Source organism: Miscanthus floridulus, chromosome 8 (assembly GCF_019320115.1).
Source record: "Miscanthus floridulus cultivar M001 chromosome 8, ASM1932011v1, whole genome shotgun sequence".
Classification (NCBI taxonomy): Eukaryota; Viridiplantae; Streptophyta; class Magnoliopsida; order Poales; family Poaceae; genus Miscanthus; species Miscanthus floridulus.
Genome location: NC_089587.1, coordinates 152,139,927 through 152,198,150, shown reverse-complemented (window position 1 = coordinate 152,198,150; position 58,224 = coordinate 152,139,927). Strand labels below are relative to the sequence as shown.

Sequence of the window (58,224 nt, the reverse complement as noted above, 5' to 3'; positions counted from 1 at the left end):
CGTACCCCTTTGGACAAGCATGTATCTGCTCATACGGCATCTTAAGTGCTCGAAGGAGTTTCTGCGACTCGTACATGCTCTTTGGCAGAATGTGGCCCTCTAGAAGTAGGGTGCCAATCACGGCCAACATCTTATCGAAGCCAGGTTGACTCATGTTTAACTCAGACTTCAACCCTATTAAGCAGTCCAATGGCTTCTAGTTGAGACACCGTTGACCGATCGTGAAGGGGTTTCTATGCCGAGTCCATCATGTCATAGAACGCCAGTGCCGGCTGCCTCCATCTCCTCCTTCTCACGTCCCTCATCGAACTATCCTTGGTGAAAGTCATCTAACATGTCTGGTACCCCTGGCATCAGCATCAAAAGCCTCCACACAGTGGTCTCACCACCTCCACTCTCATACGATGGGCTTCACCATGGTGGACCCATCGGGTGTAGTCCGGCGTAAATCCATTCTTCACAAGATGTTTACCCATTTTTACCTTGTTTACCCTCTTCCTGTTTCCACATTTGCTGTAGGGACACAAAACTAGGCAATATCCTTTAGCAGCCTTGCCAAATGCACTATTCAAGAAAGCATCGGTCTTGTTCATCCATTCTGTGGTGTAATCACTCTGACTTCTCTAGCCCGTGTACATCCACTGACGGTCATCCATCCTCTAACATATGTATCAGCGAGTAATGTAACCATCAATTGCATCTACATGGTGTTCCTACTATCTAATAGGTGAGGATAGGTCCTAATCCCACCCGCGGATGCGTAGATGAGGTTAGCTTCCATTGCTCTACTCCTATCCGAGATAGAATTTCGGTAGCACCTCCCCGCTGTTCTCCAAATACACGTCCTGCCAAAGAAGAGTGCGTATCCGGAGAACCACAGGGAGGTGATGCCGAAACTCTGTCTTGAACCAGAGCAGACTATGGAAACTAACTGATCTACGCATCCGCGGGACTGTCCAAAAAACATGGACAATCCAAAACAGATACGGTCAAAGATATGTAAAGATCTGCATACCTCCAACCGTATCTCTTTCGAACGGGAGACGCCTAACTAGGTTACGCGATCTACGACCATGATACGGAAAAAGGGGTTATACCTAGGGTGGCGGCGGAGTCAGGCTAGCGGGGCCGTGGCGGGTCGGTGCAGTGGCGAGGCGGCGCGATGCAGGCAGACCGGCACGGCGACGGGAACTCCAACTCAGCTCCGACGGGCTCTTCTCTACAAAAATGGAACAAAATACTATCATTTAAAAAAAATTCGGTAGAACCTCCCCTGCACAATGAGGTTTCCAAAACCTACAAAAAACAGCGGCACGATGGCCGACAAGCACATATGTCTCACGAGAAGCCATGTAATTTGGATATCAATCCATGTAGAAGAATATATTCAAGTAGTACCACTACTTCTTCTACTACTACTACCACTACTTCTACTATTACCACTAATTCTAATACTACTACTACCACTAGTTGTACTACTACTTCTAATACTACTACTACCATTAGCTCTACTAGTACAACTAATACTACTACAACTATCACTACCATGACAACAAAAAGAGAGAAGGCATACCTGACGGGCGCCAGGGGTAGGGGCGAGTGGCGTCGGGGTCGGGCGGCGTCAGGGTAGGCGTCGGGGTCGTCGGAGTCGAGAACGGAGCCGGGGCAGGGCCGGCTGGGGGGTAGGGCCGGCCTGGGGCGGCTGGGGGCAGGGCGTGGCCATGGACAGGGCGCGGGCAGCATGGGCGCGTGGGAGCGCGAGCGCGCGGGCGGCGCGGCGTGCGGGCAGTGGCGGCGTGGGCGCGGCGCGGGGGTGGGGGCGGCGCGGGCATGGGCGCGGGGGGTGGCTGGCTGTCGGTTTGACTGCCCGGCCGACCGATTTTGGTTAAGTCCTAAAAACGCACTTTGTTGAGTGCCAGATCAGGGAGGCACTCGGCAATGATTTTATTTTTTTAAAAAAAATTCTTTGCCGAGTGTCCCAGATCTGGCACTCGGCAAAGATTTAATTCTTTTTTAAAAAAAATTCTTTGTCGAGTGTCCCAGATATGGCACTCGGCAATTTTTTTTTGAAAAATACTTTGCCGAGTGCCCCACTCGGCAAAGATTTTTAAATTTTTTTAAAAAAAAAGTTTGCCGAGTGCCCTTGGCACGACACTCGGCAAAGATTTAATTTTTTTAAATGTCTTTGCCAAGTGCCCTGTGAAGGCACTCGACAAAGAGGAAATTAAAAAAATCAGAGCCCTCTTTGTCGAGTGCCTTATTCATGACACTCAGCAAAGACCCCCTTTGCTGAGTGCCATAACCCGGCACTCGACAAATTTTTTTTTGGCCTTCAAATTTTTTGTGCAGTCCTTTTAAAGCACCAGGAACTCCTAGTTAGAATTTGGAGATTTTTTATGGCTTTGTGCTATATTTAGTTACTTTATTTCATTTACTTGAATTTTTTCGAAAAATATAATTTTGAACTGCACGTGGTACGAATAATGGAATTTAATGATTCAAAAATGATAGTCATGTTACTGAGTGTAGTGTGAGGCCGTATCCAAGAATGGACCCGAAATTTCGGACATCTTGTTCGCGAAACATGACCGCGAACTTGCGTGCGAAGTGTTTTTAAATTCTATAAATATATATAAAACAATATCTTTCCAGCAGTAAATAATCCACGATACGATATGGCCTCCCGAACACGCTGTAGATCATCTGTTCCCGCAAATATATATAAAACAATATCTTTCTGTAGTATATCCGCCATAGGGTACTTAGGCTGTACGAACGTGGTGTAATAAAACTGAAACCTGTCTTAGCAACGCTCATAATTGCCATGCATATATATATATATATATATATATATATATATATATATATATATATATATATATATATATATATATATATATATATATATATATATATATATATATATATATATAGAAAGTGAAGTCATACAGGACCACTACTCTGGCAGTATGTCCTGGCGCATGCACGGTTTTGTTAGTAAAAGCTGAACCGATTACACATAGAGCCTTTTATTTGTGTGCCATTATAAAATATTGAAATTACCTGTGTACCATTGAAATTTTTAAAAGTTCTCCAGTACCCTTGCACGAAATTTCTTTTCCCTACGTGCCACTTCCGTCTAATTTGCCTGTAACAACAGCTAACGGCCAACCGAAAAGACGATTTTGCCCTTAGTGGTAGAATGCATCAAAATTTTGATTTTTCCCCTGGTGCCACTGTAACCGTCTGTGTTGCAAAAAAAAACTTCACTTTTTCCTCTATACCGCTATAAAAAATTCACTGTAATAACTTGTATATGTGCACATAAAAATTCTAATAAATACAGTAAATTTGCGATACATCTAAAAAATTTGACAATTGCGACAGCCAAAATAAGTATTTAAATTAAGTACATTCAGACATAAAAGAGGTCCAAATTTATCATCGATATGCATTTTCATTTTAGCAAAACTAGATTTCCATTTTTCAACAAAACTTGATTTTCCATTTTAGCATTTTTCGACGCTTTGCTATGGATTTTCTAAATTTCAGCCGATTATTATATGTAATAAATAAAAAAAAAGAAAAACCAGAAATAGGCACTTTGCACTGGGCACCGTGGACCTTTCACTAATCAACCCGTAGTCAACTAGCATTGTTCACACCTGTTCATACGAGTCACGAGTTTCGTATCTGGACCCAGCTAAAGTTTCTATTTCTTTTCCCACTCCCTCTTCTTCTTCCTCTTGACTATCCCAACAACACATAGAAACAGTACTGGCACATACTAGTTCAGATTTCAGTTGCTGTTGGCGCTCCAACAATTTGATCTCCATTTCCTGTGTAAACCAAAAAATCAGTATGTGCATGGATCCAACATTAATTGCAAAAATCACTTAGCTGTCATCAGAAGTTTATTACCCTAACTCCGACTTCTTTTTGCTTCCTGGACAGCATCCTCGCTGCAACCTTCAACTTGTGTTGCTGGTTCAGCTAGTATAAAAATTCGATCAAGATAAACCAAAACTGGCTCTCGTCCCAACCTGCTCCATGGAACCTAGGGCGCGTGTAGTTGGCCGGAATTTGGATGTGCAAACTTTGCACAGTAAAAGATTTCCCACTGTAGCATTTTGTTTGTATTTGTGAATTATTGTCCAAACATTAACTAATTAGGCTCAAAAGATTCGTCTCGTAAAGTTAAAACAAACTCTGCAATTAGTTTTTGATTTCGTCTACATTTAGTACTCCATGCATATACTGCAAGTTTGATGTGACGAGAAATCTTTTTTTTGCATAGTGTCAAAGTTAAGAATTTGGTGGAACTAAACAAGGGCCTAACAATCATTGACACAAACATCCTTGAACCCATTCCTCCGTATTATAGAAAACAAATTCAGTATATGACTATATGTACTAAAACAAAGAAAGTACTACTCCAAACCTTGAGCTTCACGGAACCAAGAAAACCAGCTTTGACTCTAACAGGTAATCTCTCCCGCTCACGCGGCACGCCGAGCAAGGGGACCGACAGCCGGAGCGCTTCTCAGCCGCTGAGATGTTGCCGGAGCTAAAATGAAAAAGTGAAGTTTTTTTTTTTTTGCAACACAGAGGGTTACAGTGGCACCAGGAGAAAAATCAAAATTTTGATGCATTCTATCACTAAGGGCAAAATCGTCTTTTCGATTTGCCGTTAGCTGTTGTTAACGGCAAATTAGACGGAAGTGGCACGTAGGGAAAAGAAATTTCGTGCAAGGGTACTGGAGAACTTTTAAAAATTTCAATGGTACACGGGTAATTTCAATCTTTTATAATGGCACACGGGTAAAAGGCTCTTACACATAACAATGTTATCAGCCTATAGCACAGAAGAAGATTCAAACAAACAGCAGAATCCAAGAAATTCATAGTATCAGATGTAGGGTCAGCATCTGCTGAACAGTTCAAATAATTTAAGGTCTTACTAAAACTTGTAGATTCTTTATAGCTTTTGGGTTTCACAATACACCAGGTTATTGATGAGAAGAACATGCAGTTAGGTCTAAGAAAACAGCCTTGGTTACTCTTCTTTTTTTTGGCGCAAGAGCGTTGGTTACTTGATGGACAAACAAGTTAGTCAAGTAAAAATAAATCATAAGTATATGTTTTATTTCCTTAAATGCGATAGATCAATCAGTAGTAAGCCAGGGAGTGGTGTAACCTGTGAAAAATATGTACTGTATAACTAACCTATCAACCCATGCTTGCCTTAAACCTTATGTTATATAAGTATTAAAAATTTAATAGATAAATTTAGTACATGCGGCTAATCAGAAATGATGGTCTTTTACTCTCTTTGTATTCAATCCATAGCACAATATACATTTAGATACAATATAATCTATATCTAGTTATGATAAAAATTACCAATTACTCTATATGTATCTTTATCTTTGTGTTGATTTTTTGTGGGCTTTTTACTATGAATTGAATTGAAATCTTAGTTTAAGTTATATAAGCACTTTTAGCATCTTCGTGTAACATCGTGGATCTATAATTTGGCTTCATCTTTATCCAGCATTTTTTTATCTTATTAGCTATATTAATTTGTTATCCACATGTTAAGTTCAACCTCTAGTGTTCATTATGTCTTTTATTAAAAAAACTTTTATATTTTATTTCACAAATAGATCATGGGTCTGCTTGGTTGACATCCAAAATTTGCCATGCCCAAGATTTGGCAAGCCAAAAGTTGGGCAAAAACATTGCCATAGATTTGGCAAGCCAAATGTGAGACTTTGGTAGCAAATCAAATACTAGCCAAAATCATGGCTTGCCAAATCATCGATATGGCAAATTTTAGAAGCGAACCAATCAGGCCCTATATGCCATAGGCACCATACTCTTAGTACTATAATGGATAAACATTCATTTCAACTTGCACCACGAGTCCACGACACTCCGTAGGTACCACACTTTTATATTTAACTCTTTTCTAGAAAAGCTTCTGTCGGTAATTTTGATGTAGACTTGAGGGATATTTTGGTTTATTTTTGACAACAACGTATGCAGGTAATTTAGATGAAAATAATGTGTTACTTTATATTATATTTCATAATAGCAGAGGTGGAAAATTGAAATAAATTTTAGGTGTTTCATTAAGTTACATTTTATAGTGGCGAGAGTTGGTAGTTTAGATGTAGATTTACATGGTTATGTATGTTTTCTCATAATGGTAGAAGTAGGTATCTTTTAAAAATCAAAATAAATTCAATAGCTATTAATGTCTATGATGATTAGAGTTGGACAAACTAATGGCTACATGTTTTTGTTATTATTAGAATTTCTAAGATTGATCTCTATTTTCTAACATATTTTGTAAGAATTAATTTGGAGGCTTTTTGAGGGCTTTGAATAATAATATTAAGATAGCATTGCAACCTTGTGGGTCTACAATATGTAATTAGTTTAAACCCAATATTAAATTATATCAATTCTTGTTTTACCCCTTCCTAAGATATCATGAACTATATTTTGGCGTTTAGCTTTTGATATTTATCCAAGTGTTGAGATGAAAATCTAGTCATTATTATTTTTATTAACAATATTCCTTTTGTATTATATTAAAAACATAGTCTAGATCTAGGCTTACACTCTTAGTTGCTACAAGTATAAATAGTTGTTTCAACCTACACAATAGCACTCAAGAAGTTGATTTTGTTATAGTGTGTGCGATTGTATTCTATTCTAAAAAGATAGAGTGTTTAAAATTAAATTATCAGTATTGATATGTCGTATGTTTCAATAGAAATGTTCAAACTTATCTAAAGTACCAACTTAGAAAAATTATTGAGTATTAACATAACTTAAAGTGAATTGTTAATGTCATTTGTACATGATTTGTTGAGGGAAAAATTGTTATCATGGAGTATTAACATAATTTAAAGTGAATTGTCAATTTCATTTTAACATGATTTGTTGAGGAGAAATTATTTTATCCTAGTGTATGCATGATTAGTTGGTATACACATTGGCACCTAGAATTTGTGTTTACTTTTTATGTAGAAGTGTGTAATTTAGAACATATATAACACACTTTTATGGCTATTAAATTCTTTTCTATAATAGCTTATATTAGTATTTATACACATACTTTTGAGGGATATTTTAGTTTATTTTTATTTTGGCAAATGTGGGTAATTTAAATGGAAACAAAAGTGTTTACTTTATATCATCTTTCATAATCACAAATGTGGGTAATTAAAAAAATATGTAAGGAAATTATCTTCCACAATCACAGATGTGGGTAATTTAGATGAAAATAAAAGTATTATTTTAAATTACCTTTTATAATGGTAAACATGAGTAATTATATGAAACTTTAGGGGGTATTTTAAATTAACTTCCATAATGGTGGATGCGAGTAATTTATATGAAGCTTTAAGGGTATTTTAATTTATCCTTATAATGGCATGGACGGGTAATTTATTTAGATGCAAATTTAGATGTTACTTTATATATTTTTTATAGGAAAAAGTCTACTTAACCCCCCCACCTTTCATACTTGGTCTACTACACCCACCAACTATGAAACCGTCTGTTTTACCCCCTGAACTTTCTAAAACCATCTATTTTACCCCCTGGGCGGTTTTCAGCGGCGGTGTTGCTACAGTAACAGCGGGCCTGCTACAGTGCCGCCGTCTTTGCTGCAGTCCCGTGGTTTGAATTTTCTTCCTTTTTATTTTCGGTGAATCTTTGAAAAATCACAGTAAATCATAAAATAAAAAATCTAATTTTGTTGGACTCCACATGAGTAGATCTACATAGTGAATATATAATACGGTACGCTTTAGTACAAAATTTTTACTGTAGCCTTAGATTAATTGGAAAATCTAATTTTATCTATAATTAATTGGAATAATTCATAGCTGCAGCTTCTATGGTCCAATTATGGTGAAATTTTTATGGTACGCTAATTATTGTATGCTTGAACTATAATAAAAATTTCGTACTCATTGAACTATGTATAACTTAGTTATAGATAAATTCTAATTAATTACAGACAAAATTGGATTTTCCAATTAATCTAAAGCTACAAAAAAATTATACTAAAGCATATCGTATTATATATTCACTGTGTAGATCTACTCATGTGGAGTCCAATAAAATTAGATTTTTTATTTTATGATTTTTCTATGATTTACTATAATTTTTAAAAAATTTACCGAAAATAAAAAAAATTCAAAACCACCGGAACTGTAGCAAACCCACTGTTACTGTAGTAAAACCGCCGCTGAAAACCGCACATGGGGTAAAATAGACGGTTTTAGAAAGTTCAGGGAGTAAAACAGACGGTTTCATAGTTTGGGGGGTGAAGTAGACCGAGTATGAAAGGTGGGGGGTTAAGTAGACTTTTTCCATTTTTTATAATATAATGGCAGAGAGGTGGGTAATTTTCAGAAAATAGAATAGATCCAATGAGTACTGTTGGTGACGGTGATTAGAGTCTACTTAGTTAAAGGACAGATCTCTTTTAGTGCTATAAAAATTTTCTAGGATTTATATTATATTTTTTCTCTAACGCTTCACGTAAGGATTAACATGGAGACTTCACTAGAGCCTCTACTCCCTTCGTCCCAAAACAAGTGTCATGGGAGTCAAGCGATTTTAAATTTGACAATACATACAAGAAAAGATTAATACTTATAGTATACAATTAGTATCATTAGATAGATCGTTGAATCCATTTTCACAATAAACTTGTTTATAGTTAGAGATATAAATGTTTCTATTATTTTATACAAATCTAGCCATACAAGCTAATTTGACCGGCATGAATACCATAGCAGACACTTATTTGGGACGGAGGGAGTAGTTAGTAATATTAGATTAATATAGTCAACCAAGGTGCGTGGTATAACTTGCATATATAACTAATGTTGTCCTCCGGCCAGTTTCTAAACATCTAGCTAGCAGCACGAATGCCACCACGTGTCCACGTCCACGCACGGAACAAATGCAACTTCCACGTACAGAACAGACCCCATGTACGACGTATCCATGATGTAATGTACGTACACCCAACGCAATGCAACACAACTACTTTTGCAGGTAAAAGCTTGTCCATGGTACTGCTGATCGTCAAGAAAGCAATCGATCGAGAAGACCGGCGTGCAAGCACGCACTCTTAGACGGGACAAATTGGACGCCTTTGTGCAGACGCGCGCACATACATGCACGCAGCTGCATGCACACTGCACGCTGTATGGAGTATGGAGTACTTGTACTCCAGTATCATTTCAACTTTTTGCATGGGGAAGATCTCTCAAGTTTTTCACGTCTTTTTCAGCAGGGAACACATGACTTTAAAGGCCAAAATCATGGCTGGCCGGCCGGGGCGCCGGGCTCCTTATTTGCAAGTACGTACAGGCCCATATAGCTACAGCCCGCTCGTTTGCTTCACGCCCCACAGATAGTCATAGAGGGAGAGGGTTCCGGCCGGGGCGTGGTCCATGGAAGAAAGAGGTGTCAGCTGCATGCGACAGTGAGTAGCTGGTGCGCGCATGGCATGGCACTGCTCACATTCATGCCGTCACACAGACCCATGCATGCATGCGCTCTGAATCGAAGCAGCTAGCATAGGTAGTTCTGGGCCAAATCAGCGGCGGCGTGCATGCATGGTAGTAGATTCCAGTACCACACCTCAGGCACACCATCAATTGGAAGCACGCCGCACAGCGCATCAATAACATGTAGTATGTACTACGAAGACTAGCGTACAGGGCACGTACAGGCGTATACAGATGTTATCATTATTCAATACGATCACTTGCCATTTATACCTGCCGGAGACGATAATATATCTGGGCACATGGTGCCGCTACGTACGTAGTGGCACTGTACGTGATCAGTAATACGCACGTCGATGCATGCATGCATACTGTTGGCACTTATTGGCGCCATGGACAGCTGCAGTAATGGCAGTTATGAGCAGGTGCAGGATCGATGCTTGGCATCTTCGTCGCACCCTGCAGAGGCTTCTAATTCCACACCTGACACAAGCATCATGGTGTTTAATCTTTTCCTTACGGAACTGTTGGACGGTGTACAGGACTACAGACAAGCCTCACGATGCTTCTGTATTATAGAATACTGTTTGTCGCTACGGTATTTGTGCCAATCGAACTTTGTTAAATTTAACTAGGTTTATAGAAAATATTAACAACATATATCTTTAAATAAATATATTAAAAAATAGATTCAATGATCTATCTAATGATACTAATTATATACTGTAAATATTAATAATTTATTATATATATTTAATTAAAGTGAAAAAAGTATTTGACTCCTCAAAAAATGAGAATGACATTTATTTTGGGAAGGAGAAAGCAGCAAGTAACTGCAAGAACACAACCTCTTCGGGCTTGTGTCCATATTGGTAGCTAGTGTGGGCCTCCAATTAGCTTCATATATATACTAAATCAAAATTCTCTAATTGTAACCATTTTTTATTTTTAGATAAATAATATTAATATCAGAAAATTCAAATAAACTAACTCGATATTGTAAATTTTAATGCATATATTTTCTATATAGTTTATCAATGAAATTAGAGAAGTTTCATTTATTAGACCAAAGACAAAGTGAAGCGTAATTTGGAAACGAGGAAGTACCTTTCAGGGATGTATGTAAATGGAAGGACGTATGGTCATTGGCGACTGTGGAGGGAGGAGTGGAAGAAAAATCTGATGGCGGCCAAAGAGAAGGGTAGCAGCCTTTTGTTGTCATAGAACATGCATGCAAACAAAAGGTGCTTTCTTTTCTCAGAGCGACAGGCAGGCTCTTTCTTTCCTCGATCGATCCCTCATCTATCGTCTCCGATCGATCGCTTCTTGCACGTCGCATGCATGCCTGCATGGCCCTACACTTTCCGATCTGTACGTCGCATGCATGCTTGGAAGTTGGACCGACGTACAGATCTGATTGATCTGTGTGTGTCAAACATGCATGCTGTAAATTGCAGGTAAGGATGTCAGGGCTAGCTAGGGCAATCACTGCTCGGTAATACTCCTATTAATTGCTGCTGATCTGCTGCAAATTGCAGCGACAAAAAAATAAATCACTGCCGGACTGCTGCAGTTCGCTGGCTGCTCACTGATCCTTTAGAGCAAGTATTATAAGGCTGAGTCAGCCGGCTAAATAGAGGACACATCAGGAAAACAGATGATTTGGCGGAGAGAGAATAGGAGAGAGAGAATGGATCGGCGCTTATCTCTTCGCCCGGCTGAATCCCACCACACCGTCCGTTCGCAGCCGGGTGCGCGCGCTTTGGTCGACGCTTCGCTCCCCACCTCCTTCCCTTCTCGATCTCGTGCGGCACCCCCGACCTTCCACTCGTCCGCGCCCTTCCCTGCTCGCCCGCGCGCCAAATCCCGCCACAACTCCACCAGATTCGCGCCAAAATCGTTTCCTCTCCTCCCGAATCAATGCCTTGCGCGCCAAATTGAAGGACAAAAGCCCCAAATCCTCGCAAAACTCTCGCTTCCCAAACCCTAACCAGCAACCCGCCGCCGGAGCCATTGCAAGATGGGTGGCAAATCGAAGAGGACGTCTGCACCGGCGCCTATGGAGATTCCACCGCAGCAGCCTCTTCCCATCCCGCCGCATGGACTCGGCACCTGGTTTCCAACACCACCTACGCAGTCCTCAATGTCCTCTGCACCATGGTGGCATGCCGGACATCAGCAACTAGGCTTGGCGGGTTCCATGCCTCAAGGCTCGTCGTGGATGCTACCTCCCTCCGTATCTTCTCAGCCTGTGGCTGAGAACGATGATGAATCTGAAGTGCAGGCATGGTATGTATCCTCCATTACTCATGAATCTTTCTCAGTTACATTTAATCTCTTGCCATTGCTATGCCTAATGCACCATCCTTTGTTTACAAATTTACTGGTTTGAGCTCATATGCTATGTACTATAGTCATCTTGTATGTATTGGTATTTTTTTGTACTAGATTTTTTTGGCAGAACTGGTAGTATGTATTAAGTTAAGTAATATGTTCACTGTAGTTGTGAAAACTGATAAGTCAATGGTGACGTGAGTGCTTAAAAGACTATTTTGATTTAATGCATTTTTTATAGGGGACCAAATATTTATCCTCCTGGTGGTTTCATGAGTTTTATGAATAGCACAGCAAGCCCTAGAGGCTTAGTGAGCAATGGGAGTAAATCGCAAGCAATCAATCTTGCTGATGATGAAGATGATGGCAAGTGTGGTAGGACTGAAAAACGCATGCTATGGACAAAAAAGGAGGATCTGAGATTGGTATGTTATTTTTTCTGTTAGTTCCATCCATGAGTTGCACTAAAAACATCCTGGTAATCATCTTTTGTTAATGTTGTAGGTTAGTGCTTGGTTAAAAAGTTCAAATGATCCTATCCAGTCCAACTACAGGAAAAATGATCAATATTGGAAAAGTGTTGCTGATATCTACAACAGCACCACCCCAAAAGACCGAGCAAGGCAAGTCAAGCAAATTAAAGATCACTTTCTAAGAATTAAGAAAAGGGTTCAATGGTTTTGTGGTAGCTGGAAAGAGGCCAACGCTCTATGGGCTAGTGGTGAATCGGATGCAGATATTGAGGCTAAGGCAATGAAATCTTATGAAGAAGAGCACAAAAAAGATGGCCCATTTACGTTTAAGCATTGCTGGGAGGTTCTTCGAAAGGAACCAAAATGGGAAGCCTATTTGGAACGCCTAGAAGACCTCGAGCCGGACAAAAGAAAGTTATGTGAAGAGGAATGATGTGGGGAAATGTTTCTCTCTAGATGATGATGCTGATGAGCGGCCAATAGGAGGCAAGCAAGCTAAGGAGCAGCGCAAGAAGAAGAAAAAGGGCCAGCCGTGTATAATAGATCTTGAAGATGAGCTTAACATGTTTTTGGATGCTCAGAAAACAGCAAATGAAGGGCGCAAAGAGATGTTAGAGACGCAAAGGCGTGTGTCTAGTGAGAATCTTGAAGCTCGGAAGCTTGCGCACCTTGCAGCAAAAGAGCACAAGGAGTCAGTCATGCTAGAAACATATCGAGCGCTATTGATGAAAGAGACAACAAGTATGCCTGAAGATGTGAGATCTGAGCATGTGTTGGCACTGAAGTGTTTGAGGGAGAAGCTATTTAACAAAAATGACTAAGGTACTGAAAATGTTTTGCCTGTCTTTAGTCCAGTGCTGAAAATTAGGACCTAATTACAATGCAGTCAATAGTCTACAACTACAATTAAATTGCAGCTAATTATAATGCAGTCAATAGTCCACAACTACAATTAAATTGCAGCTAATTACAATGCAGTCAATAGTCACAACTAATAATTGCACCTATTGCAATGCAGTGCCGAACACTCTCATCTAGGAAGCTCATCTATATAATCCTCCCAAACCCATCTCACTTCTACAACTCATCAGAACACTCTCATCTTCCTACTAAGTCAAAACCATGTCGGATTCATCCTCATACTCAGATGATTCCGATGAGCTAGCCCCTACCAAAATCATTGAAGAGCATATTGCTGAGCAGAGCTGTCCTAGACTCCTTTGCTAGGAAGCTCACAATGAAGTTCAAGGCTGCCTTCTCGGCTGGAGTACCTCAACGCCAATATGGTTCTAGAAAGAGCATCTGGAGGGATCATGGTGGTGCTCACTGAGCATCTTGTAGAGGACTACTTTGCTACAGAACCACTCTACCCTGAGAGTATGTTCCGTACTAGATTCCGTATGAATAGGCGCCTCTTCCTACGCATTGTGGATGCCCTTGGTCAGTGGTCTCCCTATTTTACTTATAGGGCAGATTGTGCTAGGTCGAATAGGGCTATCACCACTGTAGAAGTGTACAGCAGCCATGCGCATGCTGGCTTATGGCAGTCCCGCAGATGCTCTTGATGAGTACTTAAAGATTGGGAAGTCCACTGCATTAGTGTGCTTGGACAAGTTTGCACGAGGGGTGATTGAGGTGTTTGATGGCGAGTACATGCGATGCCCCACATGTGAGGATGTTGAGCGTATACTATAGGTTAACGAGTCTCGTGGTTTCCCTGGAATGCTAGGTAGCATAGATTGCATGCACTGGCAGTTGGGAGAAGTGTCCTTTAGCATGGAGGGGGCAATTCACCCGTGGCGATTATGGAGTTCCAACTATAGTGCTAGAAGCTGTTGCTTCCCAGGACCTTCATATTTGGTATGCTTTCTTTGGAGTTGCTGGATCAAATAATGACCTAAATGTGCTCAACCAGTCCCCACTTTTTTTATGCCTTAAAAGGAGAGCCCCCTCAAGTTCAGTTTTCAGTCAATGGTAATGAATATAGCACTAGGTTATTACCTTGCTGATGGTATATACCCAGAATGGGACAGCCTTCATGAAGAGTATAACACTTCCACAAACAGAGAAGTATAAGTTATTTGCTGAGCATCAAGAAGGGGCAAGGAAAGATGTGGAGCATGCTTTTGGGGTACTTGCAGTCCCGTTTTTCCATTGTTCGTAGGCCCGCACGTCTATGGAAGAGAAAGAGTGTTGGAAGGATCATGCTAGCTTGTGTGATCCTCCACAATATGATAGTGGAAGATGAAAGAGAGAATGCTAAGATTCATATTGACTTGAATGAGAATCCAAGTGCATCGTTTGCTCTACCTCCTGAAGTGAACACTAGTAGTAATCTACGCTTTGCTGATGTGATGCGTAGAAAAGATGCTATCCGTAATCGTCCACAGCATACCCAGCTTAAAGATGATCTGATGGAGCACATTTGGCGTAGGTTTGGAAATAGCCATCATAACTAGTCATGGTAGAATTCTAAATCTGCATGTTTCTGTTATTTTTTTCCCTTCACGGTGAGAACTAACATGATGTCTTACATGTATCTTTTCAGGAATTCAGGACTGGGCATGGCTTGTTGAATGCTTGCAGATGCTACTTGCAGGTATCTAACTTTTTTCAAATAGAAACTTCTATATCTAATTTCCAGGGGCCATTTGTTCTAATTTTTGCACTATTATATGTTTGCAGTGTCATGTCTTTTGATGCAAATGGGTTGACTGCTCCTCCCTACCGAAGGCCAACTATCAACTCTGTCTTCAGTGAATAAATAATGGCATGTGTGCCAGCGAACTTTAGTATTGGTTGAAGTTGTTGCTTTTCTATAATCTAGACTATGTTATTTTAAGTGACGTGTCATGGTGCTATGCCACCGTATCGTTAGTGAATTGTTGCTTAAAATTTGTCATTTATCTGGTATTATTTCTTTTATTTAAGTACCTACTTTTGGTTCATCTCAGAATATGTTGTTCTCAGAATATATTGTTTGGTAATGACATGGATAAACATATATGGTTTCTACGTGATGAATTGAGCATGCATGTATGGCCACAAAGATGTAGGCCACATCAGATTGAATGCACATGGCAACATTAATTCTTCACTGCAGCTAGTTAAACAGCCTCTTATTATACTAGCAGGCTGAATAGCCGGCTGTAAGTGACATGGCCTTTGCTTACAGCCTTGGCCTTTGCTTACAGCCTTCAGCCGGCTAAATCATTGTCCTTAATTGCTCTTATAGCATTGGCATGTGGAACGACTGTAACGAGATCGATCACTAGAACAAACAGCTTGTACAACAGCCTGATTATTACTGCTATATTCTTCAGAGAGAGAGAGAGAGAGAGAGAGAGAGAGAGAGAGAGAGAGAGAGGAGAGAGAGAGAGAGAGAGAGAGAGAGAGAGAGAGAGAAGGAGAGAGAGTGTGTGTAGTAGTACCAGCAAAAGATCGACGCACATCATAATGTGATTGTTGGCTCGGCGACAAAGCACACAGTACGTCCTGCGCAGATTAATGAGACAATGCTGCACGCGATATCACTCCGCCGCGCTGCATCGTGCATGTATCATGTATGCATGCTAGCATCTGCAAGCTGATGAGGCGAGTAAAAATGAACCTTAGCTACCAGCTGGAATAAGCAAATCGATCTTAGTGTACTAGTGTTCGTAATGATCGACCGTACACTGGCAGCTTAATTAAGTAGCAATGCAAAACGTATTGCATCAACCTACGCACATTGTACCTCGATCTAGGGTTCTGTAGTTAGGGATCCATTCCAATTAACCCATAAAAATGCAAAATGAAGTCTATGAACAACCAACCATCTTACGTCCCCATCTTCACTGATCGACGGCCAGCGATAGTTGAATTGTCCGGCTTGCACCGCGCCGGCCATGAGCCCACGGCATGCATGCTATGCGGCCGGCTCTGAGGGACATACGGTGGCAGCAGGCCAGCTGCATGCATGCATGCCAGGGCGCCGTTGCAGTGGGCGCGCGAGTCGCACTGGCCGGATCGGAGCTCTTGAAGTTTTGATCCATGATAGGCCTCAGCGGCTCGGCGTCAGGCTCTCGCGCGCGCCAGCTGCTGATCAGCAGCGCTCTGGACTTCTATTGAAGAGCGCAGGCAGAAGTGCGGTGCGTGGCCGTCGGATGCAGCAGCCTGCAGAAAAGGAGTCGTACACGGCCGGAATGTTTGCATGCATGCGTGGCCGCCGCTGGCACGCAGTAAGCAGGGTCGCGCATGGCATCTGAGCTGCATGCGGGGGGGGGGAGGGGGACGGAGGGCCACGTCTCGGCGCCGAGTAAGACACGCACATGACATAACGTTGGTGCGAGGGCTCATCAGGACCTTTGTCAGCCCATAATTGGAACCCGTACGTGGTCCAACCAACCTCGTCACCATCATCAACATCCCTCCCCCCCCTCAAAATTTGGCTTTCCATTATTCAAACAAAAATTATCAAATCAATGATCACTCTGTACTTTGTGGCACAAGAACAGTGATTCGGAATGTTTATAGCTACAGATCCATTTGGGGCTAATTAATTAGCTTTTTTTGAGGAAAGGCTAATTAATTAGCTGACAGATCCCCTTTTTTCAGCGAAAGGCGGCCCACAGCCGTGAGGATTGGTGTAAAACTCAAATAATGGCCAAGAATTAGTAGGTGATTTAGCAGCTAGCATAAAAATGTTTTGCTTGATATTTTCATTTTTTAACACCTTAGGATTGTTACTTCTTTTCTATTTTCCAGAGCTGCTGTGTGCGTGTGTTTGTGGGAAATCATTGGGTTTGTTGTGTTTACTTCCATCGATCATAAATATCACGTTGACTAATAAAGAGATGGATAAATTGACTATACGGAGTATTGCCGTTATTTATATTATAGACTAGAGACAAGAGATAGAGCTCACCTGCAGTCTACAATTAAGAAGGTAAAACAGGAAAACTGTGGTAAAAGATATCTACTCTCTCTAGTTCCAAAAATAGGCCGTTTAGGACATTGACACAGTCTCTCTCCAGCATGACAATTATACCTCCAGTGCATTTATTCTCGGTCGTCTACGTAACTTTTCATACACACTTAAGTGTTAAATCTAAGAAGTTTGAATAACTAGAATCCAAAATTTGACATACAACAAAAATCAGAGTCTCGGTTTTGAGTCACCACCGACAAGTAAATTTCTAATATTGCGCGTCTGGCTCGGATGGTGTGCTTAGAGGACACGAAATTTATACTGGTTCGTCGCTACGTCTAGTTCGTCGCTGCTGCTCGTGTTACTAGCACTGAAAGTTTATAGTAGGGGTTACAAACGGACAAGAGAGGAACATGTCCCAAGTCTCTGGTGAAAAGAGTGAACGGGTGCCGAGAGCTCGGTTGCCGCTCAGCCGTGTGCTTGTGTTGTGTTCTAGTCGGTTCGAGGTTCGATGGGTTCGTGATGATTCGATCGGGTCTGGCCTGGATCGATCCAATGCCAGTCCTGGGGCGTCCTGCTTTTCCTTTTATAGACCAAGGGAAAGCACGGGTTACAGCGGAGCAAAAGAGAAGAAACGAGAGGGAGAGAGCAGCCTTTAGGACCGTCGGGTCCTTCTTATCCTTCATGCAGGTCCCACCGACCCTGTAGATGTCGACAGGGACGGCTCCACGTCGTGGCCCTGTCCGTCACTGGTGCCATGCGCAGGTGTCGTCTGCTGGTCATGGCACTCCACTCCGTCCTGGCGGACGTCGTGGTGAACTGACGCGCCTGTCAGTGTTCATATGAGGGTTAGGCAGAACAGCACCGGTACGCCCGACGTTGTTCCTAATGTGAGTCCTCGGGTATGGCCCGTCGTGGCCGTGTGTTACATCGGGGCATGCCGGTCACCTCCCTGATGTCAGAGCTTTGACCCAGGCCCATACACTTGGACCTAGAGTGGTTGGCGGCGGTATGGGTCTCCGTCGGGCGAGGCAGAGCCCACAGCCTTGAGGTTAGGCGAGGCGGAACCCGCGGCCTTGGGGTCGGGCGAGGTGGAGCCCTCTCCTAGAGGCTAGACGAGGCAGAGCGCAAACCCAAGGGTCGAGCGAGGCGGAGCCCACGACCTTGGGGTTGGACGAGGCGAAGCCCTCCCTGAGACACCGGGCAAGGCGGAGCGCAAACCCAAGGGTCGGGCGAGGCAGAGCCCGCGGCCTTGGGGTCGGGCGAGGCGGAGCCCTCTCCTAGAGGCCGGGCGAGGCGGAGCCTTCCCCCAGAGGTCGAGAGAGGCGGAGCGCAAACCCAAGGGTCAGGCGAGGCGGAGCCCGCGGCCTTGGGGTCGAGCAAGGCGGAGCCCTCCCCTAGAGGCCGGGCGAGGCAGAGGGCAAACCCAAGGGTCGGGCAAGACAGAACCCTCCCCTAGAGGCCAGACGAGGCGAAGCCTTCCCCCGGAGGCCGGGCAAGGCGAAGCCCGCGCGTCCAGGGGTCAGTTGGAGCTGTAGTCGCGCTCTTGACTGCTCGGATGAGTCAATGTTGATGATCATTAGCTCCTCCTCTTCGAGTACCCTAGTATTGGTCCCCGACACAGAGCATGTGTTTGGTAGCGCTTCTCTGACCGTCTAGGAGCCACTTCATCACACCACCAACCAAACGGCATGCCACGAAACAGCTCTATACTTGAAGTCCCGCAATGCAAAACCCGGTGACTGGAGTTGAAATGCGGTGGAGGAGTTGATAAACCAAGCTTCACCTAGCTCCATCTTGCTCCCGTTGTTCCCGCCATCCTTGCGCACTGGAGGAGCTAAGGAGGAACCGATGTGGCCCTGCTTTCTCACGCGTCGCTCCCAACGCCGGCGCCTGTGGTCGCGCTTTGTCGCATTGCCAAAGGGGATCCTGACGTGTGAGTGCTAGTGCTGGTGGAGTACATGTTGGTTGGTGGAGGAGTCCGCGTAGTAGAGGAGGGTCGGTGGAGGCATGGTGGTGAAGGGTTGGTGCTGAGGATTGGGGCGGCGAGCAAGAGAGATCCGAGATGGGGAGGTGACGGTAAGAGATGTGGGGATGTCAGAGAGATCCGAGAGGAGGGGAGAGAAAGGAATAAAAGAGTTAGCCCAATGACATGTTGGGCCATGTATGAAGTGGGCCTAATAATAAGTTGTCTTACCAAATGTTCCTTTGTTAGGTGAAGCTGAAGCCAAATAAAGTTGTTCCATGAGAGAAGATATGGAACTGGATCCATTTTGGCTGGAGCTGGAGTTCTACAAAATGGGCCCTAAGTACAATGAAGATGGCTATGACGACTTGCATTTATGATAATTGATGAAGTAACTTTCTTTCTAATAACTGACATGTATCATATCATTTTATTCGTATTTGTATCAAGGTGCTTTGAGTAAACTGACACACCTAAATTAAAATTATTGCATGCTTATACTATGTAGAACGAAATGAAGATAATTGGAGAGTCATGGAAACTCAAACACCCGAATTAAAGTTTGTGTGCAATTTGGACATTTCCCCATTCTTTATGGATATCGATCAGGATAACTGGTTATCCAAGTGAGCTACTTTCTTGCTTGGAACTAAATATAATCTTCTTATTAGGGCATGGAATAACTTCGTATATTAGTAATATAAAAAACAAACTCCGAAATAATCTCAACAATCATTTGGAAATGATGGCAGCCAAAAGGGGAGTCATTTAGATGGTACTCGATCTCTCCATTCCAAATTATAGTCTAAATCAAACTTCATTGACTTTGACCAAGTCTTGTAAAAAATATTATGATGTACAAGTTTAAATAAATGCACTATCAAAACTTATTCCATGGAGAATTTAATGGTGCTAATTATTTTGGTGTTGTAGACATAGGCACACTTTTTCAAAAACTTTGTTAGAACTAGATCAGAAATTTAATTTTGGACAACTCAGGGAGTACTAGTCAAGGCATGGCCCAATGCACCTTGCATGTTAGCCTCACTAGCCTCGTTTGGCTTACCCCATATTCGGCTTGTTTTTTCAGTCGGAACAGTATTTTTCTCTCACAACAATTCAGCCAGAACAGTATTTTCAGCCAGTTTCAGCCAAGATTCAGCAAGCCGAACGGGGCCAGTACTATCCTTGTATCCAGGGCCGGCCGCAGGGGTAGTATTCCTAGGTATTCATTAGAATTCCCATAATTTTAGTAAATAAAACAAACAAATATATATGTTCGGTGTTAAGCTACGAAAGCAAAGAAAACAGATTCCACATCCACAACAAATTCTCCTTCTTGCTATATACTCCCTCCATCCCAAATTGTAAGTCATTCCAAGAATCTTGGAGAGTCAAAGTTTTTCAAGTTTGACCAAATTTATATAACAAAATAATAATATTTATCATACCAAGTTAGTATCATTAGATTCTTCATTAGTTATATTTTCATATTATACCTATTTGATGTCATCAATCTTTGTGTTTCTCTCTATAATTTTAGTCAAACTTGAAAAAGTTTGACTCTCCAAGATTCTTGGAATGACTTACAATTTGGAATGGAGGGAGTACTTATGATCCTATATATGGCTATATTCCTATATATTGTTGCATATTTGCATTGTTCACATGGAATACCCTGATGTAACATCCTGCTCCGCCACTGCCTGTATCTCATAATAATAACTGTTGTTGTTCGGCTACTCTGATCCACAATTTCCTATCCAATCAAATTACCAGATCGGATCTCGGGCTCCATCTGACCTCGATCTAGGCATATTTCGAATATGGTGCTTATTAGGTAGTCGCCGTCACCATGGCACTTGGCAGAACGGCAGCACCAATGAATTCACTGGTTTGAGTGGTTTCCTAGATCGTAACCCCTGGGAGATTAATTGGTGGTGCATGCATCCAAGCAGAAACCAACAAGTGCATTAAGGCACGCTCAGATCGATAGTGCAACTCATCCTGCGGCGAGGAGGGAGCTGAGGGGGCGGCCGGGGTCTCTGTCACTGTGAGACAAAGGGAGATTCATATGGTCTTGGCTTTGTGTAGCATTACAACAGGTGTGGGAGAGAAAGAGAGAGAGAGAAGCATAAAGCAAACGAATCGAATCGATCGATCTGGCGCCGGCAAGGTGCTCTCCGTCCTCCCTCCCGCTCGCCGGCCGGCCGGCAGGCCCGCTCGTATTATTGCATGAGACGCGTGGGGGATGACGGGAGGCATGGATCATTCAAGAGGAGAGAGATCTAGCCGAGCGCGAACAAATTCCTCCGCGCCGGATGCCTGCCTGCCTGCCACGGGTGCCGGCAAGCCGGGGTCGGTCCCGCCCGGCCCGATCGATCCACTCCTTCGCCGCTAGCTAGCTGCACGCCCAGCTGACCCCTGATGCCGAGATCTGAACAAACCGTTGAGCTCCCCTCGTCACGTCGCTTTCCAGGCCTGCGCGAGACCCTTCCGTCCCATTGCCTTATCTCTCTCCCGGCCCCCATCTCTGTCGCGGCGGCCACCTCGACGTACGCATGTGCTCCGATCCCGTGGGTGGGCGGCGTGCGCTCGCGGAGGATATCGCCGTCTATGACAACGACGCCCTAATCTTCTCGCCAGACAGATGCATGCCCCTCGATCTTCCGGCCGGCCGGCCGGCGCGCCTGCCCCACCACCCGCTAGTCGTGGAAGCAGATTATCCACATACCCACATACAGTCTGGTAGCCGATCGAGCCGGTCCCCGCGCGCGCTGGAGTACGTAGCTGGGGACTGGAGTATCTCTCCTGGTGGCGGCGACGTATAAATAGGCATGGGAGCATACGCTTGCTTGCTTTTGTGTGCTTCTGCCTACCCATTCTCCTTTTTTTTCGTTTTGGCAATGTTTGTATTGTACCGTGATGTGGACTGAGAAGAATTTTGGATATTGCGTTGTAGTATTGTCGTGCATATAACGGTGCTCTTTAATTTCTATCTATACTAGGAGAATATCCCACGCGTTGTTGCGGGGATTCTAGATAATTTAAAAAGAAATTAGACTATTTATATTGAGTGAAATATACTGGCGGCCCTTTAACTTGTCGGCATGTGTCAGTCCGGTCCATAAACTTGCAAACGCGAAAAATGGGCCCCTGAACTTGTCAAGTTGTTCACCGTAGGTCCATTTCCCATCCGACGCGGCCTCCAGGCGATGTGGTAGCGCTAGCGTGGCGAACGAAGCACGTCCACCGCACGTTTCAATGTAGGCCCCTCACGTCAGGGTCGCCCCCTACCTCCCGCTCCGCATGGGACGAACATCGTCGCCGGCAACGCTTGGACCACGCCTGGCCGCGCCCTTCTCCCGCGTCCCCAGCACGACCGAGCACCCCGCGTGGACCCTTTCTACGCGCCGCAGCCCCTCGCCCCGAGCCGCTCGTCCCGCAGCGCTGAGTCAGAGATCCGCCATTGTCGGCATGGAGACGAGCTCCTTGACCGGCCTTTCCTCTCCTCCCGCGGTCTCTCTCTCCCTCTAAAATGGTGCCCGGAATGTGGCGTGAGCACTCCGCACTCACTCCGCTTCTCCCCGTGCTCCCTCTCTTGCTCTACAGGCGCCGCCGCCTCATCCCGAGCTAGCAGCGCCGCCGCCGCCGTCAATCTCCTCCTCTGTCGCTTTCCAGCAGACGCGAGCTTATCGACTAGCTTCGGGGCGTGCTAAGGCACCCTCCAGTGCTCCCGCGCTCTTCCTCTCCCTCTCTGCGCGTCACTCTGGCTCGCCGGAGCTACGTCGCCGTGGCCAAGCCGTCTCGCCGCACGTACCGCCATATCCGGACGTCCTCCGCCGCGGGGAATGTCCTAGGCGAGTTTGCCTCGTCGCGCTCTCCAACCCGTGTAACCCGCACAGGCGCTAGCGCTCCACGGCGCCACCCCGCCGAGCTCACCGTTGCCAGCCATGGGCGCCGCGTCTCGCGCCTTCCGGTCCACCAAACAGTGTGGACGCAGCGCCACCCCGTTGCGTTCGGTATTGAAACGTGCGGCTCATGTGCTTCGTCCGCCACGCTGGCGCTGCCACGTCGCCTAGGGGCTGCGCCGGATGGGAAATGGACATGCGGTGAACAACTTGACAAGTTCAGGGGCCCATTTTTCGTGTTTGCAAGTTCGTGGACCGAATTGGCACAGGCCGACAAGTTAAAGGGCCACCAGTGTATTTCACTCATTTATATTTATAGTTATATGAATAAAAATATCTTAAATTAATTTTGGTGAATGGTTTGACATATCGATGTGGACAGCTAAATGCATGTTAGTGGATGAAGAGATAACTATCATAATTATATGTGTTAGTTGGTTATAATTGCAAGTTCTAGTGGATTGTTGATGTGGATAGCTTGCATGTTGAGAGAAATCTCTAGTGGGGTTTAGCTTTATAAGAGTATAGGATATGTGATATGATTTTCTGACGTTTGTGGTTGACTATCTCTAGTGCTTGGGATGACCCAGCTACAAGTGTGAATTGTGATACAACTTTTTTTTTAGTAATCATCGGGGGATGAACTATATATCCTCACAAGAATTTCATTTGCCACAGATACCGAGTTGAGGCTCGGGGGTGGCGGGTCATGGACCCAAGAGAGCGTGGCTTGGGGACAAATTACAAATTAGAGCAGTGGGGAGAGGCAGATTACATCCAATATATTTTGGGTTGGTTCGATTATAGGGCTGTTTCTGGTTGGAATAGTTCCTAGTGAAGGTTTAGCTATATAAATTACCATAGGTATTCATGGTAGAAATGGTTCCTGGTCACCATTCCCTGACAACCAAACGCATCCTCAGTGAGCTCCAATAGCTGTTCAGCTCAAGGCTTTTCCTAGATAATCGGCATTGCCAGAGACTTCCCGTCGAATTGTGATAGAACTAGCAAGGAGAATGCACGAATAACTCCAAGCTGAAGCAAATCCGAGTCCACCAACGACGAGATCTGCTGCTGCCCTTTTGCCCCACAGTAAACAACTAGTATTTGTCATACATTACCACGCGCGGGTTCTGTTTGCTGCCAGTGCCAGGTAATAGTTTCGCCACGTTACACAGCCTTTCCCCTGGGCGGGACCAACACTATTTGTCATATATATACGCACGGCAACTAATTCCAACTATAGATCGCCGCTGTCTGCATATGACTGGAGTGCTGCAAAACCGAAGGTGTGGTCCTGGACACTTCGATCCAAAACACTGACACGATCGCCCCATGAAATCAAGTTTGTAGTCACTTGTTCCCTCCAGGCCGTGATCCAATCAATGAGTTAACGGCCAAATGACAGGGAGTGCAAAGTTCAGGGTCCATTTGAATCAAATGATCGTGTAGCAGTTGTGCTTGCTTTGAGTTCCTACCGATGTTATCCAGTAGTGACTAGTGAGTGAGGAGAATATATAACAAGGAAAAAGAAGTTGGTAGCACGTTACGGTAGGCTGTTGTGTTGAGCAGACACGGCCTAGCAATAATGGCAGAACTACATATTGGGCCGAAGATAGGCCCAACTAGCTTAGATACAATGTGCGGCCATAGGCCTCTTCTGTGTCGTTGGCAATTGGCATGGTTAGTTCGTCAGTCAAATGGACATATTTTGGTCCTACCCGAGCAGCCCCAGTCCATAGTTTCGTTTTTGTTTTCCCCACCCCATTTGCTGGTGGTCCGGTACGGTTCGAGAAGATGCCATGGCCCATGGTTGCCTTCTCGATTTTTTTTTTAATTTTAACACTTTTTTATAACTAATTTTAAATCTAACATTGTAAGTTTTTTTAAAACTAACATTTTTGGCCGCGCCTATTGCCCTGACGCGATCAAATGCCTGTGCCACGCCATGCATGATGGCGTGGCAGAGGCGGTTTCGGGGACCGTTGACGTGGCAGCTCTTGCCGCGCCACCGACCTTGGCGCGGCAGTGCCGCGCCCTGATCCGTGGCGCGGCAGAGCCGAATAAATACCGCGCCCAGTCCCGCCTGCCCGAGCAGCAAGCCCGCCTGGCCGCTGCGCCTGCTGCCTGGCCGGCGGTACCTGAACGGTTTAATCCGAACGCGTCGCGCCGATAGTGGGCGTTATACTAAATATTGCTTGACGTAAAACCAATAGTAGATTTGTTTGTCTTTTGTTGAATTTTTTTCATGGCCGAATAGAAATTTTGATAAGCCAATGATTTGTTTTTCGTCTTTCATAATACGGTTAACCACCAATTTAACTAATCGATTATGAAAAATTGCCACCGGCGTCGAGATACGCCGGGACTGTCGGTTTCCGAACTAGTTGGTACTTAATCTCGGCGGCAGTGCTGCCGTGACGCAAAGAAACGAATATGAAACAAATAAATAAAGTCCGTACGCAAGTTGACAAGCTGACACATAATATTTTTGTTGTTTTGACATAAGTTTGACATAACATAACCAAAAAACCCCGCAAGTTTTAGATGCCAATATTCGTTTGACCTAACAAACTAAGACCCAGGAGTGTAAGGATTCCTCGGACACCTCTATCTCTTTGGATTTGTTGACAACACATTGAGAGTGTAGCCACCGTCGGTATGATCGCGTCGACGGTGCGTATGGCTCGTACCCTGTAAGTATATGATACGCACGATTACTTATAATTCTTTATGATCGTTAGTTTATGGAGCCTACGTATTTAAATAAACTATCTTTGATAATACCTGCGAGGGTCTTTGGGTACCAAGCAGGGCACCACCTAGCTGACACATGCCAATCTCGTGCTGCGGCCAATCGTCCCACTGGTCATGCTGTCTGCGGAAGCCCGGGGGTCATCGTCATCGTCGTCCTCGGTTGTAGGGTCCTTCCCAGCGCTATGATGTGGTGGTGTACGCACCGCAGAAGTGGCACCCGACCGCGCCGAAGTCATCGGCTGAGAAGAGTCGGCTGGTGTCCTCAAAGAGGCTAAAGACGTGCCACCCTACCGCGCCGGGAGTGGCGGTTCCTCATAAGGAGTGTCCATGCAGCTCAGCTTCTGATCTAGCTTCCTGCATCTCTTCTTTACCTTCTGCATAAATAGACGTTAAAGTTAGTGCATTACCCAAACGCATATACACTAAAGAAACATTTTTGGAACGGACAAGTTTATGTTACCTCCACAGAAGCCATGAGAACGCCTGACTCCTGACCTCTAGACTCATGAAGCCGGAACGCTGCTTCGTTGGACAGCCTTGACAATTGTGTCGCCTGGGTACAGAAATACGGTTGGATAGTTTTAGTACACATACTTAATACCAAAAGGATAACAAATTGTACCATTCAAGTATATTACCACGTATCTTTGAAGCAGACTCTCTCCAGCTGTGTGTCCTCCCTAGTAGTAACGTCGTACACATCTTCGATGACATCTTCCTCCGAGTCCTCGTCAATCGCCACGTCAGTGTACGGAGGCTTGATATGTGTCCTCGTAGACCTGTGAAGCCACCATAGGTACTCGTAGAAGGTGTGCTGATCGTGTGGAGGACCCACATGGACCGGATGTCGTACCCTGTTCTGCCACAAATGGATGCGCGAGCTGTGTGTCACGCACCAATCCTTAGTCTTGTACCTCTTCCTGCGGTCATACCTGCAACAAAACGATGTTAGTTGTACCACACACCTTTGGATTGTAGCATTGTTATTAATCGATAACGCACCCGTGCAATTCTTGGTTGGTGGAGTAAAGCGGTGATGAGCAGCCTATCATTCTCCCAAACTGTCTACAGACCCGGATGGGCAAGTGAATCTCGACCACATGGAAGAAAATAAGAGGAATGTCGTAGCGATACTCGTCTGACTTGTCCCTAGTGACAGGACTGAGATAGTACTAGAGCTCCGGAGAATCCCAAGGACACCAATGCACCTGAAATTTTGTAATTGAGTTAGGTTGTGATATAGTGTACATCGAATAAGACACAGGTATGATAGTAAAGAGAGCATGACCTGGTGTTGTATCAGGATGTCGAGATCGTCCGTGTACTCCCTGTACTTGCGTCTCGCATTCCCTATAACTAACTCTGCTTCCGTCCAGATATACAGAGCTGTAGGGAGTGTATCCTGCCCGTTCCATCGCTGCATTGCACACGATAATGAATTAGCCATTAATAATGAATTCATATGTAACTGCCTCCAAGAATATAGTGATCCGAAATACTTACCGGTAAACCATCATTAAGGGGCCTCCCAATGGGCCATCGTTCCCAACAACACACCTGAAGTAGGTACGAGCAACCCCCAAGGTTCACATATCCTGAGGTGCGATGGCAAACAACGCATAGCTGTCAATACGTCCATGCTAGGACTTCGCTGCCATAGTATGTCAAGGAACATCCAGCTAATCATGTTGGATGTCATAGTATGTCAAGGAACATCCAGCTAATCATGTTGCCCGAGGCGTCTGAAAAGAGGAAAGTACCAAGAAAGTGCCAGAGCCACACACGAGCGAACCTGTCGATCAGGGCCTCCTCAGCCTATGGGTCCAAGTAATCAAAGCGCTCCGTGATCCAGAACGACGAAACCCCGGAACTTTTCTGAAATTGACCAAAGAAAATGAGACCCCATGGCTGCAGGAAAGCAATGCAGGTATTAAATAGACTTGAATTACTCACTTATTTTTCTTGGAAGCATCATCGTACGGTGAAAGAAAGCCAGTAAACTGAGCCACCAGCTCCCTCCAGTGATCATTGTCAACTATCCCTATCACTAGAAGTCCCCCCAACCGAAGGCCTAAAATAGCCTTCACGTCCTGCAACATCAAGGTCATCTCGCCACAAGGTAGGTGGAACGTGTGGGTCTCAGGCCTCCACCTGTTATAAGAATAGAACGACTGTTAGTTGCCTCAAATCTGTTAAAAGAAAAGTTTGCGTACAAAGAATGCACTCGCACCTGTCTATAGCTACAGTAAGTAGTGCTGGGTCAAGGGGCGTAAGACCGTGGTTGACAACATGGACAAGCTCCAGGAAGCCGGCACGCCGTATGTACGGCGCATAACGCTCGTCCCACTGGTGCGCCCTGGTGTGCGTGCAGGGCCTCAAAGGAGACAAGGACACCTCTGCGTCATTGTCACTCAAGATGTGTGCTCGGTGCTGGTCGTCGTACTCCACCTCAAAAATGGGGTACAACGGGTGCTGCGTGGGAGGAGCCATCCTGTTACGAATTGATAAATAAAACGTTAGAGTATTCAAATTAACAAAATTTAAATTAACATTAGTAAGTTCACAAACAAATCACTAACCTAACTATCCTAAATCCCTAAACCCAAAATCCTAACTATACTAGATAATAAATACATAATCAATCTCTAAAATACCTAAACCCTTTTGAGTTTAGAGTAAACTAGTATCTATACCCAAAATTCCTAACTAAGTAACTAACTATAAACTAAATAATAAATACATAAACAATCCCTAAACCTAAAATCCTAACTATACTAGAACACACAACCTCAACCCTACGTAAATCACAAACAAATTCACTAACCTAACTATCCTAAATCACTGACTATCATAAATCAATACCAATCATAAAACCCTAACTATCCTAAATTACTAACTATCCTAAATCACTAATTATCCTAAATCAATAATAATCAAAAAAAAATATGAAATCAACCCTAACTATCCTAAATTACTAACTATCCTAAATTACTAACTATCCTAAATGACTAATTATCCTAAATCAATAATAAGCAAAAAAAAATATGAAATCGAGAAGAGATACCTTAGGAGCGGGCGGCCTTGACGCGCCGGCGTTCGTGGCACGGCGGGAGTGGCCGGGGGCGGCGTGGTCGGGCGGGCGAGTCCGGGCGGGCGCGGGCGCGGCGCGGCGGCTAGCAGCGCTGGCGGCGGATGGGCGAGTGCGGGCGCTGGCGGTAGGCGGGCGGGCAGGTGCGTGCGGGTGGGCGACCGGCCACGCGGTATTTATTTGGTTCTGCCGCGCCACCGATCTTGGCGCGGCAGTAGATCGGTGGCACGGCAAGAGCTGCCACGTCAACGGTCACCGAAACCGATCGTCGCCACATCAGACCTCTGCCGCGCCACCATGCATGGCGCGGCACAGGCATTTGGCCGCGCCAGGGCAATAAGCATAGCCAAAAGTGTTAGTTTTTTTAAAAAAAACTTACAGTGTTAAATTTAAAATTTGTTATAAAAAAATGTTAAAATTAAAAAAAATCGCCTTCTCCGGAGGGCGAACTGTGGCTCTGCTGGACGCGCACATCTCCTTGCCTTCAGCCTTCACGCGCCTGCAGCAGTAAGAACTAGTGCAAGAACCAAGAAGGCAGAGGAGTAGAGGACCAGGACCAGGACCAGCTTGGCCAGTAGCACAGGGCACCGAGTGGCCTGTGAGTTGAGATTTGAGAACCGAGGTTGGATGGGTGCGGCGCGCGGCGGCGAGGACCGAGGATGTGGCGTTGTTTGCCCGTTGGCGCGAGGACGGGCGGACACGTGAATCGTTTGCCCGTTGGATAAGCCGATAAGGTGCCATAAGAGCAACTATAATAGCAGGCTGTAAGCCGACTAAATGCTGAGGTGGAGAAGAAAGAAAAGGAGAGAGGAAAAACGGGCTGTAAGATTCTGTGAAGGAGACAAGTGGGCTAAGAGAAGGCTATTATTAGTCTTGCTCTAATACATTTTTCAATCCTTCCCGGTGCCCACCCCTGCCATCGCTGGAGCGCCCACCTCCCGCGGTGCAGCGAACCTTGCAATATTCCCTCCGCCGAGAGGAGCCGAACCGCGCGCGGGCGCGGCTCACCAGGGCCCAGGGGCAAACCACCAGCCACGCCGCCCACCGGACGCCAAAGCGACCAAAATTATCGTTTATCCCCGGTCCCGGCCGTATCCAGGAATCCAATCCATGGACCGTTTTTAAGGCCCCCCGAGGCGCCCGCGGCGCGGCCAATCAGTTTCCCTCCCACCGCAGACCGCACCACCGTCACAGTTCCCAGCCCCGCGCCGCAAAATCTCCGCCTCCCTCGTCAGGACTCAGCCGGCGGACGACAACCAGAGAGGCACAGCTAGCGCACCAATTAATCATCAGCCGGGGCTCGGGGAGCGAGATGATTCTGGTGGCGATCGTGGCGGAGCTGCTGGAGGAGTACACGGCGCTGGTGGCGCGGGTGCTGGAGCAGCTGCTCCACGGCGCGCCCTTCCCGCGCCGCATGCGCTTCCTCATGCTCCGGAGCCTCCCCTTCGCCGCGCCGCCGCTCCCGCCGCCGCCGCCACCGCACGCGCTCCACGTCGCCACCCGCGCCTGACTGGGCCCACGTACGTTGCGGCGCCGGATCGCCCTGCATGCCGTCGCTCTGGTATAGAGGAGCACTGTTCCTCACCGTGTTTGGTAGTACTCCGTACGTACGTGCTGTAATTCTCAGTCATGAAAAAAGGTCGTAGTAAATCTGCAGTGGCTCCTCCTCGTTGTCTGAATTTCTCGTTCAGCCTCAGCAAGAGCAGTTCCAATCCACGGATCTGCTATGTAAATTCTTTACTTGATAACTACTTAATTTGTCCAACTCCAAGTAATCGTAGTGATTGATGAACAGGAGATTCGGAGTTGTTCTACGTAATTTTCCAGTTTGGATAACTTCAGTGCTTCCAGTGAAACAGTAACTGCCTAGCTGGTTCGGGATGTGACTGGGGTTTACTCTTTTCCGGTGCCGTCACGGTCAGGAGTCGCGAGGCGTCTGGATATTTTGGACGGCCACGTGGCGCCCCCTGCGAGCTTCCAGCGTCGGATCACCATCTGACGCCTGGCCGCAGAGTCGCCATCGCTGGCGAAACAAAAAGGACTGCGGGTGGGACTGCCATCTCAGTGGCGATCCTTTTGGTGACGTTACGAGGTGGTCCAGATGACGATGACGATGACAGTACCTTCTTGATGCGTGTCTCGCGCCTGACGGCTCTCTACTGCAAGGGGCGGATATGGGCCTTGGGCCACAGCCCTAGGCGTGGGCCAAAATATTTCGTATAGCATACGTAAATGTTTAGCCCAATTCGAAGTGGCCCTAGGTGTGGGGCCAAATTCTACCGGTTCAAGCACAGAGACGAGAGAGGGATCCCGAGTTACTCCACAAGTCCGCCTGCGCTACTGCGATCGCGTCTCCGCGTCTGATGCCGCGCTGCAATCTCTGACTCCGCCGCTCCGCGCCTCTGCCCGCCTCTCGTCAACCAAGCAGGCAGCAGCCATCCGTCGGCCAACAACTCGACCCCTGCCGGCTGTCACTAGATTAGTACCTGTCCGTCGGAGGCGCGTTGGGGTTGGGCTGTTGCCCGCCTGGGTGCCTGGCTGCAAGCCGCAGGGTGCAGGCCAGAGCCGGACTAGTCGCCAGAGCTGCATGACAGCATGATCGTGTGTTGTGGTGGCCAATGCGCCAGGCCCGCCAGCCGCACGAGCGCGAGTGCAGGCTACTCATCTGAGGGCCTGTTTAGTTCCCAAAAATTTTCACCCTAAAGTGTCATATCGAATCTTGCGGCACATGCATGGAGTACTAAATATAGACAAAAAAAAACTAATTGCACAGTTATGTGAGAAATCACGAGACGAAACTTTCGAACCTAATTAGTCCATAATTAGATACTAATTACCAAATACAAACGAAAAGTGCTACAGTAGCCAAACCCAAAAAAATTTGGGGACTAAACGCGCCCTGACAGTCTGATTTCTGAGTCATGGTAAATTCCGGTTCTCATAACCCATTCTTCGGTCCCCTTCTCCCGATCTAAAACTTGCCTGGATGATTCAACTTCCATGAATGACTAATTGATTAGTCGATTCTTGTAGAGCTGCACAATGAAGACATTAAAATCCTTTTATTCTCTCTTGCTCCTACGCCAACCCATCATTAGTTAAGTTTTTCTAATTATTTTTATGCTTCCATCAATTATGTTCTGATTTAAGCATGGAATAGAGATATATCATCTAAACTTATGAAACTTATAAGTTTATGAGCTATATTTGTTATCTATCAATATTAGATCTCGTGTGGATGGTATTTTGACATGGCAGCCATAGTACACATGCTTTTCTAGTGACCCTAGGCGTGAAAACTAACGAGCTCCGCCAGGCCAGGGCCAGCGACGCGTGTGCGTGTGCGTGTGCGTGTGCGTGTGCGGAGTCCGGAGTGCATGAACGCGGATCAGCTCCATTGCTGCCGCTGTCTGGTCTGGCCAAAAGATTCTCGTCACACCCTCCATGGCGGGGAAAGTGTTGATCCCAACACAAATCGCAAGTAAATAAGTCTGTTTGCCCGTTTCATCATTAGCGTTCGTTCTCATTACGAAGCAACGAAAGGCATGTCATTTCTTCTGACTAAAGAAACAAGAACCTATAGATAAATGAAAAGCAATCGAATGGGTTAGGTCGGGTCGTCAAAGTCAAAGGATATACGTGCCCTCTTTTTATGTCCTGCTTGGCTGCTTCTATAATCTATATGTTTCCAGCTGCCCGCTCCCACTCCCACCGAAGGTTTTATGACCTGTTTTTCAATCAAACCTAGTATAGACAAGAAGATCAACCTGCCACTAGCAAACTCGCTATCCATCACAGGCCCGTGCGTTCGACGGGCAAAGCAAAGTTTGACCGCTTTTGGACTACGCAACTAGAGCTGAAAACGGTCGAAAACGATCGGTAGGAGGTTAAATCATTTTTATTTTCATATTATTTTCTCGAAAATGAATTCGATACGATATTGGCGGAAACGAATACGGTGTCGATATTCCGGTAATTTCGGAAACGAAACTATTTGTTCGAAAGTGCATAGACAACGATCGAAAATCATCAAAGCGGTATCTGAAATACGATAAACACGTCAATCTGCAGAGCATGACAATAGCTATATAGCTTGACACATAGTTATACTTGATACGAAAGAACCAGAAGTGACAAAAGCCATAAGCCCACAACCACAAGTTCTAACGTCCTGGACTTAAGAGTTAGATCACATGAGCACACAAGCTGACAGCCACATAGACATATTAGCCACTCACAAACTTACATACCAGTACACTCGTAATCGAACCAAGTTCTTAGTTCGATACTTGGACTTAAAAAAGGATAGAAACGAGGAATAATGCAAGAGACATGATTTTTGCATGGGGATAAGGCTAGCAAGGAGAGCGCTCAACACTCAGTAGGCTGGGCCTAGTCTATGATTCAGGAAGAGCCAGGGATGGCGTTGTGGGCTCGTGGCCTGCTTGGGATTGGTAATTATCGACGGTAGAATACTGGCTAATTACGGTATTTTTCGAAAACGGTCGGAAGTGAGGCAAATCATTTTCGTTTTCATTACCGTATAGTTTTACCATTCTCATTTTCGTTTCCTCGGTTACCGTCACCACTTTCATTTAGGAGCAAAAGTCGGTAATTTTTCAAAAACGATTACCGGTAAACGGAAATTATCGTTATCGTTTTCAGCCCTATACGCAACACTGTTTTGGCTGATTTGTTGCGAGAGAAAAAAAAACTATTCCGACTGAAAAAACAAGCCAAAAAAGACGGATTATAAGAGAAGTGAACAGGACCAGAGGGACAGAGTGAGAAGAACCCAGCGAGCATTGTTGCGCCGGGCCAGCAGAAAGCCCATGAAATCAGCCCATTTCATTAAATCGAATACGTATAAGTAATCAAATAAGCCTCATCGGGCCAGCAGAAAGCCCATAAAATCGGCCCAGTCCATTAAGTCTAACACGTACTCCCTTTATTCCAAATTATAAGACGTTTTAGCTTTTTTAGATACATAATTTTTATTATGTACTTAGACACGTATACTATATCTAGAAACATAGTAAAAACAATATATCTTAAAAAGTCCAGATGTCCTATAATTTGGAACGAAGGGAGTAAGTATGAAGTAATCAAATCAGTCCCATGGCACTGGGCCTCAATTAAGAGGATGAAATCAAAACCTGTTGGTTATCCAAAATTACCATATAAATAAGTTTAGGATTACCTCAATAATCTTTTTTGATTAAAACTCTCTTATATGGGCCAACAAATACATTTCTTCAAACCAAATTGATTGCTTCCTAGGACTTCAGGTTCATTTAGTAGGGATCCAAAGATTCTAAGAGCAATTCCAGCAGGAGCACCCAAATCAGGACCCCTACTTCTAATTTAGGTGCTCGCCCCTACTTTTCTTGGCCCCTGTTGACGGTCACTAACACCTGTTTTGACCATCAACATTTCACCTAAGCATGATAAAGTGGGGCAAAACATCATCACATGTGTTGTATTTTGTTTATGATTCACCCAGTTCATGCAGAAAATTATAGCAAAATTTTGTGCAAAATGGTGACAAAAATGGACAAAGGGAGCAAGTGGATGAGGCAGGGAGGGCAGGGGTCCACATGCCACGCCGGCTAGCCCCACAAGGGCACCGCTCGGGGTGCCAAGTGGCCTTGCCACGTCACTGATCCGTGGGAGCTGCTCCACAAGCCTTCCCAATCGTCCATTCAACATCGCTTTGCATCAAGGGACGAGATGGAGTGGCCTTGGATCCATGGGCCCATTGTCATACACATGGAGGCCTTCAACCGACCTTGGAACCAACCTTCTGTCCGAATTTTGACATGTGTTGCCTCTACAACAGCCATTAGGAGACAACCAGCGTCGTAGGATGCAAAGGCGGTGCATCCCAGGGCTGGCCGGCGCCCCCTTGCCACCGCCCTAGGTGCCCCACCGACTTTCTGGCTGTCTACAAGTACCCCCACTGCCTTTCCACACTATAAATAGAGGCAGTGGTGCTCGGTCGAGAAGTGCCCCATTCATTTCCAAGCTCTCAAAGCTTTCTCCAAGCTCTCTAGCTTAGTAGCTTAGTGGTAGAAGTAGTCTAGTAGTGGAGTAGAGCAAGAGCAAAGTTTCTCTCGAAGTCCGAAAGAATCTTTTGGGTCTGGTATAGCTCCTTTGTAATTCTTTTATTCCGCATTTACTCTATTCAGTACTTTATTTAGTATTATTGCTCTGCTTAGTTCAAGTTCTAGTTCATTATTGTTCATCATTAGTGAGCTTAGGTGCTTGCTCTCGGCATTAGATCATAGGTTATCTTCTAATTAGTAGTCTTTCGTTAGTACGAGTTCCACTGTATTGTTAGGGTACTTTGATCCCATTTCATCGGAGCTCAAATTAAAGTAGTAAGCCTATAGATTAAGCGAGGTGCTTAGGCTATAGATTACCTGTGGATACGGCTAGGCATCCGGATAGATTATGGTAGTTGGCAAGTGGTGACAGCCTTGTCAATCATCTGTATTCCACCACGTTAGGTCTAGTTATTAAATTATAGGGCTCATGGCAGACATTGTCTATTTAACTCTCCTAGTTGGTAGGCGGGCTATGCCCTAAAGTACTAGCGCGTTTCTCCTAGTCATTTGTTTATCCTTTGTTACTGAAAGATAAACTGCACGCTCTCCCACCTAGCTATCTTACTTCTAGTGTAGCTTGTTTAGTAGTTGACTAGGTAGTTCACCCAAATCACCATTATCGTTCACTCACTTAGGATACACTTAGGCTTTCCTTTAGCAATCCTAACTGTAAATATAAATTTAGCCTTCCGCCTTCCTATAGGAAAAATATAAATTTGACACTTGGTACTCACCGAGCGAAGTGCTACGCGATAATTTTGTGCGCTTGCGGAATTCCTCCACTAGTCGTTAAGTATCAACAACCCCCTATTTTGCATCTGCTCTAACAGAAGCCACAAAACCAGAGCCCACAAAAATATGGCAATAGTCACTTACAAATGGGGTCCATATATCATTGAAGGCAAGCTTTTCTTATATTTCTTCTCCCTTCTTTCCTCAACATGTGGAGAGGCAGAGCCGGTTAGAGGTAGATAGTTCTTCCCTTGCCCACGCGACAGTGGTGGAGGCAAGCGGCCTCTCCTGTGCGACAAAGCCAGGTGGAGGTGGACAACCGCTTCTGTGCCGTGAAGCTAGGCGGAGGCCGATGGCCGCACCCACGTGGTGGAGCTACACGTCCGCTCCCACGCGACGACGGCGGAGGTGGATGGCCACTCCCACGCCCACGCGACGACGGCGGAGGCGGATGGCCACACCTGTGCCCACACGATGGCTGGGGTGTTGTCGTGTGTCGAAGGGAGGTGCGCCACCGGCGAAGGAGGATGGAGCGAGGGTGATGCACGATTTCTGTGCGAGCGCGGGGAAGAAACAGATGCAACAGCAAGATGGGGGCCTGAAGCTGGGCCACCAGGAATGGGGTCCCTGGGAGAATTTGGTTGCCCAACCAAATGTGAGAGTTCAAGTAAGGGCCCTACTTGAGCATAATTTTTAGTGTGGGCATCTATATTTAGCTATGGGATTCAAATAGGGTCTTGTTGTAGTTGCTCTAACTGAAACGTTTTAGATTCAGATTTTCTAGAGAAATGTTTCTCTTATAAATAGAATCACTTGTTGAAATCATTTTGCTAGTTGTCTGGATTCAGATTCGGAAGAGTCCTATTCGTTTCGCTGAAAAGCCAAGTTGAAAAGTACTATTCGCTGATTTGTTGTGAGAGAAATATACTGTACCTGGCCGATAAGTTCAAGCAAATAGGGCCATTATCGTACCTTTTGCTATCGTTTTGAAGTCTATCTCCAACAACAACACCAAAAAAATCAGACTCATTCGTCCTTTGGGTAGCGCTACAGGCAAAAGGTTCAATACATATTCAGCATCTTCTCCAACAACAAGACCCAAAAGAGAATCATTTCTACAAATAGGTTTTCAGGAGAGAGAATACCCATATTTGGGTTGTGCCTCTCAGACAACCCAAAATAGGTCTCCCGTGTAGGTACTCTATTGGAGACTATTTTTTAATCTATTGCTACCTATTTTAGGTTTGGGTGTCCATATAAGTTTTTTTTTTGTTGGAGACAGTCTAACGTGCATAGCGTTATTTCTATCATGTCCATGGTTTGTGAGAAAATTTTATTTCACAAAAGGTTTATTTACAACTCTGGATCATGTCTAACCTTAAATGCCTTTATACTGATCATCATGCTTTGTAGCAGTGACAAGAAATCCAATTCCAATACGTACGCACGAATACGGACTACCATAGTCGAGGAAAAAAAAAAGAATACGGACTACCATCGGACGGCTCCTGGCTTCCTGGGCTTTATAGGCCAGGAGAGGCCGAGACGGGAGGAGAAAAGCCACGGCCGCCCGCCCGCTGCCAATCTCCCCGTTCATTAGCAGTTTTCCTCAATCCGACGCGCGCCGCAGGTAGCTAGGGTTTCGTTTCGACGCATCAGCTCTCTGTTTCGTCGCATCAGCTCTCCATCCATCGATGGCTTCCGAGGCTGACAAGAAGAGGCTTACTTTGAGGAGCTCTGACTCCGAGGAGTTCGAGGCAGAGGAGGTGGTGGCAATGGAGTCGCAGACCATCCGCCACATGATACAGGACGACCGCGCCGACAGCGGCATCTCGCTCCCCAGCGTCAATTCGAAGATCCTCTTCAAGGTCATCGAGTATTGCAACAAGCACATCTACGCCGCCGCCAAGCCCGCTGACTCCGACCTGCCAGACGGTGGCTGATATGATCAAGGGCAAGACTCCGGAGGAGATTCACTACATGTTCAACATCAAGAGCGACTTCACCCAAGAAGAGGAGTATGAGATCCGCATGGCCCAGTTGGCCTTGGAGTGATGTCTTCTGTGGTGGTGACTGCTATGCTACTAGTGCTAGTCTAAAAAATACAAATATAGACTTGGTGCTTATCGAACTGTCTAGCTTTAACAAAGTTATTATAATAAATAGTATTAATATTTATGTCTTTAATAAAATTTACTATGAAAATATATTTAATAATTAATTAATCTAATAGTACTTATTTTATATCATGAATGTTAATATTTTCTTATATAACTCTATTTGACTTCTTGAAAACAAGAATTTCATTCTTTCGTGGACGGAGAGAGTGCTAAATATATCGTCGTAATGGTAGTATATCTTTGAAGGTGGCTATGATTTGGATGGAGGTCGGGGATGGGAATGGATCGACCCGGCCCCTGGCTGCAAGGCCAATTTTAAGGGCCATAGCCATTTCAAAAGTCTATGTCTAATATAGGCCGACCTAAATATTTGTTTTTACTATATACTTATATCTCCATGAGCAGTGGCGGATCCAGTGGGTGGTCTGGGTGGTCCACCGACCATCCTGTGGCCCGCCCGTCAGTCAAACATAATAGAAAAAATGAAAAAAACAAGACGTCGTGTTCATAGTACGTGAGTGCGGCGTAAATGCGCGTTCGTGCTCGATGGGCCGGCCCAGCTCGCAGGGAGAGTTGGATCGGCAGACGTCGAACTGTCCAGGGAGGCCGGGACTCGGGAGGGAGTTGGATCGCCAGACTCCGCTCGCGGCCGCGGAGCGTTCTCGCCGCGAGCCTGTCGCGGACGCCGCCATCGCCCTTCGGCCTTCGCGGATCGGCATTGCGGCACCAGGCAGCCGATTGGCGATCAGGTATTCAGGTGACAGGTGATCCTCGTTCCTCCCCGTCCATCTCCAGTTCTCCAGTCTCCACCCTTCCTCAGTTCCAGGTGTCCGTTCATTAGTTTTGCTAATTGGTGAGTTTTTTTTAAAATTTCAGAACTCTTGAATAGTTGAATTATGAAGAGAAACGGAGACATTCGATCGCTTTTTCAGAATGCAGCAAAGAAGGCGGCTGCTGTTGCTTTGAACCCTGACCCACCTCCGGCTCTGGATCAAAGTATTGTGGAAGAGCACAATCAAGAAGAAGATAGAGTACAAGTTGAAGAAATTACAGATCCTTTGCCCTCGCCCTCGCTAGCATCACCGTCACCCCCCGCATCAAAGCCGTCGGTGTATAACATCAATCGCCTTCCATATGATCTAGGTGAAAGGCTACCCATTGAAAATTATCATGTTAATGATCAAGATGCAATCCGTAGAGCATATATTACTAAAGGTGCTTGCAAACCTTATATACATGATTTTCCATACCAAAACATTGGAGGTCTACCTCGTCGATTCAGTATACAATGGTTGTATAATTATGAGTGGCTTGAATATAGTGTCAAGAAGGATTCTGCGTTTTGCTTCATATGCTACTTGTTCAAGAAGGGCAGTGGGTCAAATACTTTTGTGGTTGATGGATGGAATAATTGGAATATAGGAAATACAACACTTCTTAAACAGTGTGGTTCTAGGGCACATAAAGCAGCTCAAGAGAGGTACATTGGTTTTATTAATCCCAAGGTTGTAATTGATTATCACATTGACAAGTGGAGTGAGGAGGAGCTTCGTCTTTACAAGAAAAGATTGACATATTCACTTAGATGTATCAAGTTTCTTTTGTATCAAGGATTGGCATTCCATGGACATGATGAAAGTGAAGAGTCTAGCAATAGAGGCAACTTCATTGAACTTTTGAAGTTTCTTGCAGGAAATAGTGAAGAAGTGAACAAGTATGTCTTGAACAATGCACCAGGTAATTGCACTTTGACTAGCCCAAACATACAAAAGGAAATTATTCATTGTTGTGCCATAGAAACTAGAAAGAAAATAATTGGGGAACTTGGTGATGAGCCCTATGCAATTCTAGCTGATGAGTCTAGTGATATATCACATAAAGAACAACTAGCTCTTTGCTTACGTTATATTGATAAACTTGGAAGGCCATGTGAGCACTTCATTGGAGTTGTTCATGTAGATGATACTACCTCTTTGTCACTTAAGAAAGCAATTGAAGGTTTACTTGTTATTAATGGATTGAGTCTGCAGCAGATTAGAGGCCAAGGTTATGATGGGGCTAGCAATATGAAAGGAGAAATTAAAGGGCTCAAAACTTTAATCATGCAAGAATCACCTTCTGCTTATTATATTCATTGCTCTGCACATCAACTCCAACTAGTTCTTGTCGCTGTTGCCAAGGGAAATACTGACTGCAAGACTTTTTTTGATCAAGTATCTATCTTGTTGAATATTGTTGGGGTTTCTTGCAAGCGTCAGATATGCTTCGAAATGCAATGCTTGAGAATGTTAAGAAAGCACTAGAGTGTGGTGAGCTTGAAACAGGGAGGGGATTAAATCAAGAGACGGGTTTGCCTAGGCCTGGTGACACTTGGTGGGGCTCTCATTACAAAACTATATGTAGCATCATCACTATATATTCCTCAATTCATGATGTGCTCATTGAACTTGGTGCTGATATTGCATATAAGGAAGATTGGACAAAGATACATTTTGTGATTGGAGCATTTGAAACCTTTGAGTTTGTTTTCTTTGTGCACTTAATGTATGTTATTCTTGGATACACAAATAAGTTATCCGAGTGCTTGCAGAGAAGGGATCAAGATATTCTTAATGCAATCTCATTTGTTAATGTGGCAAAGAGCAGAATGCAGGAGTTGAGGTCTGATGGTTGGGATAATTTTCTTCAGAAGGTCACTTCTTTTTGTATTAAACATGGTGTTGAAGTTCCTGCTATGGATGGTGCTTATGTGCCTTATGGAAAATCAGCGTGGTATGCCCGTGCCCGAAACCAAACAAATGATGACCATTTCAGAAGAGAAGTATACATTGGTGTCATTGATTAAATTAGTCAAGAGCTTGATAATCAGTTTGATGAGATCAATATGGAGCTAGCCTTCAGTCCTTCCAACTCCTTTGCTTCTTTTGATGCACGGAAGCTACGTAGATTGGCTGAATTTTATCCTAAGGACTTCTCCAACAATGATTTGTTAAAACTTGAATTGCAACTTGATAATTATATTGATGACATGCGACAAGATGCTAGCTTCCAAGGTCTAGACAACATTGTTGTTCTCTCAGTTAAGCTTGTTGAAACAAAGAGGCACAAAGTGTATGATATGGTGTACTTGCTTCTCAAATTGATATTGCTTTTACCGGTGGCAACAACGAGTGTTGAAAGGGTATTTTCTGCATTGGTTATAGTGAAAACAAAGACAAGGAATATGATAGGTGATACTGTTTTGGATGATTGTCTAGTCACATTTATTGAGCGGGATATTTTCTTCCAAGTTGATGAAGATGATATAATTGAGACATTCATGTTATTGAGAAAGCGGCGGATAAACAAGTAATATTGTAAGTCTCTCCTGTTGCTATATTTTGAAGTATTTGTATTTCATTTGAACAATTTATATCAAGATTTGGCGTCGTTCGTAGCTTAATATTTGAATTTAAATCTTATTATGTTATTTAATGTAACCGGTTTTAATGAATTATAATATGGTTTTACCGAATTATAAATGGTTTACAGAATTGTATTAGAATTTTTTTTGGGGCGCATACCAGAGGTAAAATCCTGGGCCCGCCACTGTCCATGAGTGTTGTCAACAGTTAAACACAAAAAGATAAGATACAAGATTTTAGTCAAATCATTGTCATCGAGCTTTAGCTCATGCATGTTGTCCATCCTTTTAAATAAACATTTAACATATACGGAGTACGCGCATGTACTCCTAGAGTTGGTGATATAGATTTTTATTTCTTATATAAGAGCAGCTCCTCAATACCATATCTAATCCTCATATAACCTGTCATATCGAGGACATAAGACAATTTCATTTGCTCTAGCAGCTCCCCAATAGCCTTCCAATGGTTCTTCCAATAGCCCCTCAATTTCATTATGCGTGGTATGTTATTTTAGTTTAATATTAATACAATTTTAGCACGATTTAAGTTTTCCTTTTTTTTCAACAAGCAAGATGTAGGTTGACCCAGCGACAAACTAGTGGAGCTATACCGGGTCTCTCCCGACCGATTGTCCATAAAACAACATGTGGCAAGTGGCAACATGCAACCAGCAGCCTGGCGACCGAAAACGATCGGGCGCGGGCCAAAAATCTCATCCATTATCTGGAACCTGCCGGTGATACGACGTTGTTCTTCCCCCAACATGTCGAGGCCTTCCCGGCCAACAGATATCCGATCCTTCCCGGGAGCAGAACAATATTTGTTCGTGGCGCATCGGCGCATATATCCCCGGGCAACAGACGGGCGCTGCTCTTTGGCATCCGCGAACTGCATGCGATCCGTGTCGCTCTCGTGCAACTTACCGTGAACCCTGGCCTCCGAGAAGGCAGTATTTATACGCTTCGTCCCTGCACTCTCCTCCGCCGCCCATTGAAGCCGGCGGCTCTGTTTCGGACGGTGCCTGAAAAATGCTGCGCTTTTGGAGGACGCAGAGGAGCACCACCTCGTCGAACGCGTTGTCCGTGAGTGAACCGATTCGTGAATGAGAAAGAAGACGGTACATACATACAGTTTCTGTTGCTTCAGTTGGCGTACGTTTTGTTTGTGTTTTCTGTGGCCAAAGGTCGTGGAGATGAACGTGCACATGGACTGCGACGGCTGCGAGAAGCGAGTGAGGAAGGCCATGTCCCGGCTCCAAGGCACGCACGACTGAATAATTCCTCGATCCCGTTCATCAGAAATACTGTAAATATGACAGGTATATGTTGTGCAGTGCAGGAGTGAGCTCGGTGGAGATCGACATGGACCGGCAGAAGGTGACGGTGAAGGGGTACGTGGACCGGCGGGAGGTGCTGCGCGCGGCGCGGCGGACCGGCAGGGTGGCGGAGTTCTGGCCGTGGCCGTACGACGGCGAGTACTACCCGTTCGCGATCCAGTACCTGGAAGACAACACGTACATGGCCACCGACAGGTACTACCGCCACGGCTACAACGACCCCATGATCGGATCCTACCCCTGCCACGCCTTCACGCATGTCCTCGACGACGACGCGCTCGCCGTCACGACGACAACGTCCACGCCTGCACGGTCATGTGATGCGCGGAGCTAGCTAACGGAAATAAATTGGATGAGCCAGGGGCGCACCGACGCCTGCGTGCGCTCCATTCACCCATGGACGCCACGTGGAGCCCGACGGCATAGCACGTGGCGCATCTGGAGTTAGCCGCTCCCCGATGGACCGGCAAACCGACGCGAGAAACACGACTCCACCTCCAGATGCGGTGCATGCGATACCGTCAGGTTCCACGTGACATCCATCGGGGAGGGGAGCGCACGCAGGCGTTGGTGCGCCCCTCACCCACCCAATTTATTTTCTAGCTAACGGGAAGAAAAACACAACATCCGTACTTATCACTGCTAGTATTCATCACAAGCAAAAGCTCATTTCACTAGGATCTCGAAAAAAAAGGAGAGTTGATTACATCTTCTTCTCGCAAAAGAGAGAGACCATCTTAAACATTATCAGCCCATGAGGCCGTTAACAATTCGCTGCTGTGAACAAGCAGCTCAAATAAAGTCCTGCTCTGAACACCGCACAAAAAATTTGGAACTGTGATTTTTCTTTTTTCTTTTACTTGTGCAAAGGTTGTGTCCGGTACCATTCAGCAAGGAATCTATAGTTTTCGCCAGAGGAATGGAATCGTTGGACGACACGGGAGTAGAAAAAAAGGAGCACTGCTCTTCTAGTTTTCCAATGGCTCAGCCAAGAGTGATGATGAACTCGTGGCATGAATATGTTCCTAATTCTGGTGTGGGAAAAAGATCTTTAAGTCATGCATGCAGGGATAGATAATGTCCGAATATGCCTTATCCTGCAACACTTGAGCTAATGTAATAGCAAGAAGGTATGGCAGCAAGCAGGGGTTGTAATATCGCTAAACATCCGACAGCAAAAATGTACGGAGTAATCGGTATTTGCCTGTCTTCAGGAAATGTGATATGTTCATGAACAGCGAAGTGCTGAGAAATATGGGCAACAGTCTGAAGATATGTGCACCAAAGACGACAAAGAAAAGAAAAGATAGCATCGGAATCGGAATTCATTGGTTCTCTATATTTATGTCTGTTCGTTTTGTCAGGGAATTTGTGCTGGATACGTGATAGGAGCAAATAGCCAAATAGGCACATGGATCTGCCTTACACCAGCCGTTTGGGAGGAATGTTCTGCTTTATCTAGTGGTAGTACTCCAAACCTGCCAACAAATTGCTCCCTCTTCAACTTTCAGAACTCACTCTGCCGCAAATGCCTTGACTCTGTAATCCCATGAGGCCATGGCCAAACAACTGGAAAAATTCGCCAACTACCAAACAACATGATCTCATCCCATCCATCTCCTACCAGCGGGACCGGTGCACCAACAACAGTGCAGACTGCAAAAGCCGTAGCATATATGCATCTGATCAGATGTACACTATGATGTATGCAAATTTTCGTTTGTCAGGCTTCAGATTGGCGGTAGGTTTGGGGTTGTTCAGAACAACAACAATTACGGTGCTGGCTAATGGACGAGCTCCGGTAACATGCGTCACCACCAGATGTCAACCCTCCAGCCAGGACGGCGTCCAATTTGGTCGTGCGAAACATGCCTCGCATGACAAATCCAACAGCTGATCCAGACCGCGTCCGATTAATCAATGCAACACCGAAAACCCAAACCGACTGTGCTGATCTTCAGCCGTGTTCGTTTCGTCGTAAACGATCGTGGATTATTTACTACTGACTGGGTTGGCTGGTTTGGTGTGAGAAAAAAATATTATTCCAACTTATAATCTATACGATTGTATAAGCTCAGCCGTAGCCGGCTCGACCAACCCCAAACCTGGCCGAGTAGCAACGCGAAAACGACGTTTTCCAAACTCGAGTCGGCTCCAGAGTTGCAGTTTGAACCCAACTAATTACCCGATTGATTGTCGGATTAATCAATCCAGGCACGGGTGTATACGTGTGATGATATATAACAAACATAGCGCGAGCGGCCCGTACCCAACACAGCCGGACACCAACCTGCGCTCCTCTGTTACAGCGACGAAAGCGACACGACCCGGCCGTATAAATCCACGCCGTCCGTCGCCGCCGGATCCCACGAGCACAGCACACCCACGAGTTTCCTGTCGGAGAGAGGGCGCCCTTTGGTCTTGTCCTGTCCTGTTCTTTTCGAAAGGATCCCTCTGCGCGCCGGGCGGCCATGGCGGCGGCGGCGGCGCCCCTTCCGGCGGCCGTCGCAGACTGGTGGGAGCGCGTGAACGGCTCGCCGGCATGGCAGGACGGGATCTTCTACGCCCTCGCCGTCCTCTACGGCGTCATCGCCGCCGCCTCATTCGTAAGCGTCACCTCTCCTTCTGTTAATGCAGCTCTATATGGATGCCACTAATTATTTACTCTGGCGTGATACCGTCGAAGGAATAAGCATGTGTGCCGTTGGTGCCTTGATGTCATTGCAGGAGAATAAATACTTGTTTTTAGTACCTATTTGACATGAGTATCATGAATTTGCCATATCACGACCAGCAACTTTTAGTTGGGAATAAAAGAGATGCTTGTTTGCTTTGTGCCTTGAGGAATCAGGATAATAAATTACCAATAACGTATTGCATCCGAACCTTGTGAAAGATGATAACCAGGACGAATATATATACACGTTTGGGTTAATCAAGATGAAAACCACAATTTGAAATAGAGATAGATAGTTGGACAAGGACTTGAGGAGTTGAGGTTGCTTGCATCTTTCTGATACATCGAAATCTCACCCGATAGATAGTGCTGGATAAGAATGTGTGCATAGCATAGCATCTGAATATTTGTATTAAGTAAGAGCATTAGTAAGACATGCGATGCTTGCTGTTTAAATAATAAATTATTTGAAAAACAGAAGAAAAAATGATTATAATGTACCATGCAGTTCCAAGTTGCCAGGATACAGTGCAGAGTTCCTGAATATGGATGGACAACCCAAAAGGTCTTCCAGTTCCTGAATTTCGTGGTCAATGGGGGTATGCAGTTCAATCTTTGTTACGTTCAAAAAATACAGTTCAATCTTTGTTGGAGAAAAACATTACATGCTCCCCTTCATCAACAGCTGTCAATTGTTTACTGCTAATCTTGCTGTATTGCAAATATGCAGCCAGGTGCTCTATCTTTGCTTTCCGTCGCCAAGTGCAACAAGTGAACCCTCCGGTTTGGATGCCTTAACTTAGTCCTGTAATGTAAATGATATGATAATTTTGATTTGGCTGACCTGACTTGAATTGCTCATGTTCATTATTTCTTTTCCAGATATTTCAGCATGTTATTCTTGACCTTCCTGGGCTTGCATTCTTCACTACCTATGCATTCTTAGCACTTTTCTGGGCTGAGATACTTTACCAAGCACGTGGACTAATGACTGATCAACTTCGATCTGGTTTCTACATCATTAATTGTGTCGTTTATGCATTGCAGGTAAAGCAGGATCTTTGTAAGTCTAGTGCTAATTCAATTTGTATAAATTTTGCTTCAACTGTCTGTGGCTGTGTGCTGAATAAAATTGCAAATAACATTTCCATTGTATTTTGATGCTATTCCACATTATTAGAAGCCAACTAGAACTGTAGAATTCATGACATTTGGCATAATGCGAAAGAATATCTCTGATGTTTAAAACTCTAATGTCAAAATAGAGATGCTTACTAACACAAATATGTAAAAGGAAGAATCTTTATTTGACAAATTTTGGTTGCTTTTTGTGATGGACGACTGCTTAGTTTTGTATTAAAGAGTTGCTCGTGTTTGTCTTCAACACAAATCTTTTTATTTCAAATGTTCAGATGTTTATATTCACCCACCTGTTATGCTATACATAACATTCTGATAAAAGTATTCTCTCTTCAGGGTTTTCTGTGGCTGTGTCTGTGGTGGAATCCAAATCACACTATGCTAGTCATTTCTAAGTTATTCATTGCAGGACTTTCCTTTTTCACTGCCTTGGGTTTTCTGCTCTATGGAGGAAGGCAAGATCATGAATACTATTCAATGTTCTTTAAATTTCTGAACAGCGATACATGGATTTTTTATTTTGTTTTGTTGTTAGTCAATTAGAATACCTAGATTGGCTTCAAAACATGTACCTCAGAAGTATAAATCTAAGAAACTGTACTAGTACTTAGTGATAGCTATTAAGTTCAGGGTTTGATCTAGCTACCGCACTGCATTCAAATGTGCACTTATACAATTCTGATTTGTTGGGCAGGCTTTTCATCATGCTGAAATATTTTCCTATTGAGTCAAAAGGGAGGCAACAAAAGCTGAGAGAGGTCGGCAGAGTTGCCAGCATATGTTTCTGCAGTTTCTTGGCACGATGCATAATGGTAAGGATTTTTGTCCACTGGAAGTTGTGCAGGTTTAGCTCTCACAGTTCATTTATGAAATTTGCACTGTATTTGCTTTGCAGATGTGTTTCAATGCATTTAACAAAGAAGCTGACCTCGATGTTCTTGACCATCCAATTCTGAATTTCTTCTATTACCTGGTACGTGTGAATTCTGCAAAGCATGAAGTTATGTGTTCTGAGTTTGGCAACTCCAAATTGATGCCTACTAATTATGGTTCCACTATTCCTATCATCTTCTTTTCTGCAGCTTGTCGAAATTCTCCCTTCATCTCTTGTCTTGTACATTCTGAGGAGGATTCCTGCAAAACTACGGCTATCTCAGTATCACCCCCTCAGCAGCGGCTAGAGATAAGGCACTCTTCTGAGCTGAAAATGGTGACTGCTGTCGAGCTATGCAAAATCAACTGCAAGACCCTTTGTATAACATTTGTATAGTTAGGCATCCAAAAAATTTCTGTAGCTCAGCTATAGCTAACCCTGTTAGTTCAATGTACTAATTTTATGAAATTTAGTGCTCCTTAGTGTTATTGAAATTGAGCATATTGAAGGAAAGCACCATCGTAAAATTGAACTCCATGAAAAGTTGAATAAGTTTTTCTGGAGATGAGTTTACCAGCGAGTTACCCTGTCAGCTTACAAAACGCTTCTTCACGTGGGCTGTCAGTTTCGAACCTTGCAAGCGCTTGTGAAAATCTTGGGCACCACTTCGCTGCAAGTTTTTCCTGGCACGCATAACCGGTAATGGACGGCCGACTGGCTAGCATGCAGAGGACTATAACACCCGGCGAGATACCTCATGTGTGACCACTGACCAGGATGATGAGACGGCCTCTGCATATCCTCCCCACATGTGGGCATGCGGCCCTATAGGTTTGGGTCTCGGGCAAAGTCGGGCTCAGGGCTGGATAAAATACTCGTGGCTCGCAAACTCGCTCGACTTGTGATTGGCTCGGCTAGATTCGGCTCGGCTCATTTTAATTTTTTCACGAGCTAAGCTAGAAGTTTAACGAGCCAACTCGAGCCAGCTCGCGAGCTGTTCACAAGCTGAGGCCTATCAACCCACGACCATGAATCCAAAAGATAATAATGCTGACCTAGAAATATCAACCTATTTTATTGGTATGTAATCTTTTTTTCAGCTGTTTCATATGGATTTTGATTTTATAATTGTCGTGGTACTTAAATGTTGATTTATAGATTATTTACCAGGGAGAAGATGATGATGCTGATATTAAATTTGTGGACTTTTTCTAAGTGTGTGGTGGCAAGCAACTAGTAAGTATGCTACAACTGCATGGATCATGGATGGACCAACTATGTTGCATGGTTGATACTTTTGATGAACTTGATGTATTAATCATGTATGGTGGCATAATAGTGGACGTGACCTTTTAGAATTAATATAGCATAAACATTATAAACATATGTGTCATATTTTTTTAAGTAGCATGCGAGCTAAACGAGCTAACTCGAACTCGCTATTGAGACAAGCTAGAGTTACGTATTTACCTTATAATATTAACGAGCTGAGCCAAGTTGACTCGTTAGCCTCACTGCTAGTTCGAGCTGGCTCCATATCCAGCCTAGTCGGGCTGCAGGAGCTTGGCCCGAGACCAGTGGACGAGTTTTTTCAGGAGTGGTGGCTACGTGCAGAACGATGAGCGCCGAATACCTTAGCAGTCAGTAGGGACGAAAACGGTACGGATATTTTCTGACTGTATTCGAAACCGAATCCGTTTAAAGGGGTTGAGATCTTTCCGTATCCGAGTCTGGATATCCAACATCCGATTCCGTATCCGTATCCGAATACTCAAATCACATATTAATGATGTCGATATCCAATCGTATCATATCCGACATAGTTGACACTATCCGTATTCAAATCCGAATCCGGACAAAAATATAAAAACAAATATAATATCAGTGATATTCGTCCGTATCCGATCCGTTTTCATCCCTGGTAGTCAGTACAAGGGCTTCAACACTCTAGTGATCCTCATCGTGTGGACGTTGGGAGTTCTTTTTAATCCGAAAAGGCCTGAAAGAAATGGCTGAAAAGTGGAGCTTTTGAGTCAATTCAACAGCATTTTCTTGTTACGAAGATAAGGGATCCTGTGAATGTGGATTGTAACTGTATTATTTCCTCCGTTTTAAATTATAAATCAAGTTTTGCTTTAAGTTAACATACGGTCTGTTCGCTGGTTGGTTTCTGGACTAGGTTGGGCTGGCTGGTGCTGGTTTATTATGAGAGAAAAACACTATTGGCTAGCTGGTTTGGGCTGGCTGAAACCAACAAGCGAACAGACTGATAGTCTATCTTTGACTAAATATATAAGTGTAGTCCCTCCGTCCTATTCAAGTGTCGCAAGTGTCAGACAATTTTTTTTTAAATTTATCTAAGTTTACAGAAAATTTTAGCAACATTTTACCTCTAACCAATTTATTATGAAAATAGATTCAACGACATATCAATGATACTAATTATGTACTATAAATATTAATATTTTATTTATATATTTTGTTAAAATTAAATATGCTTCATTTGTCGGAAAGTAAGACCGACAAATAAAAAGAGATAAAGGGAGTACCTCAACATCTAGCACATTGATAATACATTTATTTTTAGCAAAATATCTCAAGGGAACTTTAGTGTGTTCGGTCTTTGGTGTGTTTGGTTTGTGGAGTCACCCTATGTATCATAAAGTGATGCATCATCAGTTTATCCATAAAATTTGGTAAAACCAACTCATTCCTCGTAAGCATGTGAATAATGAGATTCCAAAAACCAAAAAAAAAAAGTAAGAAGTGAGAACATGACCCCACATCTCTCGAACTTGAGAGGACGCCGCGCCTGTCGCCGCCACTGTCTCATTAGGCAGACCGACGGGCCCCACAAGTCAGTGACGCAAATGCCACCCACCACCAATTCACCAAGTTCCAGCTCTTTTCTTCACGCCTCACCAAACTCCGCCACCGCCCCGCTGCTTCCAGTCTCAAAGACCTTGGCCATCTCCGCCCCGCAAACCTCCCGCGGCCGCCGCCGCCTCTTCCCTCCGTAACCCCATCTACCTAGCCGCCTCATCCCGGCGCCGCTCCTTTCTCCCTGCCGCCGTCAAAGCCACCGCTAGTTCTGCACACCCCATCCTCTCCTCCCTCCGCATGGCCGTCTCCGCCGCCGTCCTCCTCGCCGCCACCTCCCCGGCACTCGCGTGCACCCCATCCGCGCCCCCGCCCACTCCCCTGACAGTCACGGTGTCCCCCGACGATGCCATCCCAGACGCCTCCGAGTCCCACCCATTCGAGAAGCTCATCATCGAGACCGCCTGCCTCGCGCGCATCGGCGGCGCGGACGAGGCGCGCTCGCGCCTGGCCGCGGCCGGATGTGGAGAGAGCTATGCCCGCCTCCTGGCCGCTCAGGTTCTGTTCGTGGACGGGAAGGTGGACGAGGCAATCGCAGCCTTCGAGGAGCTTGCGCGGGAGGACCCCGCTGACTACCGCCCGCTGTTCTGTCAGGGCGTGCTGTACCTCGTCCTTGGCAGGGAGGCGGAGTCCGAGTCCATGCTCGAGCGATGCCGCGAGGTCGGCGACGACACGCTAGTCGTAGATCCGGCAGTGATGGTAACGCCGACCGTGGATGCGGAATCCGGTGATGAGAAGTCAGAGCCGGAGCCGGCGAAGGTGTGACTTGTAACTCGGTACCGGATGATCCCAGAATAAGGTAACACTAGCATTTTGGTAACCATAGAGGGATACGAATGAGAGGGAAATTTCAGAACATGTTCCGGTGGGTGATACGAATTAGCTGGAGGAAAATTGGAAACGAAGTTCCTGATTCTTTAGGATTTGATGAGTAAAGATGTCCGTGTTCACATGGCCTACTAATAAATTGAGAAGCTAGTGGCTTTCATCTTGATGATGAGCACTTCGATTTGATTCATATTCACATCCATTGAAGCTTTATATTTGGTCCTTAAATTCCTCATCCTGCTGATGGTTGTTTACTTATTTCAGTGTCATGATCAATTTAATCAAAACAAATACTAACCAAGCAATATATAGCATGCTTGCTGGCAACGAGATCTACATGATTACATCACAAGGCATTGTATCGCAGGTGTATTTGTTTAAATGATGTGGAACTTTTATTCTGCCTATAAGAAGGCACATAACCCCCAAAAGACCCAAAACAAAGGCACGTCTACCGTGTGGCAACGAACCCCCAACATGTTTGGGCTAAGACAAATGCATGACACATTTGAAACAACAGAAGACGATCCACACCTGACCCACACATTGATGATGCGATCATGGAGAGCCCAGATCCTCGCAGCTTTTCCTCCACGATGCCATCCAGTCTCCTCGCCATATCCAGCGTCATGTGCGCCTTCCAGTCCCCAACCTCCCCCTTTCGGAAGAAGGCCGAGTTCTTGATCGACAAATGATCGTTCCGGTGCATCCCGTCCCGGTTGGCCTCGACGCTCCTCATCTTGTCCATGCTGCACAGCTCCACAATCGCCATGGGGACACCTCTCTCTGCCTCCTCGCCGGTGAACAGGCAGCTGAGGAGCGCCGCCAAGCGCCTCACGCTCCCCGCAGCATCCTCCTTCAGGTCCTCGTACCAGAGGAACATCACTTTCTCCGGCCACGCCACGCTCTCCTTCCAGTACTCGGCCATGTTGTCCCACACCGGCCCGAACGGTGACACGCCGTCGCAAAACAGGATGAACGCCTCGGCGAACGGCGTCATGGCGGACCCCTCGGGCTTGATCTCGTCGAGGTAGTGGCGGAGCGAGACAAAAGCGTCCTTGGGGTCTCGACACAGATATATGACGCGGCACGCGGACTCCCGCACCGACGCCAGCAGAGCCGTGAACGGCGCGTGCACAGCCAGGACGCGCGGCGACGGCATCTCTTCGAGGAGCGGGCCGGGCGACGCCGAGCGGTGGTTCTCGTAGATGGAGTGCAGGAACGGGACCACGTCGTGCGGGCTGGAGGCGAGGAGCGGGTGGCGCTCGTCGGCCGGCGCATGGTGGCCGCGGTGCGCCACACAGTAAACGAGCGCCTTAAGCCACGTCGTGCCGGACTTGGGAGTGGTGGCGAGGATGATGTCGGTCGGGCGGGCGACGAACGTGTCCCCATCGCCAGCGTCGGCGCCAGCAGGTGCTCCGGGTACCAGAAGCCTTCGTACTTCCGGTACGGGGAGCTCCCGAGGCCCTGTTGGGATGCTGGGAGAGACGACGCCAATTCCTCATACTTGGAGAAGGCGTTTGCGCATCCATTCTCGCCGGCGACCATCTTGCCGCGGACGCCGTGTGTCGTCTATGTGGCTGTTGCTCTACTGCTATATATATAGGCACTCGTCAACTCTCCTCGCCTCCACTGGAATCCGTGTTTTGCATAACACTAGACACTACTGTTCCTCGACAGCGTCTCAAAAAAAAAGTTGTTCCTGGACAGCAGCTTCGTTCTAGAGTTGGCAACTTAACCCGGTTCCATTGGTCGTACGGGTTAAAAAATGCTGCAATCAATACTCATGATTGCCTTTATGTTCGGTGATAAGGCCCTGTTCGCTTGTTGTAATCTGTATTTTTTAGCTTGTTTTTTTTTTCAATTGGAACAATGTTCTTCTCTCATAACTAATCAGCCGGAACAGCGAACAGGGCTGAATAGAGGTGTTTAGACAGTGACCAGGCAGCAGAACCGTTTCATAAAGCGTGCTAAGAAGGTGGTTTAACCTAATTAAGCACTGATTTTTAATGTTTAATGTTTGATTTGACATGACAGCAGATTAATTCGCCATAGAGTCTACACTCCATAATAGTTTGAAGCATCAGAAAATCTTGCTGTGTGGCGTGCTAAGTTGCTATGCATGGTCCGCATCAGGTTCCTTAAAGACTGCTCGGGATTGAATTCCAAGCATCCGTGGCTTCTCCATGGGTCGACACGTGGTCGCGAACGGTTTGCAGAAAAGTCTCTATAGTTGTAGTAATAAACCCACAGTCCAGTCCAACCGGTATATACAGTAACCGCGTCTAAATTGTTTCATAAAGACCCTTTCTGGAACGCTTATTTTAACGCGTAGAAGAAAAATCGATATCGTCGTCATTTCTGCAGAGAACCCCTAGACAATTTTTGTGTTGCACCCCTCCTTCACTTCCAGCCCGCTCCCCTCATTCTTCTCTCTTTTCCCTCTCTTCTCCCCATCGCCGCCGCCGCCGATCTTCGCATCTCGCACACGGCCCGTGCGGCATGTCGAGGTTCCTGGCCTTCTGTGCCGGCGCAGGCATGAGATCTGCCGTCCTCCACCCTAAATTGACACTAACATCTTTGGCCTCCATCCGTGGCCGTTGCGCCGCGGCCCCTCTGCTCCCGCTCGCGGTTTGACGATGACGGACGGGGCTCGGAGGTTGCCGACCCCAAGGCCACAGACATTTGCCTTGAAGCGCAGGAGCACGTCCTTGCAGGGCTCTGGCTCGACATGGCCACCCAGCTGCTCCTCACGCCCCCGTCGTGTATCCCTTACATTGGCACATTCCTTTTTCTTCCTCTCCCTCTCTTCCAATTCAAAGATTTTATTTGCTCACCTGGATGGGGAGTTGGGCATTCAACTATGCTTTTGCAGATTTCGACTGCACCTTTGTCATCTGCAGCCTCGTCACCAACGTTGTTTCTAAGAACCCAGCAGCCTGACGACAGACCTGCTCCACATCGAAGTGTAAGCAATACCGCTAGCTGAAAATTTGATCAGCTAGATTGCTAGCTTCTGGGATAAAAGGGGGTTGCTTAAAGGCTTGTTTCCAGTGTATGTTGTTTGTTCAACTTGTATAATCCACGCCTGAGGCCCTGACAAAACATTTGTTGGTTTGGCAAGGTATCTGGCTTTTGGGGAAGGTACGTGACTTGTGATGATCTCAGTTTTCTTGTGCTCATCCAAAACATCTAACTGTTTGATGCAACAAAGAATCTATTGACTAAATTAGTTGTGATTTGTGTCCATTTAGTTATCGTCATAATTGTCATTGTGTTTTTCTGTTGAGAAAACAGGTATTGTTCTCTATCTACATAGTTGATGAAATGATCTTTTTGACAATTAGAATAATCCTATTGGTGTTTGCCTGCTGGAGACTATATTAGTTGGTAATTCGGGACTCTAGGTATTTTTCATTCTTTGCTTTTTCCATCGATCAACCAAACACTTACGTTGTTGCATGGTGACCAATAATTATGCCTTGAAAAAACAATCTGTATTTCAGTGTCCACAGCAATTTGGCACTGAAAAAATAAATAACTGTGAATTTTGTGTTCTCCTCATCAAGATTAACCAATATGCTTTCAGTTTGACCTGGTTGCCCTCAATGGCTTCTGCATTGTTTCTATGAGATGAACAAGTCAGGCCCCAGAATTTACATCCATTTTATCGCTTTGTCCAGCCTGATGTTTTACTGTACACCAGTTCTCTCTGTGCATTGGGGGCAAACATAGAAACAACACAGAGTGATAACTTCATTTTAAGTTCATTTTATGGTAATCCCTTCCCTTCGTTAGTTAATTCATTTTACAAAGTACGACCCCTTCCTTGTTTCTATTCAGGCCAGTTCTTTCATTTTAGGTTGGGTATCCAACTCAAAGTGCTTTTTAAAAAAAAGTTCATCTCTTAATTTGATGAGACTTATGAGTGGAGAAAATGAGAAGGTTACTACAGTTCCTGCAGAACCCAGTAACCCACTTAATATTGCCATGATGATGTCCAGAAGACTTACACTAGATGTGCTGGCTGGAACATTAGCTCAGCCAAGATAAGCACTTGTTGGTTCTGTTCTTAGTCATGCATTTTTTCTTTGTGACGAAGTAAGACTCCTGAAGTTGTGGATTTTGTGCTTGCAAATTGAGTATAGTAGTTAGCCAATTTAGGCTTTAATCTCATACCTAACTGGAAGGATGAAAAAAAAAATCTTTTTCATCTACTTGCATATGGTACCGAGATACATGCTATAAGACATGAGGAAAAAACATGCCAATCAGACCAAATTTTTGAAATTTGGAGTTCACTGATGAGCTTTAATTCTCTTCTGAGTTTACAACATTATCATGACAAATTTATCTACTTTAGGATTTAAGGTTTTCAATCCACCGTTGCTGACAAGAACCATACTTTTCCTTTTACAGGTGCATCCACAAGAGCACTTACCACAATTATTTGGGACTCGAATATAATCAGGAGTACTTTCTGAGGGTATACATACAATAGTATTTAACATGGTCCCTTATGCGATTTGTAAATTGTAATGTATCATGTGGACTGCAAAGCTATTAGAAAATAAGCTTTATGTTATTATAGGCTATATGTGAGCTTGCTCATTTACTGTCAATATCACCATGTCAGCTAATTGGTTAATTTGCTCGTTCAAAAGAGAGTATTGATCCATCAACGGATATTTCAGGTGCCAGACTTTGCTAATTTATTGGCAATATTTGCCATCTCAGCTAACTGGTTAATTTGTTTTTGCAAAAAGAAAATGTTTATCCAAGGTAGCTTTTACTTTATTTTTGTTTTGATAGTGCGCCCTTGCTTGATGATTCATAATCTGAAATGGAATGTTCACTCTGTATGTGATTTACTGTACAGTTAGTGCTTTTTTCCAAATGTTAGTACCAATATTTGTATTACCATGATAATGTGAACGATCATTTATCTTCTCATCTATTAGTTATTGAGAATGAAATACGGCTTTAGTGGTGCTGATGGCGCGCGCCAAATTTTCTAGTGCTATTGACTACTCCCTCTATTTTTTTCCCATATAATAAGCCTATATGGACTTGTCACAATTCAAAAAGCACATCTTTTTTTTACGCAGAAGCAATGTTTAAAAAAAAAATTAACCACAAGTCGCATCAACATTCGATTCAACAATAAAAACTACGTAAAATCCATCATGTATACCACATGCGGAGGACGTATCTTCAGTGAGCCTCCATGCTGAAACTGTGTCAGGGCATCCCCACAATCCATTCAGAGATTGAGAGATGCTTCATGCATCCTGCTGGAGGTACGTAGCATAAGGCCTGTTCGGCTGGTATTAAAGCTGGCTGATAAGCTGACTGAAACTGTTTTGTTGTGAGAGAAAAATACTGTAGCTGATAATCCAGCATAAGGTGAACACAGCACAGTCCTTTCAGAAACTTCCGCAGGGCATCCCACAATCGAGCAGAAATAGTACAATGATAATCTCCACCCAACGTAGGTAACAAATAAACTTGCACTTTGTGGAAACATTTTTACACTAGATGGTTTTCAAATGCATGTATTTTAAACCGAGGGAATAAATAATGGTTGTTCAAACGTATCTTTTCATGACGTTAGCGACTAGTATAGTTCACCGTCGTCGTTGTGCGTCAACTAATTTTAGTAGTACCATAGTATCTCCTGGTGGTGTTTATTTAAGGGTTCCAGTTCCAGATCGATCACCTCATAAAGAAGCAAGTAAAGTACCCAGTGATGACTAATGGGTGGCTACTACGGCCAAACTCGTTTTGTTTCTAAAATTGTGAGCTTCGGTTACGGTCGAAACCCGGACCTCGACCAGCCGATACGCAGGCCATCAAAATTGAGCAGATTCTCCACTTCGGCCCCGTTCGTCCAGCTCGATGGCGGCCTTGATTATGGCGTTGGAGAGGTCCTTGTCGTCCTTGGCGTCGAAGTAGCAGCCCCGGTCCTTGGCGTCGGCGACGATCCCCCGCCAAATCGTCTTGGCGCTCGCCAGCGTCTTGGCGTTGCCCAGAATCCACAGGCAATGCCTGCCGGACAACACAACGTACGGACACAGAAGGCAACCCGGTGAAACCCAGAGATCAGACAACCGTGCTTGCGTTACCGGAGAAAACAATTAAGCGCTACTAGGCGCTCACTCACTTTGCCCGCGTCGGCGCGACGTTGGTGCGGTTGATGTCGGCGAGGAAGCCGATTTTGCCGGCGGTGTTGCTGCGCACGGTGGAGAAGATGATCACGTCCTCCTCCGCGCCCTGGAAGCCGTCCACGGAGCTCACCTTCACCGAGAACAACCCCTCGTGAGCCGCGTACGCCGCCCCGGCGATCTTCTCCTGGATGGCGCGGACCTGGCCCTTGTACGGCGACACCACGCCCACGCGGACCGCCCTGTTCGTGTCCACGGACTCTGCATGCCGACGCGACGTGTAAAATCGTTGGAGAGAAACGAGTACTAAAAAGGATCTCACGGAGCGGGCGTTCAGGGATGCCTTTGAAGAGCCTCTGCAGGATGCGGACCACGGCGGCGGCCTCGACGGCGTTGATGAGGCTCCGGTCATGCTTGCCCGTGCTTTCGTTCCCGCCGTCGATGTTGATGAACGAGTAGGAGCCGTACATCGGGCCGGTCAGGTGCCGCCTCTCGTAGTTTCTATTGAGCACGTTGGGGCCGTCGGTTATCCGGCCGTCGTAGAAGCTCTCGACGGGGGACTTGCTGATCCATGGCAGCATCCTGTACTGCACGTCGAGGAGGTGCTTCGGCTGCCCCAGGGATGTCAGCCTCACGAACAGGCTGCTCCCAAATTCCGCGTCCTCACAAACCTGTCACGAGTTTGATTATAGATCACAGCATTTTCATGTAAACTGACATCGCAAATTTTATCATGGCAAGTGAAGTGAAGTAGCACAGATAAAGAAAGGATTCACCTTGCTTTTGACGAGGGCTGGTAGCTGGTACTGATCGCCGATAAGAACAGCATGCCTGACGCCAGGCAGCTGCAGAGGAATCAGTGACTCGCACTCCTTAAGCTGCGCTGCCTCGTCCACGACGACAACATCGAACGGCTGGGCCTTTGGAAGGCAGTGCAGACGGTATGAGCTAGAAGCCGTGCAGAGCACGCTCTTAG

General features: G+C 45.3%; 4 protein-coding genes and 5 pseudogenes across 4 annotated transcripts; 7 read left to right on the top strand and 2 right to left on the bottom strand.

The window, feature by feature from the left end:
- Nucleotides 1–11,745: 11,745 nt before the first annotated feature.
- Nucleotides 11,746–12,785, top strand: LOC136470023 (glutathione S-transferase T3-like). Its single transcript, XM_066468000.1, has 3 exons — nt 11,746–11,834; nt 12,121–12,304; nt 12,384–12,785. Exons 1-3 carry the CDS (start codon nt 11,746–11,748, stop codon nt 12,783–12,785), a joined length of 675 nt encoding a protein of 224 aa, XP_066324097.1.
- An 804-nt stretch (nt 12,786–13,589) lies between these two features.
- LOC136478525 (uncharacterized) lies at nt 13,590–14,811 on the top strand (annotated as a pseudogene).
- A 22,705-nt stretch (nt 14,812–37,516) lies between these two features.
- LOC136470021 (SKP1-like protein 1) lies at nt 37,517–37,877 on the top strand (annotated as a pseudogene).
- A 611-nt stretch (nt 37,878–38,488) lies between these two features.
- LOC136470020 (uncharacterized) lies at nt 38,489–41,294 on the top strand. The gene is made up of 6 exons (XM_066467999.1): nt 38,489–38,691; nt 39,264–39,679; nt 39,794–39,988; nt 40,103–40,155; nt 40,533–40,714; nt 40,793–41,294. Exons 1-6 carry the CDS (start codon nt 38,489–38,491, stop codon nt 41,292–41,294), a joined length of 1,551 nt encoding a protein of 516 aa, XP_066324096.1.
- Nucleotides 41,295–42,377: 1,083 nt separating this feature from the next.
- On the top strand, nt 42,378–43,006 carry LOC136473731 (heavy metal-associated isoprenylated plant protein 45-like; annotated as a pseudogene).
- A 1,987-nt stretch (nt 43,007–44,993) lies between these two features.
- LOC136473730 (tobamovirus multiplication protein 3-like) lies at nt 44,994–47,925 on the top strand. The gene is made up of 8 exons (XM_066471375.1): nt 44,994–45,291; nt 45,871–45,961; nt 46,093–46,145; nt 46,245–46,409; nt 46,839–46,957; nt 47,197–47,314; nt 47,398–47,475; nt 47,585–47,925. The coding sequence occupies exons 1-8, from the start codon at nt 45,157–45,159 to the stop codon at nt 47,681–47,683; spliced, it is 858 nt and encodes a 285-aa protein (XP_066327472.1). The 5' UTR covers nt 44,994–45,156; the 3' UTR covers nt 47,684–47,925.
- A 2,431-nt stretch (nt 47,926–50,356) lies between these two features.
- Nucleotides 50,357–51,254, top strand: LOC136473728 (uncharacterized). Its single transcript, XM_066471374.1, has one exon. The coding sequence runs from the start codon at nt 50,497–50,499 to the stop codon at nt 51,019–51,021; it is 525 nt and encodes a 174-aa protein (XP_066327471.1). The 5' UTR covers nt 50,357–50,496; the 3' UTR covers nt 51,022–51,254.
- A 187-nt stretch (nt 51,255–51,441) lies between these two features.
- Nucleotides 51,442–52,632, bottom strand: LOC136473729 (cytosolic sulfotransferase 13-like; annotated as a pseudogene).
- A 4,261-nt stretch (nt 52,633–56,893) lies between these two features.
- Nucleotides 56,894–58,224, bottom strand: part of LOC136470019 (probable helicase MAGATAMA 3) — a 2,131-nt pseudogene continuing 800 nt past the window's right edge.

Excerpts from the sequence above, each read along its gene's own strand:
- LOC136470020 (XM_066467999.1), top strand. The coding sequence starts at position 38,489 with ATGGGCCGGCCCAGCTCGCAGGGAGAGTTGGATCGGCAGACGTCGAAC. Across the intron at positions 38,692-39,263 it reads GGCAGCCGATTGGCGATCAG|TGTCAAGAAGGATTCTGCGT; the intron begins GTATTCAGGTGA and ends GCTTGAATATAG. Across the intron at positions 39,680-39,793 it reads TGTCTTGAACAATGCACCAG|CTGATGAGTCTAGTGATATA; the intron begins GTAATTGCACTT and ends ATGCAATTCTAG.
- LOC136470023 (XM_066468000.1), top strand. The coding sequence starts at position 11,746 with ATGCCTCAAGGCTCGTCGTGGATGCTACCTCCCTCCGTATCTTCTCAG. Across the intron at positions 11,835-12,120 it reads GAATCTGAAGTGCAGGCATG|GGGACCAAATATTTATCCTC; the intron begins GTATGTATCCTC and ends CATTTTTTATAG. Across the intron at positions 12,305-12,383 it reads AAAAGGAGGATCTGAGATTG|GTTAGTGCTTGGTTAAAAAG; the intron begins GTATGTTATTTT and ends TTAATGTTGTAG.
- LOC136473730 (XM_066471375.1), top strand. The coding sequence starts at position 45,157 with ATGGCGGCGGCGGCGGCGCCCCTTCCGGCGGCCGTCGCAGACTGGTGG. Across the intron at positions 45,962-46,092 it reads GAATTTCGTGGTCAATGGGG|CCAGGTGCTCTATCTTTGCT; the intron begins GTATGCAGTTCA and ends GCAAATATGCAG. Across the intron at positions 46,410-46,838 it reads GTGTCGTTTATGCATTGCAG|GGTTTTCTGTGGCTGTGTCT; the intron begins GTAAAGCAGGAT and ends TTCTCTCTTCAG.
- LOC136473728 (XM_066471374.1), top strand. The coding sequence starts at position 50,497 with ATGGCCGTCTCCGCCGCCGTCCTCCTCGCCGCCACCTCCCCGGCACTC.